Source organism: Beta vulgaris, chromosome 3, assembly GCF_026745355.1.
Source record: "Beta vulgaris subsp. vulgaris cultivar EL10 chromosome 3, EL10.2, whole genome shotgun sequence".
NCBI classification, from domain to species: domain Eukaryota; kingdom Viridiplantae; phylum Streptophyta; class Magnoliopsida; order Caryophyllales; family Amaranthaceae; genus Beta; species Beta vulgaris.
This window is the reverse complement of record NC_079204.1, coordinates 46,249,995-46,317,605: the sequence shown is the minus strand read 5'-3', so window position 1 is coordinate 46,317,605 and position 67,611 is coordinate 46,249,995. Positions and strand designations below refer to the sequence as shown.

General features: G+C 36.2%; 2 protein-coding genes and 1 long non-coding RNA gene across 4 annotated transcripts; 2 read left to right on the top strand and 1 right to left on the bottom strand.

The window, feature by feature from the left end:
- Positions 1 to 6,985: 6,985 nt before the first annotated feature.
- Positions 6,986 to 8,404, top strand: LOC130590827 (uncharacterized). The gene has a single exon (XM_057393396.1). It carries the CDS (start codon positions 6,986 to 6,988, stop codon positions 8,402 to 8,404), a length of 1,419 nt encoding a protein of 472 aa, XP_057249379.1.
- A 5,747-nt stretch (positions 8,405 to 14,151) lies between these two features.
- LOC104906739 (F-box protein At3g58530) lies at positions 14,152 to 22,576 on the bottom strand. 2 transcript variants are annotated; one of them, XM_010695536.4, is made up of 12 exons: positions 21,968 to 22,576; positions 21,818 to 21,877; positions 21,541 to 21,624; positions 19,467 to 19,546; positions 19,294 to 19,369; positions 18,718 to 18,788; positions 18,535 to 18,621; positions 18,364 to 18,436; positions 18,226 to 18,293; positions 18,066 to 18,134; positions 14,915 to 15,020; positions 14,152 to 14,747 (listed from the first exon to the last, which is right to left on the bottom strand). In XM_010695536.4, the coding sequence occupies exons 1-12, from the start codon at positions 22,148 to 22,150 to the stop codon at positions 14,682 to 14,684; spliced, it is 1,023 nt and encodes a 340-aa protein (XP_010693838.2). In that variant the 5' UTR covers positions 22,151 to 22,576; the 3' UTR covers positions 14,152 to 14,681. The 2 variants fall into 2 exon arrangements, with proteins under 2 accessions (XP_010693838.2, XP_010693837.2); XM_010695535.4 differs by having other exon boundaries at positions 19,467 to 19,597; positions 21,968 to 22,572.
- Positions 22,577 to 64,319: 41,743 nt separating this feature from the next.
- On the top strand, positions 64,320 to 65,839 carry LOC104906738 (uncharacterized). The gene is made up of 2 exons (XR_791940.3): positions 64,320 to 64,620; positions 65,395 to 65,839. It is a non-coding gene; the product is annotated as an uncharacterized LOC104906738 (long non-coding RNA).
- The last annotated feature ends 1,772 nt before the right edge of the window (positions 65,840 to 67,611 follow it).

Genomic DNA, 67,611 nt, shown 5'->3' with positions numbered 1-67,611 from the left:
GAACTGATCTGAATTGAACTAAAAATAAGCTGGGGAGAACAGGCCCTAAAAATCCTAATTTTTCAAAAATATATAGTAGATTACCTATGGAAAAAAAGGAGAACAAGAGATAAAGAAAGGGAAGAAAGTTAAATAAGGTTTTACATTAACAAAGCAATCATGAAACTGCAATCTCATAACAGATGCAACGCTCCGGGGTTCTCTGATCATGGCCTTCTTCATGACATATCTCACCGTCGATTCGGCTTTCGGGCAACTCTTAGAGTAAAATCCAGGCAGAAGTTCAGCCTTTCCACCTCCAGTGGTCATGTGGAGGAAAAAGAGACAGAGGAGAACAGGGTTGAACATGTTTTTGGACTTCATAAAACTGTTGATTTTTTACACAATCAATAATAACAATACATATATTAGTACGTTTCAATAGAGTATTAATTTAGAGCAAAGAAAAACATACTAGTACTAGAAATAGTAAATAAGATCAAAAATTTATTGTCAACTTATTATGATCATTCAATTAACCGTTTGATACGCTTATGTTACACAAACTGAAAGAGGAAACATAAGTTACAAAATCATTCAAGATTTTCAAGAAAAGTTTATAGCTTAAGCAAACTACTTTTTTACTTTTTTTGATGGGTTAAGCAAACTACTATATATTAAGGCAAAAGTACAAAAAGAAACATGGGATTTAATATGATTGTAAGAGATGAGAGAGAGAGAAGGTATAGTAGTACCGAAGAAGATAATGAATGATTGAAGTTGAAGTGGGAGTATGCGAATGGAGGAAAATTTGGGAGAAGATGGAGTAGTTCATTTGTTGGAATTGGGGGAGCCAAAGTGCACAGGTGGGGGTGTTATTGTACTATTGGTTTTTGGGGATTTGATGAGGATAAATGTTGGTCCATAAAAATAATTTATAGGAAAATGTTGAGAGGAAGATTTTGACTAGTAAAATGTGAACTACTACTATAGTACTATGTGGTTAGTGCTTTACTGGCTTACGGCTTAGTAGTATGAGTGTATGAGATGAGTTTGATAAGCGGTTACAGTACTGGTCGGTGGTCACTGGTTAGCTCACTAGATGAGTTGTCTGGTAGATCACTGAATTGGCAGTCTAACATTTTGGACCAATTAGTGCCGCTACTTGGGGCCCGGAAGGTTGCATTGGAAATTGGAATTGCTCATTTTGTCACGACTTTCTATCTCCTCTTACGAGGAACTGAGGAAGTATTCCCCATACCTTATAGGGCCAACTTTTCTCATACCATTTACTTGATATGATTAGATGTAGGTTATGTTCAGTTCACCTTATTTTTGCTTATTTCAGATCTAATCAGATCAGATCAGATCAGAAAAAATAAATTTAGATTAGATCAGATCTTACTTATATTTAAAAACCATTATACTATTAAATATCTTTCATTACATATTAGTAAAAATTATAATAATTGCATATTAATAAAGTACTCATTGAGACGAATCAAACAAGACCCCACATGACTATATTTTTTCTTATATATTGATAAAAATCTAAAAGATAAGATCTTGTCATCAGATTAGATCAGATCAGTTCAGATCAGATCAGATCAGTTCAAATCAGATCAGATCAGATCAGATCAGATCAAAAAAAATAAGTTCAGATCAGAAAATTTCAGCTGAACTGAACATAGCCGTAGTCTAGATATGATATAATAGCTAACTGATATGATAAGATATGATATAAGATTTTAACTAATCATCCCTAAAATATAAATATATGAAAAAAATTACAATTTTTTAATATTACTTTTGTCATAAAAATTACATAAATGCCATGATATTGGACAATATCGGGTATGGGAATATCATTGCTCCTCCTCTTACAGCCCTAAAGCTACCCTTAAACCATAATGCGATTTATTTAGGGATGTTTGTGGGACGAGTTTGTGGAGATACGTTTTGTATTTGCTCCAGATTGGTGATGGATGGAGGCTGGTTTTGTAGGTGATGGGAAAGGGATGAGAATGAAAATAGTGCTCGCTATGGGTAATGGGATAGGTGTGGATTGGGGGCAGATCTATGTGGGGTTTTGAGTGGCAAATCCCCCCCCCCCTTTTTTTTTGAAAAAAAAAAATGAGTTTAAGAAAAAAAAGAAAGGTTTCGCATGTCAGGCCGTTCAAAGACTCGGCGTGTATATTTTTTTACAATCGCTAATATCTAAATTAAAATACCCTAATTTCCAAAACCTCGCTCAAAAGTGAGAATGTGTGACAAGAAGAAAGATAACAATATGCGCCAATTGCTATGTGCCTACAACTTACTACCTCAAACCTCATTTATAGTTTCAGGGGCCTAAGAGCAAACCCATGTAGATAGTAAGTTTTAGGCACGTAGCAATCATTTTATAAAAGTATGTTACAAGACAAATTTAACAAGATTTCACTTTACTATATTTTCATTATGTATAAATTACAAATCTTAGTCAAAGTGAAAAGTGTGAATAATGAAAAAGTGTAATTGTTGCATTTAATTCGAAACGGAGGAAATATATGATTTGTGAAATATGAATCAATTACTCAAGTTGTTACTAAACTAATAATATTAGAGAAATTTCAAATTAGAATCATTACATTGTTGTTTCACAATAAGAATCTTATGATTTTAATAACGTTATATTATTGTCTTGTTATTAGATTGTAAAAAATTTAAAGTTTTAAACTAAATGTCGTATTGAAGATAACAAAACAAAAGGATATTGAAGTTTCTTTTCAAAAGCATTAACATGAATACGGGGAGACCCTCATCGATCTCAATAAAGAACAAATGGCTCTTTATTTGCGATATGTTGATAAAAGAGGTAGAACACTTTCTTGGTGTTGTACAGGTTGTTAGTGTAACGCCCTGTAATTTATATGATTCTAATAAAAGAACATCAAATGCCAGTACCAGGATCGAACCAAATATTACATCTTTATTTATTATAGGATATAAAGAGTTTACAGGATATTACTGCCGTATTCCTAATAATAGAAATACAAGGCGAAAACAACCTAAAACATGATACTAATATTATATTACATAAGTTAACACCATATAGTATATTAATCCTAAGTTTTTTTTTTTCCCCTCACTCTTGCCCATTTCCAATACTGGTACCTGAAAACAAAACATTTTATAATAGTTAACCCAAAAGGGTCCAGTACATTCTCAATACCATGTAAAAACACCTTGCGGATAATTATATAAAATAATCAGTTATAATTGTATAACATTATCTGGTTTAGTTTCTCCGACGAATCTCGTTTGCACACCCCTACAATGACGTACGTCACTCCGGATAATAATTTTCAGGCCTTTAGCCTCTCCTGATACTTCCGTGTGCACACCCCTACAATGACGTACGTCACTCCGTATATAATTCATTCCTCCAACACAAACCACGAACCTCCATTTTATTTTAACATCTTTCCTCCACCACGAACCTCCATTTTATTTTAACATCTTTCCTCCACCCCGAACTTCCATTTCATTTTATCATAGTAACATCTTTATATAACCTCATTATTACCACATATGATAATCTTTTTAAAATCACCTTTGTATATAAATCATAATGTGACAAAAACCATTTGCATTATAACCACATTATTTGCAAATCACAATGTACCTTTACTATTAAGTAAAACTATTTTTCTACTAAAAAGATTAATGTAACAACACATTGTAGCAAAACAACATTAAAAAGGGGTATTCAAGAATGTACCTTAATAAAGTGTAAAAATTAACCAAATCCCTCCTATATTTTTCTCACAATATGTCTCTCACTATCTCTAATATTATTATTATTTATTTTTTCTTAATCTACTTTTGTTATTTGTTTTTTTGTTTTCTTGGAAGGATCACTGGCATCTTCACGCTTTATATAGGAACTTAGGTCGGTTAAGAAATGGTGAAGATAAACATTAACTAGCAAAGTCAACCATCATCAAGCATGAAACTTGTATCATCAACTCACGTAAGTTATGGATTTGTATGCATGGTTGCTTTTATCACATAACCAAAATGCAAGAATTAATTAGCAGTGGCCAAGTGTCATGAATGATTTAATCCGAAACCCAGTAATATTGTGTCTTACATATTGTCTTAAAATGGGTAGCGATTGTCTATTTTTAAGTAAAATCATTAGTGACGATTCTAAAAACTAAATAATGTTAGTCATTAGGTTAACCATTTATAAGTTTGGAGCATTCTAGGTTTATGTGGTACTTACTAAAAATCTTACTAGATATATTTGTAAGCTCATAAACTAGTAATTGATAATTTTATTAATCTTTGACCTTCAAAGTACTTTATAAGCTATAATGTTAATATAAATGATATATGTATGCACATATAACTTTCCCTGAGCAAATGTACAAAGCCAAGGAAACACATAACTTCACCTAAAATAATCATATAAACGACAAAATAACGTATATAAGATCTTAGGGACTAGTTTAACTTATAATAATACTTTACCTTTGATCCCTTACTAATATTTTTTTCTGGTTATTACAGTTAGTACCACAATTGTTAAATTGAAAAATGCAATTGAGTCAAAACTAATGGAGCACTCTTTAACTCTTTTAAAAGTGTGAGCCAAGTAAGGTTATGATGGTGCTAGCAATATGCAAGGTACAATTAATTGCCTTAAAACTTTAATTATAAATGAATCTATATCTGCATATTATGTCCATTGTTTTCATGCTCACTAACTTCAATTGACACTTGTTGTCATCGCATAACAAAATACTGATTGTGGTTGGCTGTTTGTTGATGTAATTGCATCGTTACTGAATTTTGTGGGTGGTTCACCTAAACGAAAAGAATTTCTTCTGGAAAAACTAGTTGAATGTGTGGTAGCTACATTATCTCTAAGTGAACTTGAATATGGAACTGGCTTAATCAGGAACTTAGTTTGAATAGACCGAGTGATACACATTGGGGTTCTCATTTTGAAACAATTTTAAATAAGCTTAGTCTATATCCAACAATTCTTGAGTCACTTGATGCTATTAGGGATGATTCTAATAATAGTGTTGTCCGGAATCAAGCCAGGACACTTACACACTAGTGGATGTCATTTGATTTTATTTTTGTGGAACATTTGATGAGTTTATGCGCGATTACAAATGAGTTGAACCTGACTTTGCAAAAAAAAAAAAAAAAGTGATCAAGACATATTCAATGCAATGAAAATGGTAGACGTGATTAAGATAATTTGTAGAAGATGGGAGATGAAAAATAGGATACTCACATTAACAATGTCGGTTTATTTATGATTAAGTATGATATTTAGATTCCTAACATGGAGGGAAAATATGTGTACCCTAGTAGAAGAAAGTTTCGTGGCAGTAGATCACAAGTAACAAATAGTCACCACGTCCGAGTTGAGGGTTTTATAAGTGTCATTGTCTACAATTACAAGAACTTGAAAAACCGTTCTATGAGATAAGGAATTACTTGTTTGTATATCTTCTTTCGGTCCTGCTAACTAGCTTTCTTTGTTTAATATAAAGTTGATACGATAGCCATATTTAGTATTAGTGAATTTTCACTAGTTGTACTTTGTTTTATAGAAGATTTACTTCGAAATTTCATTAGTGATATTCGAGGTGATGAGAGATTTTCGATGTTGAAGAGATTTAGTGAGCTTGTCATGAAACTTGTCAAGACTCGATAGCACAAACACATTGATTTTCAAGAGTATAATTCTTCTAAAGTTAGTGTTGCTTCCCTTTGTGATGATAACAAGTTTCGAAAGAGCATTTTCGGGAACAACTATAATAAAAAGTAAACATTGATTTATTTAGAGAACTCGAGGAGATTAACCATAAAAGTGTACTTATAGTGCTCGTTTGTAATACATGAGAATTTAATTCCTGTTGAAAATTTCATTTCCTAGGAAAATTACTTCCCTATGTAATTCTTAGGGAATAGCCTAAATTTGTTTGGTTGACATCAAGGAATTTGCAATTCTCATGAATTTTGATTGACCAAGGAAGGGGTGAGTAATTAAATTCCCATATTTTGTGGGAATTTCAATTTTCCAAGGAATTTCCATTACACCCATTTTCTCAACTTTTTGTCAACCAAACAACTTCCCAAATGAGATGTGGAAATTTCAATTTTCCAAGAAATTTCCATTACACCCATTTTCTCAACTTTTTGTACCAAACAACTTCCCAAATGAGAAAATCATGAAAATTTTCATTACCTACATAAATTCCTGTCAACGAAACGAGCACATAAAATTACAATTTTTAAATAATATAATTTTTATGGGTAATCTTATGCAATTTAAAATTTTCTTGAATTCCCGTATAGTATTGCCTCCGAGGATTTAAATATTAGATCCATGCTTGCTACATGCCTACAACTTACTTCGCCTTATACCTCTTTGACGATTTGTGGGGCGTCTAGATATGGTACGGCCTCATCCCTGCCCACCCGCTCCATCACAATAAACTTTACAATCTCGGTCTCCTTTGTCTCTTCTTCCTCCGCATGACCACCAAGGGTGGAAAAGATGAACAATTACCTAGATTTTACTCTAATAGTTTCCCAAAAGCCGAATCGACAATGAAAAATGTCATTAAGGTCATGATTAAAGAAACTCTTAACGCTACGTCTGTTATATAATTGCAGTTTCATAATAGCTTTCTTTATGTAAAAACTTGCTCAAATTTCTTCTCTTTTAGATAATCCACTATGTTTATAACCACAAATTAAATATTGTACATGTCATCATAACACTAACAAAAAAGAATGAAATACGTACTCACACAAGTAAAGAAGGGGGATTATTAAATAATTAAAACATTTCTTTTATTTAACCCATTGTTGGTTAGATTGAACTAGTTTTGGTTATACAACATTTCTCCAACATTTTACTTTGATCATATTTTGACCGTGTGCACAATGCTTACCCTACTAGAAAACTGATCCGCGAGTACGGGGAAACAATATGAGCGAAATCCTCTCGACTGAGGGCGATCGAGCGAAAACCTTGTCAAGCGAAGAAAATGATCTCCTTCAGAGATCAAATAAGAAATACAAGATAAATATTGATGAAATTAATCCGGAAGAGATGATGGATGCAACACCACTGAGCAAGGATCACCCGATGGGCGATCGGATCGAAAGTCGCTTATCGTATAGCCAGATGACTCAGTCGTATGGAAAGACGACTAACCCTCTCTTTGTTGGTGGAGATTGGCCAGATGAAGTTGTCTCAGAAGATGATAGTGAGGCTGAAGGTGAGAATGAAGATGACTCTTGCCCTAATATTTTACTCACTCGTGAGGATAAGCGACGCATTAGGAGCCCTTGGAAAAATGCGATTATCATTAAATTGTTTGATAAGGAAATGGGATATGAAGTTTTAATGAGGCGGCTGAAATTTAAGTGGCAATTGAAGGGCAGTATTGCGCTCACAGATGTCGGACATGCGTTCTATATAGTCAGATTCACCAGTTCAGAGGACTATGAGTTCTTCATGACTCAAGGGCCATGGATGATTGGTGATAGCTACTTGACGATTCGAAAATGGATTCCCAACTTCATTGCAGATGAGGCCCCAATGCGCCATTTGACTGCATGGGTCCGTATCCCAAATCTATCTGTGGAATACTTTGATAAACTAATCCTTCACAAAATTGGGAGTAAGATTGGTAAAGTTATCAAAATTGACAGAAATACTGAATCTATGGATCGTGGGCAATATGTCCGTTTTTGCATTGAGGTTGACCTTGCTAAGCCACTTTTGTCAAAGTTCAAACTCAATGGGAGAATATGGAAAATCCAATACGAAGGGCTTAAGATGATTTGCTTTAAGTGTGGTCATTTGGGACATAAAGAGGATAAATGCGAGCCTTGTCGGGCCAATTCTGATGGGTTGCAGTCTACATCGAGGATGGGCGAAGGGATAGTTAGAGATGTAGCCCAGAGTAGGGCTACAAAGTCGGGGCCGGAGGTTAGCAGTAAATATGGTGAATGGATGTTAGTCTCTCGAAATAATAAGCGGAGTACTATTAAGGCTAACATGAATAGTTCCTGTAATGGTGAATGTTCTAAAGCCCCTCCGCGATATAGGAACGTGGAGAACTCTGAATTGGGTCATCGGCCTATAACTTCGAAGGGCAAATCACCAATACAAGAAGAAGCCGTTCAGGGATCAAGGTTTGGGGTCTTAGAAGTGGCGGACATGGACACGACTGAGGGCAATAATCTGACCCTTGAAGGTGACCATACGCAAAAGGTTGACATGCCGGAGGGTAATGATCTGGTCATTGACGGAGACAGAGCGCAAAAGGTTGACATGCCGGAGGGAGGCAGGACTTCACTAGGACTGAGGATATTAACTCGGGGGTTAATATCAGATTGATTCCGGAAAATATTCCTAATGAGGAAGGGAGTCGGACTATGGAAATAATTTCCCAAGATGTGGAAAAGGAAACCCCTCTAAAATCTGAAGGAGAAGATATTCAAGCGTTGACTTTGGCTAACATATCTTTGTTTCCCAAAGATAAGATTTTACGCTCAGCAGGGAATAGGCATATATTGCGTAACCCTAAAGAGATAATTCCAAAAAATCAACCTGTGAGAGCCCCTAAATTCAAAAGAGGCCCTGCTCGCAAGCCGCCTTTTTTCAAAAGTGTTGGCAAAGAGAATATCCCGAATAAGTCTCAAAACTGTAACAAAGTGTCTAGCAGAGTCCTTCAGCAGTTGAATGATGGAGTTCAACAACCCAGCCAGGATACCAATCACATTGGTGTCCAAGATACCCCCGGCGGTGGAATTTTTTGTGGAACATCAGATGGAGGGCCCGTCAATGGTGATAGCCCATCCGACTGCCAACAGGGTTCGCATGGAGTTCAATGCGTATATCCCCCCGGAGAACGAGATGCCCTTCTTGATGATGACAGTGGGACTGCCACACATAACAGATGGTCCAATGAGGGCGTTGAGAGAGATGTTTCTGGCATCCATGAGTAGAATTCCTTTAATGGAATATGATAGTTACCCTACTTTCTCAATGTTTAATATGTCGATTAAAATTTTAATATGGAATGTTAAAGGTGTCGGAAATAAGGTTCCTATGGTGAAGGAAGTTATTCGAGTAAACCAACCAACTATGGTAGTTTTGGTGGAAACACACTTGAGTGGTGAGCAAGCAGACAAAGTGTGTAGCAGAATTGGTTTTTCCGAAAACTTGAGGGTGGAAGCTCAAGGTTTTTCGGGGGAAATTTGGATGTTTTGGAGATCCGAAGAGATTTTCGTGACTGAATTTGGTTCTCATTCGCAACACCTAACCGTTGAAATTAAAAAAAGTAGGTGACGAACCATGGCTGTTCTCTGCGGTATACGCTAGTCCAGATAGTAATCTTAGGAGAGACCTTTGGCGGGAGTTGGAACATGTTAAGAATACTTATGATGGCCCGTGGCTAGCGGCGGGTGATTTTAATGACACTATCTGCATGAGTGAAAGGAATGGTGTGGGTGGTTCAGAGATGCAACGGAGGTGTCGTGCTTTCGCCAATTGGATTGAGAATATCAAATTCATTGATCTTGGGTGTTCGGGTCCAGCTCATACGTGGTTTCGAGGTAACTCTATTGATACATTTAAGTTCGCTAGACTTGATAGAGGACTTGTCAATGATAAATGGCGTATTCGATTTGATGAAGGTAGTTTGCGCAATCTCCCCAAAGCTAGTTCAGACCATTGTCCTATTCTCATTAGTACTTCGGGTTTTGCTCCAATCCCTGTAGCCCTTCGACCGTTTCGTTTTCAGGCTGCTTGGTTACGTCACGACAAATTTCATGACTTTGTTCATCAGAACTGGGTTGCGTCGGCCCCAATTGTTCCGTTTTTAAAAGCATTCACTACCAAAATCCAACAGTGGAATAAAGAGGAATTTTATAATATATTCCGGAGAAAATCTGAATTATGGGCTCGACTTGAAGGAATTCAAAGGATTTTGGCTTCGGGGTGTCAGCTGCATCTTATTAAACTCGAGGCAAAGTTGAGAGTAGAAATGGAATCGGTGTTAAATGATGAAGAAATGCTTTGGTTCCAAAAATCTAGAGCCGAAGCTATTTGTGATACGGACCGCAACACTCGTTATTTTCATCTAACAACTATCATTTGGCGCAAAAGAAATAAAGTGGAGGCTTTGATGGATGAAGAAGGTAATTGGATTACTGATGGTGAGAAAGTTAAAGTTATGGTCCGAGAGTTTTGGAGTAATTTATTTCAAGAGGACTCTGACCATGTTCATGTTGGTACTGCAATGCTTAGCGATTATTTCCCTGATATTTCGAGTGATGATCGCGAAAAACTGGAGCGTCCTTTCAGCCCATGTGAAGTCCTTGCAGCATTGAAGGACATGCAGCCTTATAAGGCCCCTGGGCCTGATGGCTTCCAGCCTGTTTTCTACCAAAAATTCTGGGCTGTGGTTCAACCCAATGTGACACAATTGGTTAAGGATGTGTTGATGGGCCACGATTTCCCTGATGGTTTGAATGATGCATTTTTAGTGCTCATCCCAAAGTCGGAAGTTCCTGGTCGACCGAATCAATTTCGCCCAATTGGGCTCTGCAACATCGTCTACAAGCTAGTGACGAAGGTTATAGTAAACCGACTAAAACCCATTCTTCCCCAGTTGATTTCTCCTACTCAGTGTAGCTTTGTCCCTCGCCGGCAGATCACAGACAATGTGATAATTGTTCAGGAAATGTTGCACTCCATGAGGGCTAAGCAAGGTAAGAGAGGCTATATGATGGTTAAAATAGATTTCGAGAAGGCTTATGATCGCTTGAGGTGGAAATTCATACGTGAATCATTAATGAAACTTTGTCTCCCTCAGATAATGGTGGAGGTGGTTATGCAATGTATTGAATCTGCGAGATTAAGCATTTTATGGAATGGTGAGCCTATGGAGGCCTTCCGTCCTACACGTGGCATACGGCAGGGGGACCCTTTATCCCCTTATATCTATGTCATTTGTATGGAGCGTCTCTCTCACCTTATTGAGCGTGAAGTTAGTCTAGGGGCTTGGAAACCGATTCGGGCGAGTAGGAATGGGCCAGCTATTTCGCATCTTGCTTTCGCCGATGATTTGATTTTTTGATTTTATTCTGTGAAGCCTCTCTTGACCAGGCTGAGATTTTACAGCGATGCCTTTCAACTTTTTGTGAGGCGTCAGGGAGCAAGGTAAGTGTTGACAAGTCGAAGGTTTATTTTTCGCCGAATACAAGTGTGGAGGTGCAAGAAGGAATTAGTCGCCAACTTGGAATGGAAGTTACGTTGGACCTGGGTAGATATTTGGGTGTGCCTACCATTAATGGTCGCACTTCGAAAAGAGAGTATCAGTATCTTGTGGAAAAAATTAATGGGAAGTTGGCAGGTTGGAAAGCAAAGATACTATCTATGGCGGGGAGGGCAACCCTGATTCAATCTTCGCTCGGTTCAATTCCCTATTATACTATGCAGTCTACCAAACTTCCCCGCTCAACTTGTGATGATATTGATAGAAGGAATAAGAGTTTTCTATGGGGAGAACTTGAAGGTGAATGCAAAGTCCATTTGGTGGCGTGGGAGACAGTCAACAAATCGAAAAGAGAAGGGGGACTAGGAATTAAATCGATGAGGCAAGTTAATTCAGCATTTCTAGCGAAATTGGGATGGAGGCTACTTGCTGAACCTAAGTCGTTGTGGTCAAGGGTTTTACGTGCTAAGTATTGCGATAATCGATGCGATATGGACATGTTTCAAGCACGTACGAATGCGTCCAACGCTTGGCGTGGTATCATGAGCAATATCGATATTGTGAGGAAAGGCATTAATATGGCTGTTGGAAATGGCGAGAAAACTTTCTTCTGGCATCATAAGTGGGCGACAAATCGTCCCCTTATTGAAATGACAATAATTGAACCTCCTTTACAGCTTCAAGATGCTACTGTTAAAGAGCTTTGGGACCCTCAAACAGGCTGGATGTTTGATAAATTTGCTAATTTTCTGCCAGCTGCGGCTTTACAGAAGATTATGGTTTATGAATTAATTGAAGATGAAGATGCGGTGGATGAAATTTTTTTGGAACGGATCACCTTCTGGCGGGTTTACCCTTGAGTCTGAAATGAAATTAGTTCAAGCGAATGCCGAAGAGGAGGGCGATGTTGATGCCAACTGGAAAATAATATGGAAGCTGTCGGTCCCGCAACGATTAAGATTATTTATGTGGCTTTGTTATCAAGATAGAATCATGTCTAACGGAAACAGGTTTGTGAGACATCTTACGGACGATCCTCGCTGTTTTACTTGTGGAGAAGTGGAGGAGAGCTCGTTACATATTCTCCGCGATTGTCCAGTAGCGAGAATTCTTTGGAGGCAACTGGGGGTGTGTATTAGTAATAGCCAGTGGAGGGTTAACTTAAAGGAGTGGCTGGCTGGTAATTTTCGTGAGAAGGGGGCAGTCAGTGGTGATGATTGGTGTCGGGTTTTTACTATCACATGTTGGTGGTTATGGAAGTGGAGGAATGAGAGAAGCTTTAAATCTGCTCCAAGTATTCCCGTAGATCAGATATGCTTTAGTTATGCAAGGGTGAAACAAATCGAGCTTGCAATGACGCGGAATGATGATACCAGCATGAATAATCACTCCGGACGACGGGAAGCGTTTATCAGGTGGATGCACCCTGGTGTGGGGTGGGTGAAGCTTAACACAGACGGTGCGGCGAAAGGAAATCCAGGCCCTGCAGGCGCTGGCGGGTTAATTCGTGGCCACCGAGGAGAGCTGTATGAAATGTTCGCCACAAATTGTGGTGATTGCTCTTGCACTAGAGCGGAGTTACTAGCTATTTTGCGAGGTTTATCGGTGGCGTGGAATGGAGGGCATAAGAAGGTTAATGTGGAGGTCGACTCGGAAACTATAGTGCGTATGCTAGATGGTGATCCACCGGCTAGCTCCCCGTATATTCATCTTATTAAGAAGTGTAGAGCTTTACTCTCCCGTGATGAGTGGGAAGTTAGAGTTACTCATTGCTTTCGTGAAGCCAATAGAGCTGCTGATTGGCTTGCTAATTATGGTGTAAGGTTGGTAGAAAAGTTTGTTATGCTGGAGGCGGTCCCGAAGGATCTTCATGCTGTTTTATTGGAGGATCTAGGGGGTGTGGCGTGGCCGAGAATGATACCCGCAAGGCTGGCAGAAGAAATGGGTTGATAGTCTTCCTGGTGAAGGCTGCAGTTGTAGTTAGTTATTTTCTACTTTGATTTTTTGTTTGTTTTTGTTGCTAGCTTGTTTCTTTCGTTGCTTTGTTGTTTCTAGTTTGCTAGTTTTTTTCTTTCCTTTAGCATATGGCTGTATGGGTTTCTCCCTCTTTTTACACAAAAAAAAAAACAATGCTTACCATACTAACATGTCTAGCTTCTTCAAAGTGATCTATAAGTTCATATATATGAGAACCACCCTTATGGTGAGAACCGTGAGAACCACTCATTTTTCCTCATTTTACGAAGATTTTGATCATTTCATAATATTTTTGTTCATTTTTTGTTTCCTTTATTTTATGGTTTTGCTCATTTATCAACGTTTTTGCTAATTTTACGTTTTGCTCATTTTACTTTTTTTCTCATTGAACTTTTTTATGCTCATTTTACGTTTTTCTTCTTTTACATTTTTGTTCATTTTACGTTTTTGATAATTTAATGTTTTCTACTCATTTTATGTTTATGCTCATTTGTTACTTTTTTTTTGCGCATTTTAGGAAGTTTTTGCTCATTTTATGTGGTTCTCACCATAAGAGGATTCTCATTAGAACCCAACCCTATATATATATATATATATATATATATATATATATATATATATATCTTACTAGACTGATACTTCGCACAGGTATAACCAGTCAGGTTTACAAGTCGGCCTATTTTAAAGGAGGGGAATGGTAAGAGAAACCTCACCTCCAAAGAGCCCTTGTGAAATTTAATCACATGACTGAAGTACAACATATGAGCTATACAATCCAACGTATTGGAAATTTTATTTAGTTGTAGGCTTCTATGAGCCTTTTTCAGAACCGTAACAGTTCTACTATATGCTGGAGGAAGTCGGACTAGAATGGGGGGCCTCTAAATATGGGAGTAAAACTTGCAGATATATAAACTGTATCATACAAATCATTCAACTTTTGCTTACAGAAGTTGCCTACTGGCCTACATAATAATACATCCTATTAGAAACAATGTTCTGGTAGCTTAATTGACCGATGAACCTGATGACTTCTCTTTCATCTTCTCTGGCTAACAAAAATTTCAAATCAAACTAAAATCTGGATATGATGCCAATTATGCAACCTGTGTAATGTGTGTATCTGGATGCAGTTTAGCGCTCTAAAATATTACACACCCACCTTGAGGTGCTGCTAAATTGCATAAATTTGAAGTAATGAAAAATCAAAAGCTGATCATATCACGACATAAACTAGAGATTCTACCACTGTTACAGCATGTCATGAATCAAAGATTTTTCTTGTCTGCTCAGAGGAAGCTGGTGCAGCACCCTCTGCTACTGCGGTTGGTCAACTATGATAAACTTCTTTAAATAATTGCATGAACTGTCAATACAGATGCAGATGAATATCTGCGTGCTCGAAGAAGCATCGCATTAGCTATGCACTTTAAAGCACTCCAATACTGGGAACAATTGAAGCAGCTCTTCACGAGTTCTTCTCTGCATATATAAGAAAAATCGAAGCAGAAATAGTTAATAAAACTGCAAGATAAACAAAACTAGGAACTTGTTTATCTTCTTTGTTCTCTTCAAGTGTCCCAAAAGGTACTCCACAAAATGACAAAGCACCCTAAATTGTCACTCAGAGTAGTAGCATAGACACATACCTTAATGTTGATGCACCCATTCACATCAAGTGTTTTAAGTGTATTCGAACATGACGCGGAGAGAGCTTCGAGACTCTTATCAGTCACCCCAATAATTCCGAATAAGCTGTAATTTTACTCGAAAACATCATATAATTGCGGAAAATATGGTTTGCATCTTATAGCAGAAACTACTAGGAGCTAGTAATGAAGTAATACTACCTCCGTTACATATTAGATGCTACACTTTCTATAAGGGGGTGTTTCAAAATAAATGCTACACTTTCTTTTTTGGGAAATAAATCCTCTCTATCTCTCTCCTAACACATGGGTTCCCATTTTTCTTTCTCTCTATCTCTCCTCCAAAAATTGCCTAGGAATTCATGTTTTTGAAAGTGTAGCATCTAATATGAAACGGCAGTAGTAATAGCAATTTAAAATAACTAAAATGGAAGGTGTCGTGCATATGCTTATATTGATGAAAAAAAAGATCATCTCAATAGCCATGGACCATGGTACACAATATCAGCTTAATGGCGGCTAGCAGCAGCCCAAAAATATGATTGAACAGGATTTACAATTAGATAATCACTTGATGGTCTGTTCTCTATAACTATTCAGCAAAAGTAGCTATTGTGATAGTTGTCAAACCACAGTACTTGTTGGCTAATAGAGTCAGCTGTCACTGTAGCTTTAAAACAATTAGCGTCTAGTAAAAATATGTGTTGGGTTTAATAGAAGATAGAAGAACAAAAAAAGTACATCTACCTTCAAAAGCTACTTTGAAAGCTACCTATTTCACGAAAGCTAATTTTTGGTTTTTCGAGAAGACTATCTCAACCACTCGAAGCTACCTTTAAAGTTAAAACAACACTTGATCCCGAACACCACTTTTCAGATATAGCAAAATTTTGACGTGGTCTAATCTCTAAAAGCTAATTAAGATGTTGTTGCCGAACACACCCTATGATGTTGAGACAAGGATGTAATTTGATATGGGACATTTTAACCTCAAATCATGGAACAAACACACAAAGTCAAAAAGTACCCATAAAGTCATTATATGGTACCTGGATAGATCAGTTAAAAATACACAATATATAATCTTAAAAACCTCACCAATAGTGATAAAGATACAAAAATTGAGAAGGTAATATGTAGGAAACTCCAAGGGGATGTTGGGTTCACAAAAGGGAAACGGAAAGGAAGCAAGAAAGAGAATTGTAATTTTTTGTTCGGATAAAGTCAGAAAAGAACAAAATCCCTCCAATCATGTGTGATGTCGAAATCACAAGGGAAAGTGGACTTCGGTCACCACTCTCACACACTCTTTTCTCGTAGTTGTGTCTGCAAAGCTTCATGGTAGTTCGCCGGCAGGCATCAATACTAAACAACCCCCATATCCCCACCGTCATCAACATAGCTTACTAGCTGGAACCAACCTGGCAACGCCACTTGTGCCGCTAAATAGACCCAAAACACATTGACACCACTGGCAGCAACTCTTCGTTATCCAACCACCACCGAGTCAAATTTGCTCTAATGTCGTGTAAATTTACTCTCTTTCTCTCTCTCCCTGCCTCTCTCTTCCTCCCTCCCTCCCTCTCCCTCTCCCTCTCCCTCTCCCTCTCCCTCTCCCTCTCCCTCTCCTCTCCCTCCCCTCTCCCTCTCCCTCCTCTCTCTCCCTCTCCCCCTCTCCCTCTCTCCTCCTCCCCTCCCTCCCTCCCTCCCTCCCTCCCTCCCTCTCCCCCACTCTGTGTGTGTGTGTGCGCGCGCTAGATCTGGAGGTTTCCAAGTTGTGGGTGGTGAAAGGTGTTGTTGTGACTGGTGGTGGTAAACGAGCTAGTAGGCACTGGGTTGCTGTTGGTGTCTAAAGGTGAGTAAGGGGTGTGGTGTTAGTGGCAGTGGCGGTGAAGGAGTGGCAGCCGACTCTTGGTGGTGGCGAAGGGGTGGTGTTGTTGAAGATAGGCTTGAAGTTGACTGATATTGATGGTGGGAGTTGGGATGGTGGTGGTGATGGGGTTGAGATGTGAAAACACCGAGTTGCAGAATTCAAGTACCAACGTGGGACTGCAGCTACAAAAATATGAGGGAACTCCAAAATGAAAAATGGGGAAAGGGGATCATAGAATTGCAACAATGAGAAAGGGGTTCCCCTTGCCCTTTAGAATTCACAACAGCCAAATGTCCCGTATATATCTACTCCCACCGTTTCTTCTTATAAGACACGCATGATGCTCGAACATTTACTCTGACCATTAGGATCTCATATAATATGATAACAGAAAACACCTGAGTGGTTAGCTTTCGGAGTGTGACAAAGTCCACTCTAATACTTGGCAACTATCCTTATGTTTTGTAATTTTCCACTTCTATTAATGAGAAACATCAACTTCTTCCCTTAATTATCTGCCTAGATTTTTTCAGTTTAAACACTCCCCCACACCTACCACCTGACTATTTGACATTTCCCTTTTCTTTCAAGGGATTGTCTAATAATAGTTACTAGTGTCAATTATGACGTTTAAACAAAATATACTAAGCTAATGCATATGATATGAAATTTAAAATATTCCCTTTAAGGTTCACCACGCCCTTAATTGGATACATTTCGTTTGGATTTTTCTTTTTGCCAAACTATTCTAAGACATGCTCAAAATTAGGATTTACTCACAACTCTAAGAATTGAAATTCCAAAATTTCCACGCAAGCATCTCAACAATTGATGATCAAATTTCAGGTATAGAATTTTAGAATCTGAATATCATAGCTGGAAAGATTAGATCTTTCTGTCCAGCTGGAATGTGGAGACTCATTGGACTGACTGCTTAAACTATGTGAAGAGAGAGGGTACATCTGATTTTTCTTACAGATCCAAAGCCCATGTCCTCTAACAAGTTTCTTTCCAGATATGGTCATGTTGACATGGGAAAGGCAGGTTTCTAAGCTGGGTGCAAGCATCATAGGCCATCCTTCACGCGGCCTCTGGCTCTTCGCAAAACACAACTAAGAGGACCTTATGAGAGTCTAAAATCTAAAAAATAAAAATAAAAAATAAAAAAGAAGCAAAGCAAAACACACATTGCAATTGAAAGTTCACACTCAATGGATTTTGGAAAACAAAGATTGTAAAGCTTCAAGCTGCCAGCATAATGATTTCATATTAAATTACCTCAGTAGCTCAAGACAAGTGCATCCTTTTGCTATGGCTATGACTCCGACATCAGTGACACGCACGCACCTGTTAAGCACAAAAATAATTAAGTGATAAGTACTTTGTTAGAAGCTGATTTATATAACAAAGATATTTGAACGCCTCTAGCTTCCCTTACCATGTTATATTAAGGTACACCAAATTGTTACATTCAGCAATGCACATTAGTCCATGATCAGATAGGTTCTACCAAACCACACACCAATTAGATTAGAGCTTCAACAATTGTATCATAGTCTGAAGACAAAAAATCTACCTGAGCTCCACAAAGATCTAAGAATCTAAGATGAGCAAGACGAGACATATTCTTGTAAACTTCATCTGTAAAGCTGAATAAAATTTACAAATTTGGCAGCACAAGCATATAGCATTAGGCATTAAAAGGATGACAGGAATAGTCAGATTCAGATATGAGATCATTTTTTACCTAGACAAGGCATACAAATTGAGGCTCTTAAGAGAGGAACATTTGTACAATATGCACTGCAAACCACTATCACTCAGCTTGATGCACCTATCATCATATAAAGTTATTTGAAAATTAGACTCGTCACACCAGAATCACATTCTTTTTTTATCCAGAAGCTTGTAATCATCACATTAAATTTACCTTGTGATGTTCAATGACTCCAGTTCTTGATATGCATCAGCAACAACTTCCAAACTTTTGTCTGAAATATTCTGAATAACATTCATTTAAAATGTGAAAAGGGGAAATAAATAGGATCACAAATGGAGTCACTTAGGAGAAGCTCTGACATATTACATAGTTATTAACGTTTTGACCCACAACTAAGAATTCAGAAGTATGCCATGAGAAAATAGAACCAAAGACTTGTTTAGGCTGTTCAGAGATGGGTTTAGTAAAGTATTTTGTGCCTTCACATGTTTTACAAGCAGAACTCTTTAGAACAAAGATAAAATCATGCAAAACATGCATTCAACTCAAACTCATACTACTATCTTGATGTTTTGCAAGAACTACCAAGGGCTACAAGCTTAGAGCAAAACAAGAAATAAATTTACCGTGATGCAATCAACTTCATTAGATTTCACTCTTAAATCATATGAAGAGGTCAAGATTTCTAAAGATAAACAAATATAATATGTAAAAGAACAAGAATAATGCAAAATAGGCAAAGGAAATTCTTTGTGATGAAACACTCACGCCAAGATGATTATATACCTTACATCCACTTAAATTCAAACTGATAACATGTTTGCAATTCTTAACGAGATGTTGAACGCCGACATCTGTTACTCTGGAACAAGCAATAAAACTTATCAATGACAATTGACAACACAGATATCATTTCAGATAGTCAATTGTATTATTTCTGGCATGCACTAGAGACATACCTCACGTTCCAATATATCGAAAAGATTCTCAAGTTTGAACATGCACTGGTGATGGCTTCAACTCCTTTATCAGAAATCTTCTGGCATCCATTTAAGTTAAGGATCTCAAGGTTCAGAACAGAGCTGTAGCACTACCAGAGAAAGGTAAATTGAAAAATGTACAACGCAGGAGCTTCATAATGAAAATACAAGGACACAGAACTTTACAAAAACAAAGATTTTGAAGACTATCATCCACTCATAAAGGTTAGGCATAATGATCACGAAAGCTCATTAAATCATATCAAAAGCCTTTAAAGGAACCATCATCTTGCTCCGGGAAACTGTTGGAACAGTGACGAGTCCTAAATTTAGACCCTTGTTTCAAAACAGTGTTACACAAAAGCTACATAATGCAAACTGAATGAAGTCCGAGTTGACCCTTGACCACCCAGCAAGGTCATTTTTGACAGCCATGCTTAGCACCATAAGAAAGAGGCATCACTAACCTATAATAATTTGATACAGTCAAATGAGTTAAATCACAAGTCACAACTGCGGTACATCCAACACGTGTGGTGACGAGATTTTGGTTGCATTCAATGTACCATTCTACATTTGCTACTTAAAGTAACGTTCCACTAACTTCAAATAGCATTTGAATCATTCTATGATTATCATCTCACAAAAAATTCTATACAGTCACACTAAGACTATTCCTTTCACCTTTAAAAACACTCTAGGAAAATTATTTCCAAATAAGTAAAGAAAATTTCCCATATATTAGTTCCAACAAGCTCAAGAGCTACCAAAGTTCAATTTATAAGTTATAATACTTCCTTTGTTTTTTATTAGTTTACCCGCTTTCCTTTTTGGGTTGTCCCTTATTAGTTTATACACTTCTTTTCTAAAATGTTTTTAACCTGGTCCCACCAATTATTTATTACTATTTTTACCTTTTCACTCTACTTTTCTTGGCCCACAACATTAACTTTAATAAAATGTGCCTATAAACTAATACTTTCTCTTTCAAACTATGACCCAAAGACCTATATCTCCTAAAACTTTGTGACTAAAGAAGTGGGTAAACTAATAAAAACTAGAAGGAGTAGTAAACAAAATTCAAATTTGTCCATAGTTCAAGTTAATTATGATAAACATAGCCTTACGTAGTTTACAACAAATGCAAATTGACAAACACCTATACCTATCAAAACGACAACAAATCTTGACTAAACCACTAATTACTACCAAAACTCTTACTACCAACAAATAACTCCCTAGTGTCGACTATAAATATAAGAGTCACATATATCCCAACACTAATTCTAACAACTGATTGAGTGAATAAATTAGTAGCACATTCCTCATCCCACCATGCTTTGCATCAATATTAACTTGGAGTTACGTATATTATTAAATCTTTATAGCTAACAAAAATATGGGGTTTTGAAATCCCAAAATTAAGGGCAACAGAGATCTTCACCATCACTAATGGCTTAGATTTCTATATTAGGGATCATTAAATTGTCCAAGTTAAAATCCTGCATGGTAAGACCATTCATGTTCGAAATACAAAAACAATTACTTACTCCGATCTCTAATAATTGAGAAAATTGCTTTGACACTTTGTCATGGTCTCGACTGTCAAATGCATAGCTCAGGCTATTAACATTTTTAGTTGTATAATAATATAAAGGTAACTTTTAAGTATAAAATGACATGAATCTAACAAGGTCCAAATGGGAACAAAAAATTATATATTAGTGAGTTACAATCAAATTTTGCAAAGTTTGACCTTGTAAAATGAATTGTCGCAAACAATTTAGATTGGAGAAAGTAGTTTTCAGATGGTCCGAGAGAAAAAAGGTCTTACCAAAAAAATACATCCTAGACATGGCGACCACCTCCTTCGACTCAAATACAATACCAATAGGCACTAACCAGTGTTTCATCTCAAAAAGTTACGGAATAATTTAAGTAGTCATCGGCGTTAAACTACTAATTTTAAAATCTTTCTTGCTTTATGATGTCAAATCCAACCAAATTTAGAACAATCAAATAAAACATGAAGGATTATATTTTAGTTCCTCACCTTATCTCTGAGGAGTTCAAGATGATTGTCCTCAATATCCTGTGCAAATTCAAGGTTTATTTGCTTCACATTCTTATACCTAGGCTGCAGCACATACAACACAACTATAACTTCAGCATCATCATCTAAACAGCTATTCAAATTCACATCACATATCCAGTGTGACACACAAAATAACTTGAATTTGCATCGAAATCATAAAACTTAGCAAACACAACATCAAATTGAACAATAATCGAACTCGAAAAGTGCAAAATTGAGCTTTAAAAAAACTAACCAGTGAGAGAGCAGCTAAGAGCCTATTTCCGGCATTGCTCATCTCATGAAAATCAAGAACCTGCGGGAAAGTACAATCACAGAACAATCAATTCACTGCAAAATACATCCAAACGATTCATCAAGATGAGAGAGAAAAAATAGAAAGAACCTCCCAAAGAGGAAGGTAGGAGATGAGAGTGCGATGAAGCCAAGGGCTGACGAGTAAGAGAGAGACAAGGTCACGTTGAGAAAGCTTGGAACTAACAATGGTGAAAACCCTAGGTACAGTCTCTCTCCTCCATTGAAGTTGGAGTAGCTCTTCTTCTGCTATGTTCATTTTGTTGTGCTCCATTTCTCTCTATCTTTCCAAAGCGATGGAGAAAGTGAGAAACTGCCCAAATTTGGGGTCGAGCATTTTTATTGCATCAGCAACATTCGAATAAACTAGTTTTATATGCAAATATGTGCGAAAAGTCGAAAATACGTATAAAATTAAATTTTTTTTAAGAAGGTAGAAAATTAAATTAATTGTTAATTATATTTTTGAATGGTTGACTGTTTTTATCATTTTTTATTTTTTTTTATTAATTAAAAGGTATTTCCTTTTCTATTTTTACTTTTTCTATTTTTTTTAATGAGAGTGAGCCGTGACTTGTTTTTCTGTATTTTTTGGTGTCCTACCCTTCTTGACATATAGAATAGAGATAAGATAAGTTCATATAAATAAATAAACAAATTCCCCTCAAAAAAAAAAATATCATTGTAGACACATAACTGTGTCTTCCTATTTAATACTCTATAATGACTAATACCCTGTTACAATTGGTCCGTATCAAGGAAATGATAAAGAATAAGTCTAAAATAAAATATTTTGAGCCTAAAACCATTGTCTAACTCTTTTTTATCAACTCATTTTTGAAAAACCTTTTTATAAATAGTTTTACTAAGCCCACCTCATAAAACTTTTTATAATTATTTTCTGAAAGCCCATCTTCGAAAACCTTTTAAAAATAGTTTTTATGAAATCCCAATTTCATAAAACCCCTTCTCTAGCCCAATTTAATTAAAAGTTAATTATATTAATTAAGTTCATTAATAAAAATATCTTTTATAAAAATAATCTTTTCTCAAAATGTTTTTAATGTTTTTAATATCTCTTGTCTAACTCTCTTCTAAAACCTTTTTAATAAAAATCTTTTAAATACCTAATTGTTTCCAAAAACCTATTACAATATCACCTCCCTACCTATATAATATCACCTCCCTAACAATAACAACACACACCTTATAATTTTAGACAATATATAACAAACAAAAAAAACTCGACTCACTCACATCACAATACACGACAACAGCAGCAACAACTTACACGAATTACTTACAAGTTACAACTCACACAACAACAACCTATTCCCAGTTTTCTTTCGGCAAGCTCACAATTAACTCTCACACACAGACACAACATCAAACGCTTGACCCTCATAGCAATTCGACGGCACAACTCCATAACCTCTTGATTCCACCGCCTTACTTCATATCCACTCCCCTGAATTCACTTTCTAACCCATCGTCATCATCCATACTACTTGTTATGGCTGATTTTTACAGGTTGTCATTGACGCAAGAAATTGACGACATTGACACAAGCAGTAGCAACTGGACGTAAATACTTGGTCAAAGGGTAATTAGGTTTCGAAGACTATGATTGACTGGGTCAATCTTCGTAACTCTAAAACGGCTAGTAAAGCAGTCAAGAGATTTGCCGAGAAAGTGAAGATTTGATACCAATATAGTTTTATTCCTTTTTTTTATGTATTCAATAAGTGATGAACATGTTGTCGCAAAATCGTTGAGATATCAACGACAGAACAATATTGTGTGTTTCTTGTACAAGATTTCTCATGCTTTTCAATAAGTTCGCAACATTAAGGCGTAGCGACCGACAACTATTTTTGTATAATAAATCAACTAGAATGACAAAGTGTTGGATAAAACGCCAATAGAGTTACTTTGACATCATGCATGATGCAAACATCGCAAGGCCTCAACGTCATTTACAAGAGTTCAGTTGCGTCATGAACATTCAACCTGCTTAGGACAAGTAAGTAATTGTGTTTTATGAGTGTGTAATTTCTAGTCTAATGATACCCATGTCATGCGATAAGAAAAGGTTTTCAAAGCTACCTGGTTATTACACTGTGACGCCAGAAAAATGGCACGACATAAGGTCCAAAAAGTTATTAGCATAAAGTAATTTAAATAGTCATGCCATTCCAACGAATGACCAAAAGTAAACATAAGTTACGGTCACTCCATGAGTGACCCAAAATGAAAATTACATAAGTCTGGTTACTCCTGCGAGTAACCCAAAAGATCCAATGTTTCTGAACAGAAAAGATTAAAACGAGTGAAAGACTTAAGTGGCTAAGCGACAGGAACATCAATTGCATTCTCATTAGCAAACTTCTCAGACGCTTGAACTTCAGGCACAACTTCTATTTCCGAATTGTTGCCTTGAGCAATGTCAAACGTCATAAGTGTTACGCTGGTAACAAAGACATTGTTCTCCTACTGACCGACGCTCAAGGAAGACTCCAATCGTCGCTTTGATTAGATCACCTGGCCCTGCCAAGTCTTTCATTGAGCCTACCCATTTGAGATACAAGTCTATCTCTTTTTGAGGATCCCATGACGTTGTGCCCCATCGTGTACTCATACATGAGGTTAGCCCTGAACGCGTTAGTCACCTCAGCCTCCACCCATCCGATTCATTCTTCAGCATAACGACTTGTGCTTGCAGCGCCTCAATTTCAATCTTTGACGCCTCCTCAACGTCTGCAGCCTTCTTCCTCATACCTTCCAACTCTTCTCCATTCTTCTTCAAAGCCTCAGTCATTTTTGTCATCTTAAGGTGTACCTTTTTCATTTCAACGTCCTTCTCTTTCATTGCTGCTTCATTCTTCTCCACCTTTGTTTTCATCACTTGATGACTCCGATAAAGAGTTGAAATCTCCTTCTTGACCATCAAAAATATTATGACGCCTAAAGAACAAAGACCATAGTTAAACGACCGTTGTAAGCATAAGTTAACGACAGGAGTATAGGTCATTTTCATACCTCGAAGATCATCTCTAAGCCATCTGACATAAGCCCTAGCTTAAGACAGTCTTGTAGACGATTCTCGGCTCCAGGAAAAAGAAATTTTACCGCTTCAGGCCAGATTGACTTGTTCGACGACATAAAATCATTAGGAACTGTCAAGGAGTATGATGGTCCCTCCCTGTTAGGTTGGGCAGAAAATTCAAACTTACGAACTTTTGGTTGTAGGAGGGTAGCGTCATCGTCCTCGACATGGACAACATCATGGTGTATCTACTTGTCAAACAGTGTAGTGGACGACGCAACTGAGTGCTTCATTCCTCTCTTTCTCTTTCTAAGGGCCTCAGGTAAGGCAAAATTGTCCACAGGCCCCCTCTATCGTGACTGTGAAGATTATATCGCATAGAAACAAGATGCATTTAAAGCCAAGTACAAGAGTATGTAGTATTTTACGACTCGTGAAAGACGAATGCTTACCTAACGCCATTGAAGAACAACTACCTTGGCCAACAATTGATATTTTCTTGAACGATCGATCTTCTTCACCAAACTCCAAGAACTCTCTGCACCTTTGTTCCGATTCGGCTCTGTGAACGAACAACTTTGGATCCAAATCTGTGAAAAAAGTGACATAAGGACAGTGTTAACATCATGAAATTAAGAGAATCACAAGGAAGTTCACAAACCTTCCATATTCCAGCCTCCAATTAAGAATTTCCCTAATTCGCCAAGAGATGATATTTTGACAAAGACGTAACGATTCTTCCAGCCTCTGCCAGACGGTACCCCTTCAACCAATGCGTTTTATTTCACCCTGACATGTGGAGCTAATCTATTTCTTCCTTTAACCCTAACCTCGTAGCAGTACAGAAGGTCTTGAAGGGTAAAAGATTTTTCCCAGGTGGACATGACTATATCAATGACGCTAAGAAAGCTCCTGGTGCATTATTTGTCTTGAACTAATTTGGAAAGCTTGTAGAATTTCGATGACTATGGCCGAAAAAGGTAACCTAAGTCCTTTTTTGAACGGGTATTCACAAAGGACAACTCGATCAGCGGCGCAATCTTCTGGACATTCATGAGGGCAGCGTTTTTCAAAATCGTGTCGGTGGGTAAATTTCCTAGGTCTACAAACCTCTTTAAATCTTTCTTCTGACATAGTTGATTGCTCATTGATTTCACTTTTCTCCTCCAATATATTTTCTTTTGCCTTATTTTTCTCATGATTTTTGAAATAATTTCTAATGGTACGCCTACTTGGAGCCATGAATTCAAAGAAAAAGCAAGAAATTTGCACAAATTGAAGCTAAGAGTGTCGGAATTTACCTGGTACAGTGAGGCGATTCAGTCGAGGTTCTCTGGAATTTCTAGAGGAGAGAGAACATTGCGTATAGGTTCTCTGGCACAACTTTTTATACTATTGTCTTAATCATTAAGCAACAGATAGATTTTTGATTGCCAACAAGAATTTATTATGTTTAATCGCTTATCTTTTGCAAAAAATTATCTTATTAGAAATTAATTTATCACATGACTATCTTGTGTACCAAACGATTTTAATACGCTAGTGTAACAATTGTTTTATGACTCTAACGTAATCCTCATTGCAACAATTGGGGGAAAACTGTTATGGCCGATTTTTACAGGTTGTCATTGAAGCAAGAAATTGACGGCGTTGACACAAGCAGCATCGACTGGACGTAAAGACTTGGTCAAAAGGTAATTAGGCTCCGAAGAATATGATTGACTAGGTCCTATCAAGCTTAGCAACTCTAAAACGGTTAGTAGGGCAGTCAAGGGATATGCCGAGAAAGTGGATATATGATACCAAGATCTTAGCTAACTACCTCCTACATTTTTGGGCGCACGTTGCGACTAACAAGGACTATATAAGCATCATGAGGCTAAAGGAGAAAGGGTTACAAGCATTATTATCATCCAAGCGAACAAGTGCAATTTACATTCTACAAACACTTTACATTTTCCAATTATTCTTTACATTACATTGCTAATAAACCTTTGTACTTAGAGTTTCCATCCTAGGGTGTACTGACTGTCGTTCACTCTAAAAGTCGGTTGCATATAGTGGATTGGTGGACTCATATCCACCAGTGTTTTTTTACCCATCTTCATTGGGGTTTTCTACGTCAAGATTTCCTTGTGTCATTTCCCTTTGATTCCCCTTTGCATTTGCATAGCATATATAGTTCCAATATGATTTTTGTCGTCCCAATATAGATATGTGTCCCTTAGGCTTTGCATTTGCATAGCATATATAGCTCCAATATGATTGTTGTCGTCCCAATATAGATATGTGTCCCTTAGGCAAAAATCTGCATAAACACTACTCCGACAAAATCATCATCAAAATTCATCATCTCCTCATCACCAGTACACACGAGACCAAGTAATATAAGACATCCAGAGAGAATAACTCTCCCTTCTCTCTAGAATTCTCTTGCCTTGTTCACTCAGCTCTTTTCACCGCCTCTAGCTGCCCAGTTCTCTCAGCCCAAAATCTTGTTTTCTCTCTCGATCCGTCACCATCTTTCTCCTCAAGCTCTGATCCATGGATTTCCGTTCGTCGGCTGTATACCTTGCCCATGGCATCGACGTCCTTGTCACCTCTTAGAAGATTGGTTTTTGTAGTCTCAAATCTGGATGGTGGTTTGGTGGTACTTCGTCGGATCGGCTCAAATCAATAAATTGTTGAGTCGATGATGTGTCCACAATTTAGCCTGGACAACGGCTTACCTAGGCCGATGTCCTCGAATCACCGCTTAAGCGGTGGCTGCCTGCTTCTTCACGAAGCCTTGTTTGTTCCTATAAGGAACTAGATCCAGATGCTAGGGTAGATTTTGTGTTCTACTTACATCTTGTAATTAGCTTTTTGAGAAGCTTGCTGTCTGCTTCCTTGTGAAGCAAGTTCTAGGTTTTCTCTTTTTTTTTTTATACTTTAGTTCCTAGTGGGTTCTCCCTGAGATAGGGATTCCACTGGTTCAGGTTCTTAGTGGGTTGTCCCTGAGATATGGACTCCACTAGTACCCCATGTACCAGTATTTTTTTTTTTAAAAAAAGTAATATAAGACATCCAACACCATCTACATTAAAATATTAACCTTCATTTATTACCACCAAATCAAAGTCTACAACTTTCATTCTTCTGATTACGAGCCAAGATAAACCAATAAGTGTATCAAATTTCTGGTTAGTCTCGCGAAAGTAATAAATAACAATGCTATATAGTTTTCTAGGTCTCGTTGAAGAATTCAAAATTTCAAAATCCGTACAAATCAACGATCTTAAATAGCGGTATAATTTCAGAGGGTCAACTAAATTAAGTAATTAATCATCGTTATTTTATTTATTTAGTTTTATTATTTTCTTGAATTTACTAACATTCTATTCGTGATGTAGGTTATTATATATTCCTGTGATTGTAAGTATTGTACATATTATACTAACTCCCTGCAATATTTTATTTTCTTATTTTTATTTCTTTTCATGAACTTTATTTTTTTGATACATGATTGCAATATTTATCACTTTGTATTCACTAGTAGAAAGAGCATGATTTGCGTCCCCGGATTTGCGTCGCACAGACACGGAAGTGACGCAAATTACCTTTGTGCGTCGCATGCCAAAGAGCACTCGACGCAAAACATCAATATTCATATCAGCATACGAGAAATCTGCGTCGTACCATATGTAAGTGCGACGCATATTGTGCGTCTCAGTTGGAGGAAATTTGAGACCAATGTGCGTCGCACTAGGGGTTGTGTGCGACGCACAAAGGTAATTTGCGTCGCACCCTTTGCACGTGCGACGCATATTGGGTTTCTCAGTTTGGGGGATTTCGGCCCAATGTGCGTCGCACTGAGGCCTCATCCGACGCACATTGTTTTTCGAAAATAGGAATTTAGCCCAGCAACGACTTTTTTTTTTCGAGCCCTAAATCAATACAAACCCTTACTCTCTCTCTCTCCTGCGACACACCCTTACTCTCGTTCACACTCGCCGGCTTCCATAACTTTGCCGGCGACCGTCGCTTCTCCCAACGACATTATCTCGCCGGCAACCTTCGCTTCTCCCTAAATCTTCTCCCATGCAAAAAAACCCTTCGCCCTAACTCTCTCTTGTCTCACTCTCGGTGCAAACGACAAACACTCACTTCTCGCCGGCATTATCTCGCTGGCGACGTTCCTTACTCTCGCCGGTGCTCTCTTCGACGACGACGTTACTATTCTGGTGCACTCCTTACTCTCGCCGGTGCACGGGTTCTCTCTCTCTCTCACGGTCTAAGTTGCTGCTGCACCGTACCGGTTTTCTCTCTCACGGACTGACTTGCCGCCACGGACTGACTTGCCGCCGTCGGTCCCGCCGCCGGCAATGTAGGTATTTCTTGGTTTTTTTTTTTGTTTTTTTTGTATTAATGTATATAAATCATGTATTTTCAAGTTATTTTAATTTTTTTAGGGGTTGTTTTGAATAATCTTAGTTCTAATTTGTGTTAAGGGGTTAAAATTAGAATTCAAATCATGATAAACATGTGTGAAATAATTTGAGATTAAATTTAGGATATTCGTAGCTTATGAATTTGTACAGTTTGTGTAGTATATAGTTTCTTGAATGCTCTCTTTAGAATTATGTGCTTCAATTATGAGTTAGAATTCTTGAATGCTCAATTTAGAATTTGAAACTTATGTCATTCCTTTACATTGTAGTTTAGTTGCCACATTAGTCCTCATTGGTTTGCCGGTTCTCCAAGCTCGCGTCTTTGTGCTTGTCTTCGCTGCTCCTTGAGAGCAGAGGTATGTATTATAGCTTTTGTTATTTTTTTTATGTATGTTAATGTAACCATTAGTTTGGATTTAGGAATGTATATATGTGAATTGTTTGGTTATTATGTGATTGGGAAAATATATGTTGAATCATAACCAAACCTATATGGACATACCTTAATGGGTGGGGAGGGAAATCTAAGGAATGGATTGTTTGTGTTGTTTTATTGCAATGTGCATCATTTGCCTAGATACCCGTTCGAGGCTTACTCATTAGGAGTAAGTCTTGAATAGTCCCCGGTTTGGGACTGTCTTTGAGTTTCTTATCTCACTTAGGATGTGAATGAATGTTTGGTTTTTGATTCTAAGAAAGATCCGGCTCTTTCCCTAAGCGTTCTCTGGGTACATATGTTGATAGTTTAACTACTATCTTCATCGTGTACTTGGAGAACTGTAGGGAAGTGCTGCCGGATTTTTCTTAGAATTGAAAACCAAATGTTCATTCACTAGTGAGATGAGAAACTCAAGGATGGGTTAGGTTGGAGTGATAAGGACCCAAATGGTCATGACTGCATTTGATAAACTACTTTGAATGATGTGATCGATTGTATTCTTGTTTGGTGTCTCTAGTGTATGAATATGGATCGAAACTGGATGTATGGTAATCGAATTTCGACGACATTTCTACAAGGGGTTAATGAATTTATCAGAGTTGCGTTAGAACATCAATCGGAGAATGGGTCAAAGTTAGTCTTGTGTCCTTGTTGTGATTGCAATAACTCAAGGGGGTATCGTGATATGGATCAAATTAAAGATCATTTGATTCGTCGTGGGTTTAAGAGTAACTATACTAGGTGGACATGGCATGGAGAGTTTTATGATGTGGGTATGAGCTCCACTAGCTTGTGTGATGATTTGCATGTTGATGAGGTTGAGGTTGAGATTGAAGGAGATGGTGATAATGAGAATGATAGGGTAGATGATGAAAATGACATGGTAGATGATGAAATGATAGAGTAGATGAGATGTTGCACAATTTGGAGGATGAAAGAACCGATCGTCCGCATATGTATGATAGTATTTTAAGTGCAGCGGAAAAACCTATGTATCCGGGGTGTGAGAATTTCACTAAACTTTCTGGAATCCTCACATTGTTCAATATGAAATCGAAGCATAGTTGGACAGATAAAAGTCTAAGTGAGTTGTTCACTTTTTTACAAGAATTGCTACCTGAAGGGAATGAAATGCCCAACTCTACCTACGAGGCAAAGAAATTGTTGTGTCCATTAGGTATGGAATATGAGAAGATACATGCATGTCAAAATGATTGTGTGTTGTATCGAAACGAGTACCAGGATTTGCGTGAGTGTCCTAGGTGTGGAAAGTCTCGATACAAGTAAAAGAGAATAATGATGAGGGGATGAGAAAGAAAGAAACTCCGGCGAAGGTTCTTTGGTATCTACCAATCATTCCGAGATTTAGGCGTTTATTTTCGGATGAAAATAATGCTAGATTACTAAGATGGCATGCGGACGAGAGGAAGAAAGATGGGATGCTTAGACATCCGGCCGATTCTCCGCAATGGAGAAATATCGACCGAAAGTTTCCCGATTTTGGTAAAGAACCTCGAAATCTTAGGCTTGGACTTTGTACAGATGGGATGAACCCATTTGGCACACTAGGTACCCAACATAGCACTTGGCCGGTTCTACTGACAATTTATAATCTCCCTCCCTGGTTATGTATGAAGCGTAAATTTATTATGCTATCGCTTCTTATTTCGGTCCTAAGCAACCCGGAAACGAATAGATGTGTATCTTGACCCACTTTTTCAAGATCTGAAATTGTTGTGGGATGAAGGTGTTTCCATGTTCGATGCGTATGCGAAAACTGACTTCACATTGCGTGCCATGATATTTTGCACGATTAATGATTTCCCGGCTTATGGGAATTTGTCAGGGTATACGGTTAAAGGAGCAAAGGCATGCCCTATTTGTGATGAGAATATGATTGTAAGCGGTTACATCATTGTGGGAAGAATGTGTACCTGCATTATCGTACATGGCTTCCTTTAGATCATCCATTCCGTAGAAGAAAAAGTTGTTCAACGGAAAAGTGGAGATGAGAGAAGCCCCTGTACCTTTACGTGGAAAAGAGGTTTCTAATAGGGTAAAGGATATTGAAACAATTTTTGGCAAGCCCTTCAAAAGTGTCTCAAAGAACTTATACAAGAAAAGATCTAAGTTTTGGGACCTTCCGTATTGGGAATGTTTGGAAGTCAGACATTGTCTTGATTTAATGCACATTGAGAAAAATGTTTGTGATGCCATTGTCGGAACATTGTTGAATATGCCCGGGAAGACAAAGGATGGAGTTAAAGCTAGGAAAGACATGGCTGAAATGGGCAGACCAGAACTAGCACCTCAGGAGCGGGGACAACGCTATTATCTTCCACCAGCTTGCTACACTTTGTCTAAGAAGGAGAAAACTAGTTTTTGTGAGTCCCTGCATAGGTTAAAGGTTCCTGCTGGATACTCGTCAAATTTCCGAAACCTTGTTTCACTGAAGGACTTGAAACTTGTTGGTTTGAAATCTCATGATTGTCATATCTTGATGCAGCATATATTACCTGTTGCAATACGAGGAATTTTGCCTTCCCAAGTAAGATATACAATCACAAAATTGTGTTTCTTCTTCAGAACTATCTCTACAAGGTGATTGATCCTAACATTCTAGATAACTTGCAAGCCGATGTAATAGAGACGATGTGCCGATTTGAAATGTACTTTCCACCATCATTCTTTGACATCATGCCTCATTTGATAATCCATCTTGTCAGAGAAATTAAACTTTGTGGGCCCGTTTGTATGAGGTATATGTGGCCTTTTGAAAGACATATGGGTACTCTGAAGGGTAAAGTGATGAATCCAGCTAGACCAGAAGCAAGTATTGTCAAAGAACAGTTGCTGAGGAAGTATCTGAATATGCAAGTCAGTATTTAGCACGTGCACAAGCAATTGGTTTGCCAAAATCTAGACATGAAGGAAGGCTTGAAGGTTGTGGTACCATTGGGAGAAAAAGATTGTGTCTTGATGGAGAGTTGAAAAGAAAAGCAGAATTGATTGTGTTACAAAATCTGAAACAAGTTCATCCTTACTTAGATGAGCACATGACTGTGCTTAGTGTTCAGTATCCATTGTTTAATGAACGTGACTTGATGATTGAGCATAATCGGACGTTCGTTGATTGGTTTAAAGAACGAGTTATGAACCAATTATCTGATACTCCTAACGATGTATCGGATTTTGAAATGGTTGGCATATGGGTCAAAGACGCAAGTTCTTTCTATGAGGGGTATGACATCAATGGTTATACTTTTATACTAAACGGCAAGATGACAAATCCACGATGCAAAACAGTGGTGTTACGATGGGGGCTTTGTCATCAGAGTATAAAAGTAAAAAGATAGAACGATTGTTGAGACAATGAAGTCTTACTATGGGTTCATTGAAGAGATATTAGAACTTGACTATGTTGACTTCAAGATTCCGCTGTTCCAATGCAAGTGGGTTGATATTCGTCGTGGTGTGAAGAAAGATGAACATGATTTTTTACATTAGTCAATTTCAGCCGGTTAGGACATCATGAAGATAACTTAATATTGGCATCACAAGCAAAACAAGTATTCTACATGGTTGACCCTGCCGATTCAAAATGGTTTGTTGTCATGGAAGGAAAAAGGAGAATACTTGGAATTGATGATGTACACGATGAAGAAGATTACGATGCACAATTCAATGAAGTCATTGCTTCGTCAGTAGTCATTCCAAGTACATTAGGGGAAGATCTAGACACAAATTACATTCGTCGAGACCACAATGAGGGATTTTACGTTGGCAAAGAAATAGCTGATTAATAGGTAAATTATGTAATATTAACACAACTACTAATGTTTATAATCTTTAATTATTTATTTTGTGTTTTGCATGTTCAAATAATTGTGTATTAATTTATTGATTAATCTAACATGTACATGGTTTCAGGTGTAGTGATGGAAGATGAGATAATGCTGATGCATCTGATGACCCCAGATTACTGATGCAGCTGTTACGAAGAAGAAAAGTAGGCCAAGAGGTCCTACAAAAGGGATACGTTCCAAACCCGGCATTCAGAGAGTTCTTGCTTGGGATGAGTGGATACGTCCGATTGGGCGCTATGCTGTGAGTACAAGATATATTGTGGGGAGATCAGTAGAAGCAAAGTGTCTATCTTGTACGACACTTGGGATGATGTTCCAGAAGGCACAAAAAACACTTTGTGGGAAGATGCTAAAGTAAGTAACCTTATTTTTTTAATAAACTAATTGAGATTATGTTTATTATTTAATCGTTTATTATTAATTGGTTTATTTTTGTATATTGAAGAAGAGTTTGGAATAGAAGAGGATGTTTTGAAGAAACGAGATGTCTTGACTACATGTGATAAACGGTGGAGAGATTTCAAGTCAAGATTGATGACCAGATGGATCACGAAAACGAGGAAGGGGCCTAACAATGATAGGCGACCATACATGATGTATCCTTTCATCACACGAGATATCTGGGACCAGTTTGTACAAAATATAGCTCTAAGGAGTTCCAGATATGTAATTTATAATATGATATTATATGTTCATCACGTTCTTTAATATTGACTAGTTACTAAATCCTATATTAGGCTAAAAGTGCAAAAGCAAGAATCTCTCAGGCTGCTAACAAGCATCCTCATTTTTTGGGCCAAAAATCATATGCGGAGATGATTCCCATTTGGCAAAGCAGAGGGTATATCCCTTCCGCTACAGCATCATCTGTTGACTCATCTACATCATCAGTGATTTCCTCCTTGCCGGATCGGACATTGCCTTGGCTTCTCGCGAGATCGAAAAAAGATAAGGATGGAAATTTCTTCTTTCCTAATGAAGAAACACAAAAGATAAAAGAGTCCATTGTAAGCATTGTTCAAATTTTATAACGTTTTTCTTGTCAACTTACTCGTCTTCTACTAATCATATGGTTTTTTTTTTAACTTGAACGCAGGATGATTGGAAAAAGAAAGAAGCTGAAGGAGAGTTTGTTCCAGTCGGGTAGATGATGCTCTATCACGTGCACTGCAGAGGAAAGACCGACCTGGGCGTGTGTTAACCGCTGGGCGTAGCATTGGGATTACATCTGTTTGGGGAGATCCTGATCGAAGCAGTATGCTCGCAAGGGTAAGGGCATGGATGATGAGGAGATTCAGGCATTGGAGGCTAGAGTGAGTCAAAGAGTTAGGAACAGAAAGAAGAGATGAACTCGAAGATAGATGAATAGTTCAAGAAAGGTTAATGGCTTTTGCGACGCAGTTAGGCTTTCAAGTACCAACTCCTTCCACTCCAGTCGTTCCTAGTAGCTGTCAATCGGGGGGCAATGATCCATTTGCGGACTTGCAGGTATATTGTCATTTTATATATGTTCTAATTATTATATTATGCTTCTAAAACACTTAATTGATGTCATTCTTCTTTTATTGGATGTTAAGAGTCAAGTTCCATGTCGCTTGGCAATAGCGGATGTCCGGGACCGATCATTGTAGCTGAGGGTACCGTTCATCCACGACAGGAGTCATCGTCACACTCTACGACGCCGTGAAGTGAGTGTTGATGATTTTATGTCGGATTACGCAGATGTTCCAGTTCCACTCCTACTCCATTCATCACGAAACTCAGTCAAGCTGAGGGTTCTTCATAGAATGGCCAAAGAGTTGATATTTTAGTCTCAGATAATCAGGTAACTTATGTTTAGTATTATGATTTAGTATATAATAAGAAATTAAATGTATATACTTAGAAATCTTGATTTATATAAACCAAATAATCTTTATTTTATATATAATATGAATTAAAAAGAAGTCGATTTGAATTAGGAACATATCTAAAGAAGGTGCAAGAAGAAGAAAAAGAAAACAGTTGCTAATGATCCTTGCACCGATGAGTCTGCACATAGACACATAGATCCATTGATTAGCTGTCACTTGAGGATATGTCTGATGCGGTCAAGGAGATGCATCGTTTGTTTTGCCAAAAACCTGCAGATGAGCCTTTTAGTATCGAAGTTAGTAGGAGTTCCTGCTTCAACTATCTTCTGATCAGATGATCATTCTCTCCCGACAAGATGTTTTCCAACTTCTGACGGGAGAATGGCTTAATGTATCCATTTTGCAAGTATTTATGATGTGAGATTTCTCAAACTCTAAACTAATCAAATTTGATATTTATTATTATTATTGCATCTAACTATAAATATTTGGAGTGTAGGTTCTTGTCAGATGATAGTGAGGTGAATGGAGATTCAAATATTGGTTTCATGTGTCCTAGTATGATTTCGGAGACCATGCTAACTGCCATTGCCGCGATCAACTACATGCAAAGGACATTGAGAGCCAATCGAAATATGAAATACATCATGCTTCCATACATTGAAAAGTATGCTTTATTTTCCAACTTTCGTACATTGAAAAGTATGCTTCCCTTTTATCTTTATATATGAACTTATCACATTTTGTTGCATGCTTTAGTCAACATTGGATTCTTCTCGTCCTTTCTCTACAAAAAAAGGTATATGTATTTGATTCGCTTAGGAGATCAGATAGATCCTTAGCTATCAAGGAACCGATGCATACGTAAGTTAATAATTCTTATAATTCTTACATGTATTTTATGATTTTAAATACTTTATAATAGTAATTCTTTTATTATCTTAGTGCATATACATCATTCCTGCTCTTGAAGGTATCAAAAAAGCAACAAAATTGTCTTGGTATCTATGAAGGTAAAGCTCTTATGGTTTTGTATTTGATATGCATTTTATAGTTCTATTTAATATTTCTTAATTTTTCGATTCTAATATGTGTATTTCAATGTGGTGTAGTGTGCTCAACAAACGGGAGGAGATGAATGCGGCTATTTCGTTATGAAATACATGTTTCTAATCGTCCGCTTCTCTATGAGTCAAATGATTTGAAGAAGGTATGTATATGTTGTAAATTCGTTACTTTACTTATATAATTTTAAAGTTTATTAACTAAGTTAACATATGTATAGGATTTTCCTCCAAGCGTTGAGCCATACACCATAGAAGATATCAACGAAATCAAAGAATTTTGCGATACTTTCAACATCTCGGGGGAAGAAAGGCAAGTAATTGTTAGTGTAGTAAGTGTAGTAGTTGTACATTATTGGTTTATTATTGCAACCTTGGTTGAGTATTGCAACATTGGTTGCTTGCTTGGATCATTTGAGATGTATTGAACAGGTTATATATATATATATATATATATATATATATATATATATATATATATACAGGGCCGTCTCAAACAATATAGAGGCCCTGTGCTATTCAATAATATGAGGGCCCTAAATTTTTATTTTTATTTTGAGTGACCCTCAAATTTTTTTTAATCAAAGCAAAAATGCAACATATGGAATAATATTTTTAAAGCATTTGTAGATAATATGTAATATGTTAAAATTGTCTCACACAACACAAAACTCAAGAAATAAAAAAAAACCAAATTCGACCTCCTAGTCTCGTTCCTATATGTATTCTTGTTCTTATAATAATAAATTCTTGTCATTCTAACAATCTTTGAGTCTAAGAATTCAAACATTCAAAAACGAAAAACTAATTCTACTGTCTAACATTCTGTAAACAAAAAGTAGAATCTAACATTTGAATATCGATTATGTTGAGTATGTCAAAAAAAAAATTACTTCTCAAATTCTAAGTTTCAAACTCAAATATAATATTATTAAGAAAACAAAATAATAAAGAAAATGAAAACTCGTTTTGTTGTTCTGCTGCAAATTCCATATGAAACAATACAACAAATTTTGAGTTGAGTTGGAGACTTGAGCTGAAATTACCAAGAAATCATGAAAGTAAACCACCAAAGATATTAATTGCAAGTTGTATTTTTTATATATATGTACTCTGTATAAATCATAATTTCCCGGAGAAATGAGAATTTTTCAGAAAAATATAAGGAAGATACTCCGTAAATCGTATCAGCATTAATCTTGCATACCATTCAATGTCGAATACTATAATTCTTTGTTTACTGCTTGTTGGGTTATAGCTTTGATGGAAGAAGAAGATCATATTTTTTTCCAAAGGAAACTGGGCTTCTAGAAAAATTTGGGGCCCTTGAAATTGTGAGGCCCTGTGCTAATGGTCTGTTTGCACAGGCCATTAGCCGGCCTTGTATATATATATATATTATATATATATATATATATATATATATATATATATATATTATATTATATATATTATATATATATATGTATGTATATACGATTTCTTGGGTTATCCATATTACAAAGGAGACCCTGCCGAATTTTCCCCTCACAATTATTAATAGGGAAATTTCCTCAAGTACCCCTGAGGTTTGACGTAATTCCCAAATTACCCCTCACATCTGGGGAATTCCTCAGATACCCCCGAGGTTTGTGTTTGGGTCTAAAATACCCTTACTCTTGATGGAACCCTAACGATGTTAACTTTTTTTTTCTCTCTTTCTTCAGTTTCTCTCCTTCCTCCCACCCTCCTCCATGGATGAACCTCCAAGCTTTCTCTCTCCTCCCACCCCACTCTAAAGCCCTAACCTTTTCCAGAAATTTGTAATTGCCCATGAAAAGGAACGTTTTCCAGAATTTTTTTTTTTATTTTTAAAACTTTGAAAAATCACGTGAAGTAATTAGCAGTACAAGGCTGCTTTCACACGAAACAGCCTGCATCTCGCGGGCCCAAAATTCCGGCCACCCCTTCAGATGAATTATCGCGAGCCAACGCTGGCAGCAAAGTACCAGCGCCAGCCAGCAGCACGAAGCTGCTGCGCGGTGTGCGTCGCGTGGTGGCTGTTACAGCCACCTTCTTCGTCGACTCGACTGCTCACCGACCGGCAGTATGCATCACTTCCCCTCCCCGGCTTATCGCCGGCCGACCACCGGAGCATCCACGGTGGCTGCTCCTCTTCCTCCTTCAATTTTGTTTTTATTATTTTATTTGAAGGAAATTAAATTGGGGAAAGTTTGGAGGATGGCGGGGGATGGTGGGGGATGGAGAGAGAAAGCTTGGAGGTTCATCCATGGAGGAGGGTGGGAGGAAGGAGAGAAACTGAAGAAAGAGAGAAAAAAAAGTTAACGGCGTTAGGGTTCCGTCAAGAGTAAGGGTATTTTAGACCCAAACACAAACCTCGGGGGTATCTGAGGAATTCCCCAAATGTGAGGGGTAATTTGGGAATTACGTCAAACCTCAAGGGTACCTGAGGAAATTTCCCTTATTAATATGAATGTTTGTTTAGTTTTGAATCATCAAATTTTAGCAATATGTAAACAAACCAACAAAAAAGCTGAAAAAAACGAAAAAAAAATATAATCAACCATTTGCGTCGCACATTGCACAAAGTGCGACGCATATTCTCACCATGTGCGTCGCACATTGCTCTAGGTGCGACGCACAAGGGCAATCTGTGTCTCACCTAGTGCAATGTGTGACGCACATGTGCCTGCTACCCAAGCCAGCATGGGGAGGCCAATGTGCGTCACACATTGCACTAGGTGCGACGCAGATTGCCCTATTTGCGTCGCACCAAGGCAATGTGCGAGGCACATTGCCCTTGGCTGCTTGGTAGGCTGGCAAGATCCACTTGCGTCGTACCGTATAAAGGTGCGACGCAAATAGGTGAACCATCTGCGTCGTTTCCCATACGATGCAAATCATTTCTGAGTCATTTGCGTCGAGGGTTTGGCGTCGCACCTGAGTCCGAGGTAAATAGGCGCCTCACATCCGACGCAAATTACCTTTTCTCTACTAGTGATTTATTGTTAATCAAGACCCAAAGAACTGTTCTAAGTAATTCAGATAATTTGGACAACCTGCTAGAAACCTTGTAAATTGATTGATTAATAACTTGTCACTAAAAATATAGTCTTTTTGCGTATTTCCTTAACCAACCTAGACGAATTATTTTTAGGGCGTATAAAAACGTTATATGATTATTCTTTTGCATAAAATCTGTAATGAATCGGTGTTTAGTAGAGGCCAACGATGCGCAATATGATTCATGACTGTATTGAACCCTCACCGCCGAACTCAATTTTTGGTTCCTGACCATCTATGGAGTCATGATGGAAAATCTACATTGGATAAGTCCCTAAGATTTCCCCAATTAGGTTTATGATTATCCTTTACAGAATTTTTGGTGACTTCAAAACGAATTTCAAATAAAACCTTAACAATGGGGTAGTCAAATAAACATGCTTGTAGGCTTAAAGAAATAAAAATACACGCCTACAATCATCAAGTCTGATAAATTCATATAAGATAAGATTAGTTAAGATATAATAAAATAAGTTCAAATAAGATAAATAAGTTTATAAATACAAAACAAGTTGAATAAAGTGGAACCTTACTATATTAGGGCTAATTAAACCCATCATTGACCATTTTTTTCCCGATCATTCTCTTGTTTTACCTATTACTCCCTTCATTTTTTTAGTTGACCCATTTATTTAACGTTAGTAATAAGAAGATGTAACATGTGAGTATGCAGTATTGAATAAATAAGTGGCTGTTTGATATACATGGTAATTTAATTCCTATGGAAAGTTTCATTTTCTACAAAGTTGTTTCCCTTATGTAATACCTAAAAAATGACTTTAATATGTTATGTTGACATTAAAGAATTTGGCTTTATTTCTTCCCCGTCCCTTCTCGTACTCCAAAAAGGGAGAGAAAGAGGGCAAGGGGAAGGCAATAAACTACTCTCCATGAATTGATGTGGGAATTCTGAATGACCAAGGAAGCCGGGTGAATAAATTTCCACGTTTTGCGGGAATTTCAATTTCAAAGGAAATTTCATTGCCAGCATTTATCCTATTTTCTATTAACCAAACAACTACCTAAATCACTACATATATACCAAATAATTTTAGTCTATATAATTACCTACATAATTTTCTATATACCAAACAACCACTAAATGTATTAAAATCGTGTAAGTAAAAACATTACTAAATAAGAAATCGAGTCAAGTAAAATGAGAAATAATCTCAAAATAGAATACGAGTCATTTGGACTATTTTTTCCAAAACTTATGGTGGACCTTGATTTACTTTAATAAAATCACCGCCCTATTGCCATCTATAAATATATCAATATATCGTATGAGTTAGTTATATCTCATCATTATTTTAACGGTTATTTCACCAAATATCCTTGATAAATTATTTTATTTCACCAAATACCTTCACTTTTTTCAAAATTCTCCAAATAACCCTTACCTTTAAAAAAATCACCATATACCCTTTTGTTGACGGACGTTAGTCCTCCGTTAGCGTTTGTTTACAATTTAGTAAGTCAACCTAATTAACCCTAAGTCAACCTAATTAACCCTAACTAATGATAACCCTCTCTCTCCAATCCCCTAACCCACGCAGCCGCAACCGCGCCTCCCCCTTCGAATCCCGAGCCCACCACCCCCACCCACATCAAGTTAGGGTTTAGTTAGGTTTAATTAGGTGTATTTAGGATTTTTTTTTGGCTTAATTAGTTAATTAGTTAACGTCTGTTAGTCAAAAGGATATTTTGGGTAATTTTTGTAAAGGTCAGGGTTATCTGGTGATTTTTTTTAAAATCACAGGTATCTGGTGAATTTTGAAAACAATGCAGGTATTTAATGAATAAATTATTTTGTCAAGAGTATTTAGTAAAATAACCGTTTATTTTAATCATATAATTTTTTTTTTCAATATAAAACAAGTGAGAGGATGGGAGCCCAATGAACTATCTATTTCTATTGAAAATGTCCATAATGCCAACTTGAATTATGATACTTTCTCCGTTGTAAATAGATGAGAAAAATGTTTCATATATTTCAGAATGGACGAAATATGTCAATTTTACAAAAAGAAATACACTTTATGAAGATCCGGTCCATCCGGATGGAGAGCAAAAGGAGAATCGATGAAAAGGAACAATTATCAACCCTAACGTAAACATCGTAGTGGGTGAAACGTGGGGTACTTATAACCACACCAAGTGACACACATTATTATTATTCAAATCTTTGTTGGTGAGATATTTCATTGCCACCCAAGACCCAACTGTCTATATAATAGTAGTACTCCACTTTGTTGCATATCCCAATCTTATCAGATCCCATCTCCCTTTTCACCTCTTTCTCCCCCTATATCCTCCCTTCATGCTTCAGCATAATTCATCTTTTTTCATTTATTTCATATTGCTGTTATCTGCTGAAATCTTAAAAGAACATCAAAACTGGAAAATTTGTTAGGTTATTGTCAATATTTTGTATATAATTTTCGTTTCTTAAGGTTATGAACAAGTACAAATGTCTAATAACATAGTGTTTTTCTTTTATGTGAAAAAGAGAGGAATTGCACATTTAGTATATCTTGGAAAGTATTGAAAAGATTATTCCAAGATTTCGGCATGTGCAAATAGTGAAAATCCTTTTTAACTCTGGAGTCTAGACATCTTCGATTTTTATTAATCAATGAAGATGTCTTCTGGTGTTAAATGGATGATATTTTTGTCTAATTGTTTTTTTTTTCTTTAGTCTATGAAAAGGAACTTTTAATTTGGAAAAGTTGTAATTATTTTTGTTAGTTGAGGAGCTAATTGTAAAAGAGAGTGGACATAGGTCCTCCCCTCCTCGTATAATTGAGATGTATTTTCTTTTTCCTAAGCGAGGGCTAAAACTTTTTGTTAGCCATAGTATATGATAAATTAATATATAACCATGCCTATATACGTTAATATATCTGAAAATTTCATATGAGGCATCTAGCAAATATATATTGGTCTTGTTTATTAACTAGACGTTAGATGGCATTGATTGGTAGTTATTTGCATATTAGCTGATTACGATTTACGAGTATAACTATCTTATTGTATTAGCTACTAGTTTTAATGTCCGTGCATTGTATGTGTTGTTTATTTTATTTTTTTGCAATTTTTTGTTAATATTATTGAGTTTGTGTTGGTGTGAATTGAGTTTTTTCAATACTATTGTATTTACATATTTCTTTCATTCTTAATCTATTGCAATAATTATCATTTTAGATACTTTCATCTATTTGGACTATTTCACTTTTAGTAAAGAAAACAATTATATTTGGCTGTATTGCCTCTTATTTTAGGTTAATAAAATCATTATTAGTTACTCAAATTGCTTTATAAGGTTGTGTTTATTTTATTAACGATTAAGGGTGCATTTTCTTCACTTTAATAATTTAAGATTTAGGTCTAATAAGTTCAGTTCAGTTCAAATAAGTTTCAATAAGGTTTAATAAGGTTCAATAAGTTCCAATAAGGTCTAATGAGGTTTAATAAGTTTCAGTTAGGTTCAATAAGTTCTAATTATGGGTGTATTATTTTCAACTTATTGGTCCTAAACTTATCTAAACTGAACTTATTGAACCTAAATTTAACTTATTGGAATTTATTAAACCTGATTGGACCTGATTCAACTTATTGGACCCGGTTGAACCTGATTGGAACTTATTGGATTTGATTGGAACTTATTGACCTTATTGGTCCTGATTGAAACTTGTTAGACCTTATTGGACCTGATTGAAACTTATTAGACTTTATTGGACATGATTGAAACTTATTTGACCTTGTTAGACAAAAAAATTGACCATTAATAACATAAATATTACCCCTAATGTAAATACTACCTTTCAAAATTTATTATGAAGTAATAATTATTAAAATTCGTCCTTTAAAAAAATAATTATTATTAATTATTTTTTATGATAATTAATTTAACAAAAAAAATTTACTATTTATATATTTGCCTATACATGCATAATTTTCACCATTAATATATTTAATAATATTGTTTTGATTTTATAAATCACTAGTAGAAAATCAAAAGTTGATTAACATTTATTGCTAACAAGTTAAAATTGGCACATATGAAAAATTCTCACTCCACTTTCATTTACTTGAAGGTAATAGAATGCATTAACTTCTTATTTAAAGACGAATTGCAAATATTGTAATTATAATGATTATTATTGTTAATAATATTTAATAATAATATAATCAACTAATAGTAATATGAATAATCAAATATTAGACAATAATACAAGTATAATACTATACATTGTGGTACTTTAACAGGAAATTCTAATAATAATATAATCAGCTAATAGTAATGTGAATAATAAATTAACAGAAATAATACAAATATTTAATAAAATAATAGACACTAATACAAGTATAATACTATATAATCATTGTGGTACTTTAATTAAAATTATAATAATAACATAATAAGCTAATAGTGATATGAAATTATGAATAATAAAATAATGGACAATAATACAAATTATTATTGAACATTGACTATTTGGACCTTATTGGACCTGATTAGACTTGATTGGAACTTATTGGATGTCATTAGATCTGATTGGAACTTATTGGATCTTATTAGATCTGATTGGAACTTATTGCACCTGATTGAAAGTTATTGGATCTTATTAGACCTGATTGGAACTTATTCCCTGATTAGACCTTATTGCAACTTATCTGAACTTATTGGACCTGAAACTTAATTTTTTAAGTTGTGGAGAACGCACCCTAGGTCTAATTAGGTCCAATAAGTTCCAATAAGATCCAAATAGTCAATGATCAATAAAAATCTGTAACATTGTTCTTTATTTTTTTATTCATATCATTATTAACATATTATGTTGTTATTAGAATTTTAATTAAAGTACCACAATGATTATATCGTATCATACTTGTATTATGCTCGATTATTTTATTATTCATATTATTATTAGTTGATTATGTTATTATTAAAATTTTAATTAAAGTATCACAATGTATAGTATTATACTTGTATCATTGCCTTTTATTTTAGGAAAAATTGATTTTATCAGTCCCAACTATGGGTGCCCTGATAAAAACAGTCCCAACTTCAATTTATTATTGTTCAGTCCCAACTTTTGGGGGTATTTTACAATAACGGTCCTGGTTGACCAGTAACCTGTTTAAGAGGTCACCTCCCCTCCCATCCCCTGCTCTAACCCATCCCCCCCCCCCCTTGCCACCTCCCCTTCCCCCTCCCTTGCCACCTCCCCTCCCCTGCTCCAACCCCTCTCTCTCCTCTAACCCACCACCCCCAACAACCCCAGCCCCAACACCCAACCCCAACACCCAGCCCCCCTCCCCCTCCCGCCAGTCGCACCAGCCCCTGCCCTTCCCCGCCAGTCGCGCCGCCCCCTCCCCTTCCCTGCAGTCACGCAACCCCCCTCCCCTCCCGTCCCTTCGCGCTCAGCCCCCGTCGAGTCATCGCCTCCTCTCAATGTTCGCCTCCTCGCCTCACCGCCTCGTCGCCGTTGCAGCGGCGTTTGCGGGGGAAGGGGAGGGGAGGGGGGTTGTGCGACGGTTGCAGAAGAAGGGGAAGGGGTGCTGCGGCAGTTGCAGGGGAAGGGGAGGAGGCTGCGGGCGGCGGGTGCGGCAGTTGCAGGGGAGGGGACTGCGGGGGTGGGGTGGTGGCTGCGGGGAGGGAGCTGGTGGCTGGTGTTCAGTCCCAACTTTTGGGGGTATTTTATAATAACGGTCCTGGTTGACCAGTAACCTGTTTAAGAGGTAACCTCCCCTCCCATCCCCTGCTCTAACCCATCCCCCCCCCCTTGCCACCTCCCCTTCCTCCTCCCTTGCCACCTCCCCTCCCCTGCTCCAACCCCTCTCTCTCCTCTAACCCACCACCCCCAACAACCCCAGCCCCAACACCCAGCCCCCCTCCCCCTCCCCGCCAGTCGCACCACCCCTGCCCTTCCCCGCCAGTCGCGCCGCCCCCTCCCCTTCCCTGCAGTCACGCAACCCCCTCCCCTCCCGTCCCTTCGCGAACTCAGCCCCCGTCGAGTCATCGCCTCCTCTCAATGTTCGCCTCCTCGCCTCACCGCCTCGTCGCCGTTGCAACGGCGTTTGCGGGGGAAGGGGAGGGGAGGGGGGGTTGTGCGACGGTTGCAGAAGAAGGGGAAGGGGTGCTGCGGCAGTTGCAGGGGAAGGGGAGGGGGCTGCGGGCGGTGGGTGCGGTAGTTGCAGGGGAGGGGACTGCGGGGGGTGGGGGTGGTGGCTGCGGGGAGGGAGCTGGTGGCTGGTGTTGGTGGTTTTGGTGAGGGGGCTGGTGGGGCTGGTGAGGCTGGTAAGGTCGGGGTTGGTGGTGGGGTGGTGGGCTGGGTGGGGTGGTGGGCTGGGGGTGGGGGTTGGGGTTGTTAGGGTGTGGGGTTTTTTTTTTTGGCAAGTTTACCTGCTACAGCAGGTTAGAAACCTGCTGGGACCGTTATTGTAAAATACCCCCAAAAGTTGGGACTAAACAATAATAAATTGAAGTTGGGACTGTTTTTATCAGGGCGCCCATAGTTGGGACTGATAAAATCAATTTTTCCTTTATTTTATTATTCATATTACTATTAACAAGATTATTAGATATATTAATGGTGAAAGTTGTGTATAAGCAAGTATATGAATAGTATTTTTTTTTGTTAAGTTGTTTATCGTAAGAGATAATAAATAATAATTATTTTTTAAAAGGGAAAAGTTTATTAATTATTATTTCATAATAAATTTTAAGGAGTAGTATTTACGTTAGGGTGATATTTATGTTATAACTCATTATTTTTTTTGTCTACTAAGGTCAAATAAGTTCCAATAAGGTCTAATAATTTTCAATAGGAAAAATTGACAATAGAGGTCTGAACTTTGGGTGATAATTTTTAAAAGGTCTGAACTATTGATTAACTTGTGTAGGTCCCAACTTTAGGGGGTCTTAACTTTTAGCGGGCCTTACTGACTTAAAACTGGCTTAATAGGTCATCACTTGTAAAACTTGGGTCACATCAGAAGGGTTAATTGAGGGAGGAATGTAGGAATTAGGTGAGATTTTTTTTAAAAAAACTTCAGTTTTAAGTCGTTGAGGCCCGCTAAAAGTTAAAACCCCCTAAAGTTGGGACCTACACAGGTTAATCAATAGTTCAGACCTTTTAAAAATTATCACCCAAAGTTTAGACCTCTATTGTCAATTTTTCCTTTTCAATAAGGTCTAATAAGTTTCAATCAGGTCCAATAAGTTTCAATCAGGTACAATAAGGTCTGATAAGTTTCAATTAGGTCTAATAAGTTTCAATCAGGTCAATAAGTTTCAATCAGGTCAAATAAGTTTCAATAAGATTCAATCAGGTCCAATAAATTGAATTAGGTCCAATTAGATATGGCGATGGGTAGGATCCCGACAGGGTCCTTTAGGATCCAGATCCATATCCGTTTTTTAGGCAAGGATCCATATCCTACCCGGATCCACTGGGTAATAAGAATGAGGATCCAGATCCAGATCCGTATGGATCCTGCGGATCTGGGTCCTAAACGGATCCAAAATGGATCCTTGCCTATTGTCTTCAAAGTATCCTAATTTTCACAATAATTAAAGATTTTAAATAATAAAGTCATCTAATATCAACCAAAAAATACATTTAATTTTTGAAAAATAACCATTGCAACTACTACTTACAACTATTCAATTATCAAACTATAGATTAGCTATCAAACCAATTTTCGAACTTAATTATCCAGTAAATTTGCACAAACATCACACATTAATTAGAACAATAATCCAAAATTCAAGCGAAAATCTGTTTTACATGTAATAACTAATATTATCAAAATATAATATTAAATTATAATAATATTATAAAAACGGGTAAACAGAAATGGATCCGGGTAATAATTTAGGATCTGGTCCATATCCGTTTTTTCGTGGAGGATCCAAATCCTACCCAGATCCATAGGGTCCAAATTTTGAGGATCCAAATCCGTCAAAAATGGATCTGGATCCACGGATCGGGTAGGGTCCATTACCCACTGCCATCTCTAGGTCCAATCAGGTCTAATAAGTTCAGTTCATGTTCAATAAGTTCAGGGTTATTCAGGTGAAGAGAACGCACCCATACTTATCTCTTACCACTAGTGGAAAAAATCTCACCTGATGCGGTCAAAACCGGCCTTTCTGATGCAGTTTTGGTCCGCATCAGGTGGGCTCGTAGCAACTTACAACCATTCACTGATGCGGTCCAAAATCGCATCAGAAAGGACTTACTGATGCAGTTTTCTGATAGAACCGCATCAGAAGAGTTTATGTCCAAAAAAAATTGCAGACCTGCACCCTACAGGTCTGCAACCACTTCAATACCAAAAGTTACCAATACTTTGTAGTAATGACCAAAAAAATGCATATAACAGCCTAAAAAGATACTTCCAATTCAACAATGAAAAAAATACAGAACATAAAAAACGAAAAAAACCCTGCATTACAGAACCAAAAGTAAAAATAACCAAAAAAATACATATACAATTCCAATTCAACTAACAATGAAAAAAACGAACTAAAAACATAACGAAAAGTAACGAAAATCACAGAAATTACAGAATCAAAAGTAAAAATAACGAAAAAAACTAGATGTAACTAAAAAAACATAAATACAGAAATTGAACGAGATCATTCGAAAAAAAACGAACTAAATCTAACTAAAAACATAAATTATAGAAAATAAACGAAAATTTAAAAAAACGAACTAAATCTAACTTAAAACATAAATTATAGAAAATAGCTGGAATTTTTTTTTTTTTTAAAAATAGATCTAACTAAAAATGATGCTGCATTCCTCGTTGCATTCGGCGGCGCGAAACGACGGCAAGCCAGACGAGCGTAAGTTTGTCGTTGTCGTTGGTTGAGGAGGCGTTGCGGTTTGTCGTTGAAGAGGGAGGAGGGCGTCAGATTGAGAGATGAGAGGAGAGAGGGGCGCCGTGTATGGAGTTGGGGTTGAGGAGAGGGGGGAGAGGAATGAGTTGAGTGAGGAGAGAGGGCCGCGTATTATGTGTTAGATGGGAGAAACAATTGGGCCGCATATTTGTTGGGACGCTCGTTTTTATGGACTGAAATCTGATGCGGTCCATAATGAACCACATCAATTTCTAAAATCTGATGCGGTCCCTCGAAAGACCGCATTAGATCGTCCTCTCGTCTTTTCCCTCCCATTTTTTGGTTGCTTTCGGATGCGGTTTTAGAGCTACTAAGTGACATATAAGGTTTTTTCCACTAGTGTACTCTAGTAATTAAGGGGGTACATCTATGCTATACTATCCATTTTTTCATTTTCTTAAAAATCATGCCTAAATCCATTGTTGCACCAGAAAATGAACGGATAAAGTATTTGCCATTATACTCTAGTTTCTAGATTTGTTATTGCGACATAAATTTTAATTTTTTAATATTCAATAAATTAATTGCATGTTGTAGCTAAGTCTACTGGTAAATGGTATCCCAATAATTGGTATGACTAACAATGGTTAATACAATTTTAACATGAAGAATATCCAAATGATACTTGAAGAAAGACATAGGGTAATAATTTATAGATGATGGACAAAAAGAATAGATTAAAATACGAGTATCAGCCACAACTTCAACTTTTAATGTAGCACATAACATTAATGCATATAGGATGAAAGATGGAAAAAGCCCAAAAAAACAATCATAATGTAATAGCCCTATTTTTAGGAGCGTTTATTTAAAAGATAATTATGTTTATTAAGTTAATTATGTTTCAGAAATTCTTATTTGAGTTGGAATGTGAATTACATTGTCGTGTTTGTAATATATTTATATGTTTAATTTTATAAGGTTATTACTATTAATATTATTTTATATTTTGAATTTTGTGCATTTAGTTGAGTGGTATTTCGCAAATTGGAAAATCAAGGTTGGTTTCCTTCTCGAACCACCGAGCCCTTTTGTTATGTTTACCCGTTAATGAAGCCAAATCACCCCCCCTTGTTATTTTGTCGGTTTAGTTAAACAAAACCCAAACCCATTTCATTTGATTTCTCCTTCCCCGTAAAACCCCAACCCCCGTGAAAAAAATCCCGAAACCCCAAACCCTCAGCCTGTGGTTTTTCTCTCTCCTCTGTTCACTTGGCTTTTCGCCGGATCCCCTGCCTCGCCGGACCCGCGCTCTCTTTTCCCCGTTGTGTTTTCTCTCTTCTCCTCTGTTTCGTCGATGTTATTGTTGTTCGTGGGTGTCGCCTGCGCTGCTGTTCGACCAACGCCACCTCCGCCTGACTCGAGTAACCTCACTGCACCTGCGTGGGAGCCTCGTCGTAGCGTTATTGTCGTCCTAATCGGTGCTCCATCGTTGGGTACCGAAACCTTGAAACCCCTCTGTCCCTGTTCTTCGCTGCTCCTAGTAGAGCAGAGGTAATTTACCTCTTTCTTTTTAATTTTAGAATTCTTGATTAGTAAACCCAATTTATATTTAGACTATGATTAAGAGTTTAATTATGGGGTATTAGTTTAATTGTGTGGTGGTTGATGTTGTTTGTGTTGTTGTAGTGTTGTTCTTGTTGTTGTCCTGTTTTAGTGTCGTTGTTCTGGTTGATGTTGTGGTGCTTTATTAAATTGTTGTAGTTGTTATAGGTTGTTGCTCTTCTGTTCTTGTAGTTGTTATTGGTTGTTGTTGGTTGTAGAGGTGATGGTGTTGTTATTCTGTTATTGTGATTGATGTTATGTTGTTGGAGTTGTTATATTTGGAGATAAGTGTGGAAGTTATAGAATTGCTTAGTTTCTATTTTGCAGATTTAGTTAGATTATTAGTTAGAGTTCATTTTTAGAAGTGTTATGACTAGTATGATGGTTATGATTATGTTTGTAGTTTAGAATGTTAAGATTGGTTATTGATTATCATTCTCGTTGTGAGGTGATTCTTGGAGGATAATTTTAGGAGTGAAGTATCATTCGGGATTATGAAGGAAGTTGTGTTGTTGGAATTGGAATGCATACAGGTAACTTTTATGTTCAGTAAAATAATTTACTCATGCCCATGTGTGTGTGGATCTCTATTTTGTTTTTGTTAAATAAGTTCGTACTATGGCCATAGTTATGAATGTGATGTTACGAGTTGATTCTGGAAATGTCATTGATTGATTATGAATATGCAAATGTTTTGCTGGCTTAGTTTATGAACTGAAAATAGAAAGTGGGCAAGGTATGGGTAAGGTATGGGTGGAGGATGGTTACTTTTTGACCTGATACGGTCGGCTACGCTCCATAACGAATCTTGGGGGTAGTATTGCTGGGCTCCATAACGAACCTTGGAGGCAGCGTTTGTCCTTTGTCCAAAGCCTGTACTTGCCACTGATTTGTTTAAGAGAATGAGCTATGCCAGCGTTATACGAAATGAAAACGATTTGAGAAATAAAATGTTTATAACGGGCTGAAGTAAAGGTTACGAGTTTTCCACGCATTTTGGAATTGTGTTTGTTTTGTATTTCCTCCCTGAATTTGCAGGTTTGGTATCAAGAGCTCGAGAATTGAAGTGAAGCAAGATTATGATGTCGTCCTAGATTAAGGATTGAGCTTGTATCTAGTTAGTTGATTGGAGAATAGTTTATGATATTTCGTTGTATAATATTTGGGAATTTTAGTTCAGTTATTGGTGTATTTAAGGATATTTTTCCGCTGTGAAGTAATTTATTTAAGAGTTAATTCTAGTTTATGGTTGTTGAGTGTATTTCGCTAGCAGCTCGGAAGAGCGGGCTGTTACACATAATGTATCATGAATGAAATTATTTAAACATAAAACTAACCTACACTAATAATCAAAATACTGTTTTTTTTAAAAGTACATTTTTATCAATCATGACCATATCAAGACTTATCAATTTTTTCCCTTCTTTATGACCCATGACCTCGAATAATATAGAAACGTGAACTTTGATTTTCCACTTAGTTTAGTATATTTAAGTTCATGAAAAAAGAATAAGATTGACATATAGATATATGAAAAGACAAACATAAATAATTATGCATCCAATTAAATATTCTAGGAATAAAATAATTAGTCAATTGCATAATACTTTTGCAATGTCGTATATTGACATACTTTAATTCATTTGTTTTTCGTGTAATGCTGCCATGGTATGTTATATAGATTGTAACACCCCGACAATTCTCTATTTTTTAAAATACCTTTTTAATATAGAAATTAGAGAATTGTCAAAGAATTATCGCCCGTGTGATAACGTATCGGGTTATTCAAAATTTTACAGCGGAAATAATAATAAAGAACTTTGAAAATAAAACACAGTCAACTAAAAAGTCAACTCGAAAAGTCAGACAAACATAAAGTCAAACGTCAATCTCAAATGTATAATCAACAACAAAAGTAAAGTCAACTATAAAATATAAAGTCAACACAAGCTCTCCATGAATTCTCGAACCCATGATGCATCATCTTCAAACATGTAATGTACGATGCTCTATTAATCCCGAGATACTGTTTGCAAAATGGATCATCACAGGATCGATAAGGCATAACCATGATCAACACATACATACGAAGCACGTAATTAGCAAAGGTGAGTACTACATAGAAGCTAAATATAAAACATAACATGCTACTTATAAACATTAAACAGGAATAAATAATGATATAATAACATAACAGACTACTTTTACTAAACTAAACTCCACAACTAATAAGTTAATTAGTTTAGATGGAATAGTCGATGAAAAGAGTCGTACTCGAACGCATACCTATCTAACACTTTAGACATGCGCAAGTCTAAAGTTATTGCTATTCACTTTTCATTTTAAGTGATTAATAAATTATTTACTTGTTGTGATTTACAAGTAGGACAAATAATATAATCATCAAAGGTACATTAAACTTCTATTTTTATCTTAAGATTAGATAATGTGATCAACAACTTAACAACGCAAGAGTAACGGACTAATACATAATTGTCAATTCGCTATGGCTTATTCGCGTTGCACTTTCGAAGAACTGACGCAAAAGCTCAAGAAGAGCCTATTTGAATTGGACATCAGAAAATATGCGACGCAAACAATCACAACAAATGAGTGGAAGGGTCATTTGCGTCGCATCATAATGGGGACGCGACGCACATGACAAACACGATTTGCGTCGCACGTAGCTAATGTGCGTCGCACATTTTGTGCAACATACTTTTTTTTTACCAAAACTAATGATTTGGGCTTATCTGCGTCGCATGGGTTGTATGTGCGACGCAGATTAGCAGGCTCGCTTCCCCTTATTTTCAAACCCTAACAAACACATCTCTGCAGCTGTCACTCATGATCTCTCTCTCTTTTTCTCATACCACAAGTTATGTTCTTCTCCTTTGTCTTCCTTCGAAATTCAGGAATGCTTTGACAACACTTACAACCACTGAATCCTCCGACACGACAACACCAACAACCACTTCCCCCAACGAGTCCTTCGAATTCCTCGCTGCTATCGACGATGCTCTCGATTTCATCAATTTTTCCCCAAATTGGAGGGCGATGTTCTCGCTAGTATTATCTCAAATTCAAGAACGAGAATTGAAGAAGAACGTGATTTGAAGAAGAACGTGATGTTGTATAGATTATGGTTGATTGATTTTGCTGATTTTGTAGAGGTTGATTAGGAGAGATTGGCTACGTTTTTCTGTTTTTATGTTAGTTTTGTTAAATTTCATTCTTCTGCCTTTGATTAGTGAATTTAGGGTTAATTGTGTATGCGTTTTGTCATTCTTGTATTTTAGGGTTAATTTTGTGTAGATCTAGACTTTGTCCATTCTTGCAGTTATTCATGTACACGTGAATTTATTTATTTTTAACATTACCGATTTACGTCGGATGCAAGACAATGTTCGACGCAAATGGACTTGGTTAATTTGCGACAAACGTTAACTAACGTGCGACGCAAATGAGTCCGGCTTGTTGGGTTACTGTCTCCATCTGCGTTGCATGTTGGTCAATGTGCAATGCAGATGAAAGACCATTTGCGTCGCATGTTGGTCAAGGTCCGACGCAGATAGCTTATTAATTGTGTCGCGTCGTTGTCCGACGCAAATCTTGTATCCTGATCTGCGTCGAGACCTTTGCCGTCGGACCCTTGTCCGAAGCAAATGGGCGCCTCGCATTCGACGCAAATTGTGATTTTGTACTAGTGTCCAATATTAAATCCACAAGCTTTATTTATTTGTTGAACCAAGTTAACAACCAACCAACCTTTTGTAGGTGAATAACCAACTTACTAAATAAGGTCATCGGTCCTAAAAAGTAATTAAATAATTCAAAAGGAACAGCATGATCCAATTCATGATCTAATACAAACATAACTATTAATCACTCATGTGAATTAATAAAATAAAGGTCTCAAATCCCATATGCTTGTATCACTCATCCATACAAAGATAATATAACCATCATAATCAACATGTTTCACACAACGACATAAAACATGCAAATTCAATTGAATATATATCACATATGAACTAAAAATAGTTCTCTATACATGAACTTGCATAAATCCCATCCTTAGGGCATGATACTAATCAAACCCACACATAGGTATGTACGTATCTTGTGTAGACAAAGTTCAAGGCCACTTTAACAAACTTAAAAGTCTCCTAGGGAGAATTTTCCACCTAACAATAATCAACATAACCACATATGAATAAGCTAGAAATTTCCAGCAATTTTAAAATAATTTAAACCCTATTTAAAAGTATGTAAAAACCTTTCTCATTATTAAAACTTAATTATTAATATCAAGTAGTATAATAATAATACTATACTAGTTGTTAAAAATCGTTGAAAACTCATGATTTGATCATAAAAGCTCCACCATAAGCATATTTATAAAAGTTCAAGCAACTTATAATGTAATTAAGTCCTTTTAAAACATAATTAAAAATAATTAAAATCATAAGAGTACTCAATTTTCATAAACTATACTATACTAGTATTATTTCCAACTCACACAACCCTAAAAAATCATGCTTTGATACTTAAAAACTTAATTTAAACATAATAAATAAATCTGAAATTTAATTATTTTATTCTATAAACTACATAATCTTAGATTTATATTTAAATCATCAATCTATAACTTTAATCATAAACATATTAAAACAATCCTTAAAATACACTAGTAGAATAATTGCTTATTACGGCGATCATTAAGAGACTTATTGCTACGATTTTAGCTGCACGAAATTAAGGGGACAACAATAGGCTAATAAATCAAACTAAATATAACTAGTAATGAAGTAGTGTAATAAGAATTTTAGTATAACATCAACTCATAATATCAACAAGGAAATCAAAACAAAAAAAAGGAAACACCCTCCTATATAAACCCACGGTTAACACCAACCACTAGGGATGACAATTGGGCGGGGCGGGTGCGGAGGCTGGTATTCCCACACCCACACCCGCATTAAATTCTCATCCCCATCCCCGCACCACCACCCATTACGGGGGAAGATTCCATCCCCATCCCCGCCCCACCACCCATTGCGGGGGGAAATTCTAGACCCACCCCCGCTCCACCCCCGCACCCGCGTCATACCCACTTCATCCCCGCAAAAAATCCACCAAAAAATCTGCCATAAGCTCATTATAATTGTCTACTTCACAAAAATCACAATATAATATAGTAAAAGAAAAGGTTAAAATACATTAACAAAGATAAATGTTTTATTACATTTCAAAAGTGTCTTCAAATACATTAGTAATATATGTATATAAATATAATTTAAATAATAAATATGCGGGGCGGGCGGGGATGGGGCGGGTATAACATAAAATCCACACCCGCTCCACCACCCATTGCGGGTACAATTTTAATCCCCATCCCCACCCCATCCCCACCAAACCTAGACCCATCCCCGCCCCAATTGGGCGGGGATGGGGCGGGTCTCCTACTTGACCCGCCCCACTGCCATCCTTACCAACCACCCCCTCCCTATTCTTCCCTCAACTCTCCCTTGTCCCTTGCTCTAGGTGGAAGCCACCACTCAGCACTCAAACCACCTCCTTTTTACCCCCCCTTAACAACATCTATAAGTATTCAATGAATTAGGGCTTTGAAAATCATCCACAACATCAAGAAAATCACAAAAACTTCATCTTCTCTCACGACACTACCACACCACAACTACTGTGCACGCCACCTCCTGTGCATCGCCACCCTCTGACGGACAAATTAAACACCATGTCAGTCCTTCACAGCATCTGCCCCGGATGTAGCGCCACCACCGCCTCTCTCTCTCTCTTCGCACTCTCCTCTGTTTTATTGGCTTGTTGATGCTCCTGCGTTCTTGCTGCTGCCGGAGCTCTGACGACCGAGGACTGACGCGGGTATGCTGCTGCCGTCACGCTCTGCCGCCTGCACCTCTCGCGGGAGCTCGCCAAGAACTCCTCCCCGTTGTTGCTCATCTAGTGGCGGATCTAGGAATTGAGCCACGTGGGTTCGGAGTAAACATAAATTTCAAATTATATTTTACTATCCACAATTACATTTTTCAATGAAAAAGCAAACAATTGTATCTAACAAAGCTTTAATTCTTGGTTACATCGTAACAAAAAATAAAAAATATTATACTAACAAAAGATTATCAATATCTTATAAAACAAATACAGTTATAAAACGAACTACGGGCTGAGTATCATTATTAAGACAGTTTTCATTAAATCAAACTATCAATCACTAGGGGAAAAAAACGGAAGGGCTACGGTGCAAGGGGTGCATTTTTCTAAAAACGCAGCCCTTAATAGAGAAGGGTTGCGGTCAATGCAAAAATCGCAGCCCTTTAAGGGTTGCAGTTTTTTTAAAACGCAACCCTTTAAGTAATAATAAAGGGTTGCGTTTTTTAAAATGACTTTAATTTAAAATAAATTGCAAGGACTTTAAGGGTCTCTCACAAATTAAAACTCAAACCCTCTTCTCTCTCACGCACGCCTCCTTCGTTCTCCCTCTTCTCTCTCTTACCCTCCTCCCTTCTCTCTCACCCTCCCTTGTCCACTGCTGCATCACCACGCCGGTCATCATCTCACAACAATAACAACAACGACAACATCAACAGACGCAAAAACTTTATCGCGCGACCGACGGTGGCGAATTGTGGTTGTGTTCGTCTTGTTCTTGTTACCGTCGTTGGTTGGCGAATTGTGGTTCTTTTTTATAGTTGTTGTAGTAGACTCATTGTGGTCCTTATGGAGATGGTGGTGGTTCGTTGTTGTGGAGCGAATAGGTAGGAGATGATGGTGGCTTGTTGTTGTGGGTGTTGTTGTCGATGATGGTGGTGGTTCGTTGTTGTGGGTGTTGCTGTTGAAGATGATGGTTGCTCATTGTTGTGGGCGACTGGGCTTTGTTGTCAAAGATGATGGTGGTTCGTTATTGGAATAGGAAGGAGGAAGAAGCAATGACGAGATGGAGAGACGAGTGACGACGAGTGATAGTGGCGACAAAGCAAGGAGCAAACGATGAAAGTTGTCATGGTGAGGGAGGAGAAGATTAGAAGATGTTGTCTGGTGATGGAGGAGCACCACCAACAACACCAACATCAACTTGATCGCTACTGCTTGGATGCTACCGCTTATCATTTCCATTTGTTTTTTCATTTTCATTCTTTTTTTCATTTTCGTTTTTTTTTCATTTTCTTTCATTTTTCTTATTGTAAATTTCGACTGTTCTTGATATGTAATTTCGTCTTTTTATTTTTGTCCGTTCTTGTTGATATATAATTTCGTTCGTTCTTTTTTTTTTTGACTGTAAATTGTAATTTGATGTTCTTGTTGATTGTTAATAAATAATTTCGTTTTGTTTGTTTGTTGATTCATTTTTTGATTTTTGCTGTTGTAAATTTCTTGATATATTTAGGAGTAAAAAATTGCCAAATTTCTTTTTTGGGTCAAAAAGGTTGCGGTTATGGTCAAAATCGCAGCCCTTTGTAAAAAAACGGTTGCGTTTTAGGCCCAAAACCGCAGCCCTTCCAATATGGAAGGGCTGCGGTTTTGGGCCTAAAACGCAGCCCTTCGTTGTGAGGGGATGCGGTTTAAAATCGTAGTGAAGGACTGCTACGGAAAGGGCTGCTGGCCAAAAACGCAACCCTTAGGCCTGTTTTGACCGCAGCCCTTACGTTTTTTTCCACTAGAAAATTAAGTGTTGAAAGTAATTATATATCAACAAATATTAGAAACTAGCACACTTTTCATTACATATCATATAATATATGAGCAGTGAATCAAATAATTAACATAGTATTTCACTTATTGCATGATTAATTGGAGAACGGGAAGAGAACGGAAAATAACCCAAGTTCATTACCTTTTGATGCATTAATACTTGGTGGGAGGGTGAGATTTGTAGATATAAAGGAGACTTAATTAATAAAGGGAGGACTAAAAAATGGAAATAGAAGACCAAAAAATGAAACACAAGCGATGGACCTCTAGTAACAAAAGATAAGGAAAAAAGCAAAAAAAAAAAAAAAAGCAAGAAAAACAAGAAAAAAAAAACAACTCCTCTAAGGAGTAGAACCCGCGACCTTGTCTCAAGAGACAATCTATCACACAGACTTTACCACTAAGGCACATTACTATCCGGTGAGATATGATGCATATAAATTACATATCCTTCCTTATTTCCTTTATTTTTCAGTTTTTGCTCCGGATCTGCGTGGGTTCAGTTGAAGCCACTGAACCCACGTTGGATCCGCCATTGTGCTCATCCCTTCTCCTAAGTAGTAGAGGTAAAAGTCTACCTCTTATAGTTAGTTTTTCCCAATTTTATGAATTTTGAGTTTTAATAGTGTAGGGCAACTTTAGTATCATCAAGTTAGTTTAATTAAGGCCCAAATTAGTTTAATTGTTGCATAATTTTGGACGGGCTCAAATCAAATTTATATAATGTTAGGTAAAGCTACTTAATAAATTATTGAGCTAAACTAAATTGATTTAGAGATTCCATTAAATCAAGTTAGTTTAATTTGTTAAATTAAGTATAAATGTGGGTTTAAATCAGATTTCTTTTAGTATAAATGTGGGCTTAAATCATATTTCTTTAAATGTTAGTTATAGCTATTTTGTTGATTAATTATAACCGAGGCCTAAAACTAATTTCTTGATTTCATTTACTAAGCCAACTTAGCTTAGTTTGTTACATGACTTTAGTTGGGCTTAAAAGTCTGATTTGGTTAAGTTAAGCTACTTAGTTAATTTGGTTGCTTTGATATATTGGGCTTAAGCGGACGATTTGTCGAATTGAATTAAATCACTTAATTTAGCTTAAATCTTTAACTAGTTTGGGCTAATATTATATTAAGAATTAGTTAAAAGTATTATGTTGAACTAGTTAACTACTAGATCTTAAAATCTGAATTTTGTAATTGAACATTCAGAACACTTGAGTTTGTAAAAATGACTACATTTAGTTCATAAGCTGCTTGTTGACAACTAATATAGGATATTAATGTGAATAATTTAGATAATTAGATTAATGATAATAAGCATTCAAGTATAGTGACAATCACGGTTATGTTTATTTAGGAAATAAATGAGTTATTTGGTAGTAATAATATATGTCAGTTATTAGTTAGCTTTTAATCATATTAAGGTTAAAGGATGATAACATTGTCATATTATGAGTGGTGTTAAAATATAATTATTTAAGTAGCAAGTACTTATAGTCTAAGTTAAAAAGCTTATATTTACAAGTCCTTAACCGTGAATTATAAGTCAAGATTATTTTACCACCTTAATGTAGCCTTCGTGTATAAAAAAGTTAAAAAGATTTAAAAGTAAGGAGTATAAGGTAAGACTATGGTTAATTAATACTAAGTATAACTCGAATATTTAAAAAGACCTTATGGGTAGTTTCATGTCCTAATGGAAGAATGTGTAAGAAAAAGGCAAAGTCTAATTAAATACTAATAAATTTCATTAGTCAATTCTTTATTAGATTAAACGAAGGAATATTACAAGCCTCCCCCAACTATTAAAGTTGGTAAGCAGGATTTTAGGTAACGTCTACTGCTAACACCCGCACTCCCCTTCCAACTATGGTTTATGATGCTTTATAGAAAGTTTATGCAATGCTATTTATGGTGTGTAGGAATATTAATTGTTTGCTAACTATGACGATTTTGATGTGATGAAAATATGACTATGGTTAAGTTATGATTATGATTATGTTTTATGATTACGATTAGTTCGATTACGATGATGTAATGTAATTATGATACGTAAAAGAACGAAACATGATAAAGTTAAGTGAAGATGGTTCTTGGCAATATTTTTGGGTACCAAAAGTGTCACCTATGTTGTGGCCGCCTATTTGTGAAAAATGTGGGCAATGAACGTGTCACCTATGTTGTGGCCGCCTTTCTGTATGTTCTGGAGAGACATCTCTGGTTCATAATTTGGGCACCGAAAGTGTCACCTTTGTTGTGGTCACCTTTCTATTGGGCACCGAAAGTGTCACCTATGTTGTGACCGCCTTTCTGTAAGTTACGGGGAGACGTCCATTTTGTTATACTTGCCAAATTAGCAAAGTAAAAGATGTAAGATGATGAACATGATAAAGAATGATGATAATGTTTTATGATTATGAATTAATGATTATGTTTACAAAATGGTTTTACGATTTCTCTCCTCCTTGTTTCCTAACAAAATGATGTGAAATGCTTTTGTAATGTTAGGGTAGTATGTTACTAGGTCTCGGCTCATGACGTTTTGTTTTATGTTTTAGGTATGGAAGAAAAGTTGCAGTATGACTACTGTAATAAGATATGTAGAGGAGACTATGTATGATTTTAGGAGGTTTAGAATATTCTGTATAATGATGAACAAGTATTATATTATGTTAAGCAAGTGTATATCTAAATTACCATTTTAGGTTCATATTTTTATTAGTGGGCCATAACCCACGTGTTTAAGCTATGATTCTGATGCCAGATTAAGGTTATGTAATTTACGGGGCGTTACAGCTTCATCCTTTGACATGACAAGATAAATAATAGTAAAACGAGAATAGTCATCAACAAAAGTAATGTACTACCTTTTACCACCCCTGGTCTCATGATTTTTAAAATCCCCCAAATCACTATGAACAAGCTTTAGTACTTGAGTCTGCCTATCCATTGATTTGAATGGCTTCTTTGTAAATTTGACTTCAGCGCATATTTCGCATTTTGAACATTTAGTTTTAAAGAAGTTTGGAATTAAATTCAGATGTTTAAGCCTTTTAATAAAAGCATCTTTTTTAGTTCCTATTTGTTGAGTCGTTCTGAATCAATACAACTTAAGCTTTTCCATTTCCTTTTTCTAATCATTAATCATTCTTCGATCTTTTTCTTTATTTTCTTCATTCAATTCGCAGTCATAAACGAAACGGAATTAACATGACCCAAACTTGCATGCCACAAATCAATAGACTCAACAATATAAGTAGAAGAAGTACTAGCCATTTTATTCATAGTTTCAACAGAAGCATCAAGAATAAAGAGCCCCCCATTACATAAACCCTTCAAATTCCCCATTATGATGAGTAAGAATAGGCCTATCAGATTCAAAAGAAAGTTTAAGACCAACTTTCATAAGCAAACTACCAGATTTTAAATTCCTACACATTTTAGGAACATGTAAAACATTAGTAAGAGTGATAAGCTTTCCAGAAGTGAGTTTGAGAATTATCTTCCTTTTCCCTTGAACGCTTGCAGAAGCTGAGTTACCCATGAACACATTCTCACCATCAGTTTTGTCGTATGTTGAAAACATGTTCTGGTTGCTGCAGATTTGTCTCGTTTCGGTATCAACAATCCATTCAGTGACATTACCTGCCAGATTTGCCTCTGTCACAGCAGCTATAAAGTTATCAGCATTTTCTGCAACGTTAGCTTGGTTATGTCCAGATTTCTTCTTACTTCTACAGTCTTTGGCTTTATGACCTGACTTATCACAATTATGACAGTTTTTCCTGAATTGGTATTTCTGTACTCCTCCTTGGGGTTTGAAATCCTTTTCAAGGTCTTAACAAAATGGTTCGAATTCTTAGGTTCCACCAGATTTACCTTAGAAGAACCACCATAGACATTGGTCCCTTTATCCTTAATACGATTTTCCTCCTCAATTTTCTGGGGGACCTATGAGGTCCTCCAAAGTTAGGTTTGTCTTTTTATGCATCAACTGATTACAAAAGACTTTCCATGAGGGAGGCATTTTTCAATCAACACTATGACAAGGGTATAATCACAAATATAGAGTCCTTCACCAGCCATAGCAATACAAATATTCTCATAGTCATGAATTTGGTCAATTATAGGTTTATCATCATCAAGTTGAAAAACTAACCACTTACTAACACAATAACGTTTAGTTCCAGCATCATCAATCCCATATTTCCCCTTAAGTGCATTCCAAATGTTCTTATATATATATATACATATATATATATATATATACATATATATATATATATATATACATGTATACATATATATATACATGTATACATATATATATACATGTATACATATATATACTACATAATATATATATATATATAATATATTAATATATAATATATACATACATATATATATATATACATATATACATATATATATATATATATACATATATAATATATATAATATATATATATATATATATATATATATACATATATATATATATATACATATATAATATACATATATACATATATTATTACATATATACATAAGGAATGAGATCAAATCGTGAAACTATCTTTAGGCTGAAAACTGAAAACAAGGGTAACTTTTAACCCCTTTAGGGTAACTTTTAACACTTTTAGGATAACTTTTGCCAGTTTTGGGGTAACTTTATTATTTAAGGGTAGTTGTATATATTTGAAGGATAACTTTATTTATTATAAGACTAAATATTACCACTTTTAGGATAATTTTTACCGTTTTAGGCTAACTTTTAGCAATTTTAGGGTAATTTCATATATATTTCAAGGGTAACTTTATGCACTTTTAGGGTAACTTTATATTGCGTGTTTATGAAATCTTATGGTTACATTACTTGGATGTTGTTGCTTTCTCTGATGTAAAACTGATAATTTTAATTTTCCTAATCTTTCGTTTCATGTGGTATTGTCTACTTTTTACTTTTGGTGTTCTCTCTGTTATTTTTATCTTGTTCATTATGTGTAGCATACTCTGTTTTTATTAGTTTCCAAAAATTGTTATTAGTTGCTGTATTAAAGCTCTTTGTTACCCCTATCACTAACATATATTTGGCGAAATTCATACAACCTATTAGCTCAATTGGCAAAACATTGTGTAAGACACAACGATGTAGGTTCGAATCCTTCATGGTTTAACTATAATCAAAGTTAAAATAAGTTACCCTTAAAATCTAAAAAGTTGTCCTAAAAATGGTAAAAGTTACCCTAAAAGTGGTAATAGTTACTCTTATAATAAATAAAGTTACCTTGAAATATATAGAATTACAAATATAATAAAGTTACCCTAAAACTGACAAAAGTTACCCTAAAAGTGTTAAAAGTTACCCCAAAGGGCTTAAAAGTTACCTTGTTTCAGTTTTCAGATTAAGAGCTGTTTTCAGGATCCTACCCCTATACATATATATATATATATTAATATATATATTATATAATATATATATATATATATATAATTATATATATAATAATATATATATATCAAGCATATCAGTAAATATATGGTGCAACAATATACCCTTACAAGTTTCATCGTCCTTAGCAAATTTTACTTCAAAGTCAGATTTTTCAGTTTCATCAGAAGGCAAGGTTACATTTGTCAACAACATACACAACATCAATTTGTTCCAAATAAAATTGCATCCTAATAGCCCAACGTTTATAGTTTTTACCATATAACGGTTCTAATTTGGACATTTCAGGAGTAGTGAATTTGGAAGCCATGATCGCCTTTTAGATCGTTGCAAAATAATAATTAACTTACAGGAAAAATGATGTAATTAAGATCGTTGCGACGTGGGAGAAATATCCTAAAAGACGATTTCACGCTACCTTGGTACAAGTAGAACCACCGCGATCACGCTCTAGAATTAGCTCATCGCCATAGTTTGTGTGCACTCACAAGCTATGATCGGAGATCAGAATGTTGCCCAAAATCCAAGAGAGAGTTCTCACCAAGTACGAGCCCGGCCGACACGCGTGTGTATGGTCAGCAATCCATTTAGCCCATTATCCAACTATAAATGTTCTAATGTACTCCCCTTCATAAACAAAAGTGATACTAATTAATTCTTTCATGTGGGACAACTTAGTATTTCTAATTTAATTTTGAGCATTGAGCATCCACCATTTCGAGTGAGATCAATAGGTCCCACTTGACTTTTAAGAATTTTACTAATGAATGGAATTATTAACAATTCTTTTGTGAATGTGATAAACTCGAAACCATGACATCATTGAATTCACTTTCTTGACCCCAAATGGTATACAAGAGCTGACTCAATAGCTAATGGTCTATATGCATAGAGTAATAACCTTTCGATCACAAAGTTATCGTTAGTTGTTCTTGAGATGCGTACAATGTAGTAATCCATTCAAAAATTGCTTCTATTCTTTGTTTGTTTTATGTATTTCTGATGGCAGTTCCATTATTATGTGCTAAACAATTAACAATTCAAGAGACAGCTCACTTATGCAATATTAAAAGAGTCATTCTATGGACTATAGCGGGGTTCAAAATTGACTTACTTCTTTCATTTCTATGTTCCAAGTGATAAACATAATGGAATAAATGGTTCTATAAATACTTAGTAATCTTAACCCAATTCTCATAAGTACTTCCCATCAAAGAAAAAGAAAAATCTCACAACTATATACGCAAATAAAAGTGTGATAAGATGGCCAAAACCACTTACTTCGGCCTTATTGCTGTATGCCTCATGGTCCTTCTGATTGCAAACACTGGTGAGCAAATTAATCCACCCTTTCATATGTGCATCTCACCTCATTATGCTTTGGTTACGTTGTTAGCTTTTGCTTGTTCTGTAAGTTTTTTCACATTAGTTGTGTTTTTTTAACCATATTGGCATACGATTATATTCCATCCGTCTCAAAATATAGTGCTTTATTTCTATTTTGGATGTCTTAGAATATAGTACTTGTTCTATATCTAGTTCCACATTTTTCAATAAGTTGCGTAGAAAAACCGTGTCACCGTTATTTATTTGCTTCTTAAAGTTTTTTTTTTTTTTTGCTTTTTAAAGTTTTTTTTTGCTTTGTTTATTCAACCTAATTATTCTCCATTCTCTCTTCTAAAATCATCTTTTTTCATACAACATTTATTTAAAATAAATAAAAGATCTTTACTCACTTCTTACATTATACTTTACCTTGAAAAAAAATAGAATCAAGCACTATATTTTGAAAAGTATGGAATATATCTAAAAGTTTTACATTAGACTATCTCATGATTATATATAGGTTTTGTTATTTATTATTAGAGGAAAGATGGCAATAGTTGGTAGTCGTTTGCATATTAGTTGATTATGAGTTTGAATATCTTCTTGCATTAATATTTGCGTAAAAGTTTTTGACAAATAATTGTTAGATGATTAATATGATAAAGATAAAATATGATTTTTCCAATGTGTCATATAAGAAAGTGAGAAAGATAGAGAATGTAACAACGAAATCCGCTAATTAACTAATTTGACCGAATGTACATGTTCTTTTTGCTAGAAATCCAAACAACAGAAGCACAAAGCCCTACGTGTGGATGGCTAAGAATTGGTACTCTAAATAGAGTTTTCTGTGACAGAAGGTGCAATGACAATTGCCTGAACAGGCGGCCACGAACTATTGCTGATAGAAGTGGCAGATTTGGTCGCTGCACTGACGATGAAGGCTTTACTCGCAGAGTCTGTGAATGTAACTTTAGTTGCTAAGCTAGCTTAACGACTTCTTATCAAAAATTATCATCCAACTATAATATGAAAGACTCATGAAATACGAAAAAGTGTGTACGACATACTCCACTCTTGTCTCTATTCATGTGAACTATAGTTTATAATCTATAATTATAATTGTGTAATAAAGTGGAGTAACCCAATAATATTAAAGTTGTTTGTAAACTTATTATTATGTGTGTGGATTAATAAAGACGGTATTGTTGTTGCATGTAAAACTTTTTCTCTTTTTTCTTGAACTTTTGATTTCAATCCTTCAATGGTATGGTTGTTTAATCCTGATCTTTACTCATTTTCACATGGTTTTAGAGCTTATTAATTCTTATCGTTACGGACTTACGGTTATAGGTGTATAACGGAAGTAAATTACAAATGTAGAGATAAGTAGAGTTGAAAATGACAAAAAAAAGTAGTAGAAATAGAGAAAGAATTATTTTACGTGGGAAAAATCAAGAAAAAAATACACGAAAGGACGAGTATGGTACTAGGAAATCTGAAGAATATAAGAAGCCCAAATTATTAAAGTGAGTAATACAATGAAACTTACACTATTAAGAAAAAATAAACTCACTAGGAAATAATACAAATACCAATTGTAGATTAGTAAAATAAGTTGATTATAGACAAGGAATGAAGGAAGGCTACTGTGACAAGCTTGTATGAACGTATGGTTGTGCATGTGTTGTTTTTTCCTAAAACAAATTTGCTACCATATTTATATATCAAAGTATGTCGGCCAAAAAGGTGGGCAAAATATTTTACCAACAAATGGTAGAAAATTCTAATATTACTTAAAACTTTGATTTGCCGATCTCACTTCTAAAAAGATATAACCATAATATCATGAATCATGATTTCAAACCCTTCTTTGTGCTACCGATATAGTAGCCAGTAGAGACTTTTAGCTATGAATATAGACCATACAGTCTAACAAGTAACAATCTTCATCTTGAACTAAATTTTGTGTACTCATCATATGAACTTCGAAAGGTTATTATACAAATATGTCATTATGACCCATTAGTAAATTGGGCTTAGAAAAATGTTACATGTTAAAACCAGTTTTATGACAGCTTTGATGCCAAATTAAATCAAGATTGGGTAGGATGAAGCTGTAATGGAAGATCCTTATAACATATAGAGATTTCTATGTATAACGACCTTTAGAAGTTCATCTGCACCTCTGGTGACTTTAAGTACTCCACCTGAGTCGAAATCCTGCACCTTTTAGAAAGTCCTTATCTTACCCAGGACCGGCTAATAGCATGTGCAGCTTGTGCGACCGCACAGGGCCTCCGATTTTGGGGGCCCAAATACAACAAACCATTGGTCATATATTAAATTAAGAACTTTATAAATGAGATTCAGTTGTAGCCCCGTGGTCAAAGGCGTGACTTGGTAAGTGTTCCTTTGATGAGTGGCGACGCGAGTTCAACTTCAGCTTCATCTGCACCTTTTTTATTCTTTTTTTTTCATTCTTTTTTTTTACTTGCTTATGTTTTCCTATGTAAACTTTTTTTTTTTTTTTTTGCTTTGGTTTGCAATGACTTTGTTGATTTCTTTTCTTCTCCCCATCTTGGTCCAATATAACTTATTGATTATCATGGTCTTTTTATATATTTTATTAATCACTTTGTTTCCATTATGAAATTTTCTAAGATAGATTAACATAAACCAATTTCTCTTAGTAATAAAAAAGATTATTCTTAGAAAAGACACTAAAATCGTACTCCCTCTACCTCAACAAGTTCTCCCCATTCTATTAAAATAAAATACTATATACTAATTTGAATAAAAATGGAGAGATTAGAACATGTTGAGACAAAGTACGAGTAACATATTTTATATTTTATTCAACAAGCGTAGGTATCCATTCTTTCATATAATTCTTTATAACTTCTCACTTCGAAAACAAAGTCTTCTATTTTGAAATATTTTGGCATATTAGAATTGTCAAAACAAAATCTTATGACCATAAAAATATGAATAT

Excerpts from the sequence above, each read along its gene's own strand:
- LOC104906739 (XM_010695535.4), bottom strand. The coding sequence starts at position 22,150 with ATGGAGCACAACAAAATGAACATAGCAGAAGAAGAGCTACTCCAACTT. Across the intron at positions 18,789-19,293 it reads TGAATTTAAGTGGATGTAAG|AATATTTCAGACAAAAGTTT; the intron begins GTATATAATCAT and ends AATGTTATTCAG. Across the intron at positions 18,622-18,717 it reads GAGTCATTGAACATCACAAG|GTGCATCAAGCTGAGTGATA; the intron begins GTAAATTTAATG and ends ATATGATGATAG.
- LOC130590827 (XM_057393396.1), top strand. The coding sequence starts at position 6,986 with ATGAGCGAAATCCTCTCGACTGAGGGCGATCGAGCGAAAACCTTGTCA.